Source organism: Taudactylus pleione, unplaced genomic scaffold (genome assembly GCF_031769625.1).
Source record: "Taudactylus pleione unplaced genomic scaffold, aTauple2 ptg000431l, whole genome shotgun sequence".
In the NCBI taxonomy this organism is placed as follows: Eukaryota; Metazoa; Chordata; class Amphibia; order Anura; family Myobatrachidae; genus Taudactylus; species Taudactylus pleione.
The window spans coordinates 1,183,678-1,255,766 of record NW_028284833.1 but is presented as its reverse complement, the minus strand read 5'-3'; the positions used below and the strand labels follow the sequence as shown (position 1 = coordinate 1,255,766).

Here is a 72,089-nt window from a genome sequence, read left to right as displayed (position 1 = left end):
CAGTTCCTGGAGACTGAGATGAATTTGGAGTGAATAAAATTAAGTCATTTTTCCCTTGGAGTGAGTTTGAACACACTCTATATTGAGTTTGCTGCGAATACATCCAGCTACCTCCAGTATTGGAACAGATCTTGTAATTTTCTTTCAATTCATTGACCTCATCTCTGTATTTTTGCCATCTTAAAACAGTGAAAGCGATTAAAGTGATAAGAAATATACTTGAGATTATACAGATGGCAATAACTAAATATACATTGGCATCAGAAAATTCCTCGCTGTTACTTTTTGACTCGTTGTTATCAAACTTGATTTCCTCTTCTGATTCCACCAAGGAGATGATGATTTGTGTCACAGCTGTCATAACTGGTTCTCCATGGTCCTGAGCCAGCACTATCAGTCTGTATTCTTCATTATCAGAATCGGTAAATTGACGTTTTAAACTGATTTCTCCAGTTTGTTGAGAAATGACAAAAGGTGTTTTTCCTGGTGGATCTTTAAAATTGTAGGACATCCAAGCATTGTATCCAGAGTCTAAATCTATAGCTCTTACTTTGGTTACTAGGTGTCCAGATAGTGCTGATTTGGGGGTTTTAATTGTTACTGTAGAATAAAGTGGAGCAAATGTTGGGGCATTGTCATTAATGTCTTCAATGAAAATATTGAGTGTCAGATTAGAGCTGAGTGGAGGTAGACCGGCATCGGTGGCTTTAATGTGACATTGGAAATATGTGACTTGTTCATGGTCAAAAGACACTAAAGCAAATACTTTTCCATTCTCTGGGTTGATGGAGATATAGGATGAAATATGGACTCCATCAATGGTGCTGTCACTAATTGAATATGTAATGAAAGAATTCTGGCCAACATCTGGGTCAGAGGCTGATGCTGTGTAGGCATGGGAGCCTGGTGGGTTGTTTTCTTTGATGAAGATTGTGTCAAAAGATTGTTGAAATTGAGGGCTATTGTCATTTACATCACTTATATCAATGTTAAGAATTTTTGAAACTGACAAAGGTGGCAGCCCCTCATCTGTTGCAGTAATTACAACTTCATATCGTGATTTCATCTCTCTGTCCAGTTGTCCATTCACAGTGAGGGAAAAATCCCCCATAAATGCTGGGTTTATTTTGAAAGGTGTTACTTTAGAGATCTGGCAATTGACTTTTCCATTTAAACCTGAATCCTTATCATGTACACTGATGATTGCAACTGTTGTGCCTTGTGGTGAGTCCTCTGGAACCGGAACTGATAGAGATGTCACTGTCATCTCAGGAGGATTGTCATTGACATCTACCACATTCACTAGAACTTTACAGTGTCCTACTATTGGATGATCACCATTATCAATAGCATCAACCTGAATTTCATACATCTTGATTGCTTCATAGTCCACTTTCCCTTTCACTTTAATTTCCCCTGTATGTTTGTCTAAACTAAAAATTCTGCTCACTTGCTCTGTAACCTGTTTACCAAACTCATATATTATTTTCCCATTTTTCCCTTCATCCAAATCAGTTGCATTCAGCTTGATCACTAAAGTCCCTTCAATGGCATTTTCAGTCACACTACATTGGTAAAATGGCTGATAAAAAGATGGGGCATTATCATTAACATCTTCCACATTGATAATAATTTGAGTTGTTCCACTTAATCTTGGCTTTCCTCCATCATAAGCTGTAAGTGTGAGGTTGTGAATAGACTGCTTTTCTCTGTCTAGAGGTTTCTTTAGCACAAGTTCTATAGATCTGATTTGATTCATATATTTTTGGAAATCTAAAGCAAAAGAATCACTTGCACTGAGCTCATAATGTGTGATAGAATTTGTGCCAAGATCTGGATCAAGTGCGCCCTCTAGGAGAAACTGAGATCCTGCAGGTCTGAGCTCTGATATCACAATACTGAATACACCAGAGGAAAATGCCGGGCTATTGTCATTTATGTCTTCTATTTCTACATCAACACGATACATCTGCACAGGCTTATCTACAATAACCTGCAGGGGAATAATACAGAAGGGTGTATCTGAACACAACAGTTCTCTGTCCATTGTCTCTTTAACAAACAAGATCCCATTCTGCAGATTAACCTGGAAATATTCCTTCTCATCTCTAGAGACAATACGTAACATTCTGGAATTAATCTCACCTATCTCCAGTCCAAGGTCCTGAGCAATTCTTCCCACAAAGGTGCCGTGTTTAGATTCCTCTGGAATGATATAATGCAGCTGACTCAGGACCACATCCCAGGACATTTGCAGCAAAAAGAAATGGACCAATCTGCTCCTTAAATGATAATCCTGTAGTTGATTGAGCATCTCTTAAATGTAATAAGAATGATTTAGATAATGTCCCCTGTAAATAAGACATTCACGTTGACTGAGGATCCACAACAGAGAAAAAAAATGTCATGGCCGAAATTCCCAAAGCAAGATATTCAGCGGAGTCAATGGAGAAATGAGCACTGCTTCACCTCAATGCTATAAGTTGGTGTGCGGTGACATCTAGTGCTGAATAATGATATTTCGACTCCGTAAGTACATTTTTTCAATATTACTGCATGGTTTCTCTCTGTTTGCATTATAACTGTACTTTGAATAAAATGTAATTAATATTATTTACACAGAAAGATTTTATTATACTATTTTAAACATTTTTATCAGACATCTGCCTGGCTTTGCATGATATGCTAGAAAACAAAAATCACATAATAGGGTATCACAACTCATGATAAGGTGTCACAAGCTTGTGACACATTATTATGAGTTGTGATATCTTATCATGAGATTTTTTTAATCTGACTAGCATATCCCTCAAAGTTGCTCTATCTGAGTTATGTTTGGCCAGAAGGATAGTTGAAAGAGGACATATCTGTGTATATATATATATATATATATATATATGTGTGTGTGTATATAGAAAAGCATATGTTATGCAACCCCTATATAGAAGCAACACACCAGTGTAAATATTTTATTTCAGTTTTGTTTCTCATTATTCATAATATACAGAGGTACAGTCCAAGTAACACATTCTAATTGATGATTATGTAGTACCAAATGTATATATATATATATATATATATAACATTTATTTGTCTTTAACATCAATTAAGCACAGTCATTAATTTAATTTATAATTAGCCATAATTATGTACTGTAGTTACATGTAGATATAGACAGTAATGTATATAGATGTCCAGGGCACTAGTACAGATTTAGGCCCAAGCTACTTTCCCATCACAAATGAATGACTCAATGTGCCCCACCCATGTGTCGCCAACAGTTTGATCTTTGAATTATTTTTTATTGATATACTTTAGACTTTAACTGGTAGAAATTATGAAAAGTTTCACAGTATGAGTTTCCCCTGCTGCCAATACTTAATATTCAGTGTCAATCGGATCAATTATCAGGTAGTTTGTGTGTGTGTATGGAAAGGGATTGACTCGGGGTGGAATGGGATTGATTCAAATATCCTCAGTTTTTGATAGTGTTTTACAGCTCAAAGAATCCATCCTGGTGATGTCATATTCCAGTGTCATAGAACAGCATTACTGTGAGTTTTCATAGCCAGGAACCAATTGGCATCATTATTAGCTTTAACACTGGGATCCAACCTCTCCCTGATATGTAGGATATCCAGATACCCTGTATCTTTGAATTCTACTCAGGTTCTACCTCAATGAGGACCTCTATGACCACAGAAGTTAAACTACTGCTAATGAATTATAATAAAGTCAATAAAGTTAGTTGGAGATAAACTCTCTACGTGATCCAGGACTGCTTCTCATCTCATAGGAGGCACTTGTCAATAGATGTCAATACTGTACTGTTTTCCTTGGTAGATTTTACATACGATATAAAGCAATAATTTATAAAATAAGGAATGGAACAGTTAGTACTGTAGGAAATCATCCGGGCTCCTTTGTGGCATCAAATAGAAATAGTTACACAACACTGCTTGTGGTATTATTGGGCAATGTATGGGATTGTAAATCAAAGACAAGATTGCCCATGGTTTAAAAGAGCAATGACTTTTATGTTGATTGCTTTTATGTAGGTTGGTCAGTTGCTGACCTACAGTAACACAACAAAGACACAGTAGTTGTGTATGATAGTACAATATGGTGCTCAATGTGTCATGTTGATAATTGGTGGACCATGGTTTGAGAACTGGCAAATGTTTGATTGTCAGTTGTCCTATTTGCCATAATTGACAACTGCATTGTTCTATTTCTAGATTCAAACTTACCTTAAAACCTTAGACCATGCACGGAAAAATCTGTTTTAATCATTTTATTTTCAAGATTTAAGTTGTTTTTAACTAATACATACACAAAAGAACAAAAACAAATTGATTGCATTAAGGTGGAAAATTGTTTCTTATACATATTTGACTGCCATATTTTCTTGTTGCTGATTTGTGTTATGAAGCAACTTCTACCAAAACCTACTGTAGACTTAGACAAGCTTTGAACATACCGACAACTGACCGGTACAGAGAATTTTTGATGATACACAGGACAAGCAGCACTAATCGCAACATACATTAAACTCCCTAATGGCTGATATCTGCATTATACCTTGAGGACTTATTACTACTAAAACTTATGTAAAATAAACACACGGAAAACAGGAGTTGGAATCAATTAAAGGACAAATTTTGTTTGGACATAAGCCAATTAAAATTCATTTTTATGATGATTAATTATTGAATTAAGTATTGAAGTAACTCAAAGTTAGTATGTTGGCGAACAACAAAGAATGGACAACTCCAACAAACACATGCAGACCAAACAACCCACTCGTTGGTGTTCAACTCTCCAGATAAGCATGTCCAGATGGGCTGTGTCATTTCCCTATAGGGACGATTAGGCCTATATTTGAGTAATGAGAGATCACCCATCTAAATTATATAATAAATAAAAAGCACACTATTGCTCTTCCTGCCACAACATACATAACACACACACAAAAATAGACTGATTCCTGGTGACCAGTAATAATATCAGCACAAAAACATGCCCCCCTATAGGCCAATTCTAAGTTCCTGTCACTAACTACCACAATAATTCTTAAAGGTACCCTGCTACTACAACCCTGGGGTTAACCCTAGCTCAGGCAGATAGTAACTGCCTTATGCTGTCCTTCAAATCAGAACTAAGGTTTCCAGTTGCAGAACAGATGTTTTTCACAGGAATTAACCACAATTTGTGACAACATGTTATTCAGTTTAGAAACAACCAGTATTAGTACAAAATCTGTGCAACATACATATGTCCAATTATCTGTCTGTGTTCTAATGTATGCAGTAGTTAGGTGATAAATGAAGCTTATGACAGTGCAATATTACTGGAGTGTAAGGATTTCTTCATGTTTGGGCCATCATAGGCACATACAGTACAAGGAACACTCATATAACAAATTTATTAATGTTGCTATCATTTGTACATGTAATCCATGTCATGTACTGTGTTCTGTACAGAAATTCGTTACATACAGTAATATTGAGGTTGGTTTTGGAAACTTTTCTTTAAGCCCAGGTCTGAGAGTAAAATCTGGCCCAGGTTTACCTTGTCTGGATGTACATTACTACTATTTTTATATTGGCTATCCTATGCCTGTTATTTGACCTCAACTGAACCCAATATATCAATAATTTTAGACTTGGCTTGTATGACTGTTATTATCCTCTCTTTATTGTCCAATCCTATAATTGAATATGGGCATATGCAGAAGACCTGCAATCAAGGAACAATAATCCTAGTTGTTAATGCTAAAGTTGAGGAACAAGATAGCTTGGTTACAGGTGTTAGTAAACAAGTTTTCAATATCAAACATTACAAGAAGAAGAAATAAAACTCTACTTGCTATAGTATATGTTATATTTACCTGTGATTGTCTATTGATGTCTTGCACAATGTTACATAGATACATTTCATGCAGAAGTTGTCTTTAGACATTATATTGCATTGTCACATGAGATGGTTTATTGTAAACAGATGGCCTAATCATGGCCTAATTAAATATTTCTATTTGACATAGCTGTATTAAATTATCACATGGAAAGAACTGAAATATTTCAGTAGTAGACATAAGACAAACCAATTCCAGAAAAGTTCATTTTCATATTCACGTCTAAAGAAAAGCCAATAAATAGGATATACGTAGTGTAGTAATTTTAGCTTTATTGGTTTTTTATGAAACAATTGCAAAGATTCCATTGAGCTCCAACTTCAACTACACTAATAATAATTGAAATCGGTACAGTCCATCACAATTCATTATATCATACTACAAAACTATCTAAAACAACACACAGCATTATTATTAAACCACATATGTTAATTTAGTAACTGCAAAAAGTGTAGACCCACAATGTTTCTCAATATGTGTAAATGACACATTTTAAAGTGCACTCCCACTTCATAGTCCTTGAAACTTCACCCATAAAATAAGTTTACAGATTTGTGGATATTCTTGAAAATCTGCCTAGTGGTAACTGTAATATTATTGCAAAACAGTCCATCTTGATTCTACTTTAGGGCAACACCCTTAAGTTAATGGAGCTCTTTCATTTATTTTACAAATGATCCTGATTGCACTATTTCCATCTAATTGTACCTCTACTGTAATTTTAACTTTATTAACTAATGGAACTGGTGTTAGGGAAACAACTGAACCAGAGTCTGGTATAAGGCAGCATGGAGCAGATATTTGCAGTTTTGATAATGCATGATGTCACCATTGCCTGAAACAAACTGGCTCCATCTGTAATATATGCAATAATGCAGAGTCATGAAGAAATTATTTGGTATTTACCAAATCCCTCAAAAAATGTTTGAACTTATGATACAACAAAGCATTTTTATTTATCCTTTTAGATTTAAAAAGTCATTAGCAATCATGTAGGTGCCTGACACTTTTAGGAGTCAGATCAACCAATAGGATCCTTGTAGGCCCAAAAGTCTGAAAACTGTATATAGAGTGCTGTAAAACACATTGCTACTTTTTTTACCCTCCAAATTAAATTATAAAAAATATGCAACATTGAAGCACAAAAGTGTGCAAGAGAATGCAAAATAAAACAAAATGAATGTGCCCTGCATAAATAATAGTGATTCCTTTGTTATTTGTATCTTTCTAATTAGTAAAATACAGAAAAAATGTTTATGTAGCCTAGTTGTCTCTGTGCTGTTATTTGGTCTTTAATTGTCCTCTGATGACCTTACATACCATGCTACCTGTATTTTTTATTCCATGTAAGGTGCAAATTAATTCATATCCAATTTTGTTTACTCCGTGAGACTCATCCACAACACTGTAAATGACACCAATAAAGGTTTTATTTTTAATTGTTATTAAAGTGTAGTTGACTGAGCTATAACTATGATATGACTAATTTTATTTAGTCTTCATCTCCTCAATTTTGCTAATTATTAGTTTTAGTTTTGGCTGTTTCTGATGTCTCATATACATTTCCATAATGTATTGTATGACCTGGACCATGATGTTTCCTGGATAACCAAGCCCCTATAAGTTATATAGGGTTGAACATATTGTATTGTGTCAACCTCACTATATATGCAATTATGTTATTAAATGTTTCCTGACCACACATCACTCATGAATATCACATCCAGTCATAGCAGGAAGGATTTGATCATGTTATATAATTTAGTATAGTGATTTATTGCATCAGATCACTCTCACAAGAAATATATTACTGGCGAATTGCAGGTAGAATACAGAGATGATTGGTTCTGTACATCTACACTGTTCCCAAAACATATATATATTTTTTTTACAAATTTGTGATAGGTTACAAAAAACAGGCATAAAATGGTAACCATGTTCCCACAAAGCTCAATTGCTTCCCAATTGCCTCCCAATTTCATGTATTGTTCATGACATATACACTTTTTTCACAAACAAAACTTTTTAGAAAGTAACCATTTTTGCTTTGCATCCATGTACAGTCATTACATAACTTCAAAGCAAAATAAAAACATAAAATAAGCATTTAAAACCTTTATCTTAATTTCTGGGTCAAAGAATTACGGTATACCTTGAAGAAGTATTGCAAATTTGGTATCATAAAATTCAAAAGAGCTAGCCAGTTAAATTTTGCACTAAGAAGCGCATGCTAATTTGGAGTATATGCCCATTTGCTTTACATTAAAAAAATTGACAAAAAATTCAACTCTGTATTATATGTGTAGAAATTTTGGGATAAACTCTGTAGTTTTGTATCCATTTTTTTCCTCAATAAAATGTAAAGTATATTTGTTACAAAATGCAAAAAAAAAAAAAAAAAACTCTTTCTAAAATAATAGTATAAACATTATAACAGTATGTAACAAATATACAAAAAAATATAAATATTCCAATTGAAGCCTTGTTTTCAAGCCACACTTAATATTGTTAAGTTTGTTAAGAAAATGAAAATATATGTAAGAAACAAAGCCCAACTTTTCCCAAAATAATAATATAACAACTATAACAGTCTATACAAATCACAATATAAAATAGAAGTTATTCCAAGTGAAGCCTTGCTTCCAAACTATATATAAGATTATGCAGTTTATTTCTCAAGTAGAATTTCTTAATTTTCACTTATAATGTAACTTTTAAGGAAAAAATTGTATTTATAAAAGTATAAGCTAAACACAGCAACGATGATTTATTATACAAATCACTTTTATATTTGTTTTCTCAATGGGGGTTATTGCACATATTTAAATAGCATATTCTGTTTATCTAAAATAAAAAACAACAATTTAAATTTAAAAAATGTCTACATTATTGGTAAAAATTTCTGTAATGTTTATTACACAATCTTTCTCTAAATATCATTTTAGCACTTTTTTTATTTCTATTTTGTATATATTTAAGTCACTAAGTGTCCAATGTAGCAGTCTCTAGTATTTCAGAATTCTGAAATCATATGATGTTTATATTATGTTTTGCAAAATGTATTCATAATTGAATTGTGAATCTGTTTTGACATTTTCTTAATCAAAATTCTTTATACATTTTCAAAATTATATATATATGCAGGAAAAAGTGTATTATGCTTTCTTAAGTCTGTAAAAAAAAATTCCTGATTGTTTTTTTTAACTAAAATAATTTTAGAATAACAGAATTTTCTAAAACTTTTCTTAAAATTGAATCAATTTTGTTTCTAAACCAATTGTAACTGTTATCCTCACTTTAAGTAAAATTAATACACTTTTAAAAAGTCCTGCTTTTTTCCTTAATGATGTTAGAACGTATAAGTGTATTATGTGATACAGATTATAGGTTTATAAATCTAATTTCACTTACCTTAAATTGGTTTACTTGACCTTCAATGCCCGGAGTTTGAGGGTTATTTGGAGTTAGGACAATTAAGTCATTTTTACCTTGGACTGAGTTTGAACAAACTCTATATTGGGTTTGCTGGGAATACATCCAGCTACCTCCAGTATTGGAGCAGATCTTATAGTTTTCTTTCAGTTCATTGACTTCATCTCTGTATTTTTGCCATCTTAAAACAGTGAAAGCAATTAAAGTAATAAGAAATATACTTGAGATTATGCAAATGGAAACCACCAAGTAAACATTTGCATCAGAGATATCAACACTGTTAGTTTTCAACTCATGATTATCAAACTTCATCTCTTCTTCAGATTCCACCAAGGAGATGATGATTTGTGTCACTGCCGTCATAACTGGTTCTCCATGGTCCTGAGCCACAACCACCAATCTGTATTCATCATTATCAGAATCTGTAAACTGACGTTTTAAACTGATTTCTCCAGTTTGTTGAGAAATGACAAATGGTGTTTTTCCAGATGGTTCTTTAAAATTGTAGGACATCCAAGCATTGTATCCAGAGTCTAAATCTACAGCTCTCACTATGGTTATAAGATATCCAGGTCGGGCCGATTTAGCAGTTTTAATTGTGACTGTAGAATATAGTGGGGAAAATGTTGGTGCATTGTCATTAATGTCGTCAATGAAAATATTTAGAGTAAGGTTAGAGCTGAGTGGATGCAGACCGGCATCAGTGGCTTTTATGTGACACTGGAAATAGTTAACTTGTTCATGATCAAAAGATACCAAAGCAAATACCTTCCCATTCTCTGGATTGATGGAGATATAGGATGATATGGGGATCCCATCAATGGTGCTTTCACTGATTGTGTATGTGATGTAGGAATTTAGGCTGATATCTGGATCAGATGCTGATGCTGTGTAAACATGGGAACCTGGTGGATTGTTTTCCCTGATAAAGATTATATCAACAGGCTGCAGAAATTGAGGGGCATTGTCATTTACATCACTTATATCAACTTTAAGAGTTTTTGAAACTGACAGAGGAGGTGATCCCTCATCTCTTGCAATAATAATAACTTCATATTGAGATTTTGTTTCTCGATCTAGTTGTCCATTCACAGTCAAGGAAAAATCCCCTGTGAATGCTGGGTTTATTTTGAAGGGTGTATGTTCATAAATATAACAAACAACTTTTCCATTTGAACCTGAATCTTTATCATGTACACTAATTATTGCAACTGTTGTTCCTTGTGGTGAGTCCTCTGGAACAGGAACTGATAGTGATGTCACTGTCATCTCAGGAGGATTATCATTTATATCCACAACAGTCACTAATACTTTACAGTGTCCTACTATTGGATGATCTCCATTATCAATAGCATCAACCTGAAATTCATACATATTTGTTGTTTCAAAGTCTATTTCATCTTTCACTCGGATTTCCCCTGTGTGCTTGTCTAGGCTGAAGACATTTCTTACATCTCCTTTAACCATTCTGTTAAATTCATAGAATAGTTCCCCGTTTTTCCCTTCATCCAGATCTGTTGCATTCAGCTTAATCACCAATGTTCCTTTAACAGCATTTTCAGTCACACTGCACTGATAAAATGGTTGACTAAAAGAGGGGGCATTATCATTACCATCTTCAACAATGATGACAATCTGTGTTGTGCCACTTAGTCTTGGCTTACCTCCATCATAAGCTGTAAGTGTGAGGTTGTGTACAGACTGTTTTTCTCTGTCTAGGGACTTCTTAAGCACAAGTTCTAAGGATCTGATTTGGTTCATGTATTTTTGAAAATCCAATGCAAAATAATCACTTGCACTGATCTCATAATTTGTCACTGAATTTGTTCCTAGATCTGCATCAACTGCTCCCTCTAGTGAAAAACGAGATCCTGCTGGTCTGAACTCTGATATCACTATTTTATTCACACTAGAGGAGAAAGCCGGGCTATTGTCATTTATGTCCTCTATTTCTATATCAACACGATACATCTGCACAGGCTTTTCTACAATAACTTGCATGGGAATAATACAGAAGGGTGTATTTGGACACAGCAGTTCTCTATCTATTGTCTCCTTAACAAACAAGATCCCATTCTGCAGATTAACCTGGAAATATTCCTTCTCATCTCTAGAAATAATATGTAACATTCTGGAATTAATCTCACCTATCTCCAGTCCAAGATCCTGAGCAATTCTTCCAACAAAGGTGCCGTGTTTGGATTCCTCTGGAATGATATAATGCAGCTGACTCAGAATCACATCCCAGGACATTTGCAGCAAAAAGAAATGGACCAAATGTCTCTTTGCTAGACAATCCTGTTTTAGACTGGACATTTCTTGATTGATGTGATGATGAAGGTAGTAATTTATTCAGTAAATACGGCATTCACTCTATCTGAAGATTCACAACGTGGAAGAAAAATTATATCATGGCCGACATCCCTACAGCAAGATGCTCAGTCGTCAACAGCGAGGAAATTTATTTCTTCTTCATCTTGATGCAATAAATTGGTGTGGAGTGTCATCTAGTGTCTGATTTTAAGATTACAACTTGGACAACTATATTGTAAGTGCTTTACACCTACAGTATAAACTAGATATAGTATTACATATTATTTCTATTTTTTAATCTTAGTTGTTTACAATTTATTATGTAAATTATGTTATTTTTATTTAAATTAGTGATGAAGATTTAATCTTACTTTTGAATTGTTGTTTGCACTTGTAAAATAGTTGAATGCTGTTTAACCACAGCACTGTGTGAAATGTTATTTTTTTATTTTACGTAAGACAATGATGTGTGATTGTACTGTAGTTTTGCATTATTTGTAATAGTCTATTGCAATTATATTTTTTATAATGAAGCAATGTATAATCACTTCTAATAAGGACTAGTAATCTTTACTGAACTTACATTTATTATAATGTTTAATATAATATCACTTTTAAAAAAATGTGTTTACATTTATATATAGAAAAGTTGTTTATAATTCCATATTTTTCAATTCATGAGAGAATATTGCTTGCTTTGGTACTGTAGGTACCATTTTGCTTTGCTTAATGTTGGCCAGTTTGTATTCTACTGCTATTTTGGGGTATTCTAAATATAATACCAAATGAGTAATTAGGATTTGTAGTCTGAAACAATAGATAAAACAGTATTTTTTTCTGGTGAAATTTTAGACTCTATTTTTATGATTATTTTCCAGACGTTATCTACTCATGAATCTGTCCTACATATAGAACCTCTATTGACTATGAAAAACAGTTTCCAATTAATTTGCTACAGTAAATCATATATTTGTAAATGAAAAAATTAAATGAAAAAATTATGAAAAAATAATACTCTATTATGAATTGTTGTCAGCAGTATAACTCCAATAGATGAGCAGGTCACCCACAAATTTTTTTTACCCCTTAAATGTTTTTCTCATTTGTTTCACTTTTTGATTAGATAATTGAGTGAATTGATATGGAATGTTTTATAAATCATTTGATATTGTTGTATCATTAGGGTCATAAATCCACTATCATAAAGAAAGGTAGGACATTTGCTTATAATGGATTACGGATTTTTAATATGCCACTTTTGTCTTGTGTGTTAAGAGATAAAGAAGGAGCACTCAACTAATATTTACTCACTTGCAGTTACATTGTGTCTAGCCTTTAATACAGAAGTGCATTTGCATTTGTGTCCTACCCTAATATGATGGTGTTAGTGTAATTACAAACAGTAAAATATACTCATATCAAACATGTTTTTTTCCTGCATTGCCTTTGGTTGGGATACTTGCTGCAGTAAATCTCAGAAAAGTATCCACATCTAATCAACATCCTCAATCCAAACAAAATTCAGCATGTTATTTTGTAGATCATTTGTATGTGTGAAGAACAGTTGATCTGAAATTGTGAAGGATGCAGCAGCATTGTTCTGCAAAACGTTGCTTAACTAATGCGTGGTGGAATGTGGGGTAAAATGTTGTGTAAGTATTATTCCTCAATATCCCATACATTCTCAATCTGGTGACTGAGAAGACACATGGTTATCCAGGATCATGCTCATCGTACTGTACCATTGGGTGTGAACTTTGAATGGATGCACTGTCATCCTGGGAGACAATGTTACAACCAAGAAAAAAATGCTGCAAAAGGGGGGTGAAGCTTACCAAATGGTATCATTCAGAAGTCATTAGAGATTGACATTGCCTTCAAAATGAATTCATACTATGTCAGTAAAATATGGCACACAACTTTATGAACCACGTTGTACACATGGGTAAAGAGTTCTTTAGTTTGGCACTATTCTGATTATGAAGAGCATGATGAAGGCTGATTCATCTGATCATATCCCATTCCTCCACTCCTCGGTAATCAATCGCCTGTTCTGTTTCTACTACTGAACTCACAAATGTGTATTGCCTGGCATGATGAGATATTTATGCACTACAACCACACTTGGATATGTTCCATTAAACTAGCTGATGAGATGTTTCATTTTAAGCAATGAACATACATCAGGATCCTGCACAATACTCATCCTCACTCAGTTGCCCTTTGCTAATGATGATTTTTCCTCAATTTTTATGACATCAACTTAAAACCCATTGCTAATAAAACATTAGCAAGTTCAAATATTTCATTTACTCCATAACTTTGTCTATTTAAAACTAAATACAATAAGCAGTTTATGGAAAAAAGAAATGGTCATGCAATCTGCTATACACATCTTTAGGACAAAATATAGTTTAGAAGTAATAAAATATTCTACTGCAGCTCTGTTACAAAGTATAGTGTTACCACTGCACCCTATTGCAGACTGTGAAAGACTCTCCTATATCTTTAGGATATTATACTATGGGGAATTACTGTAGGTAAAAGAACTGGAAAATTAGTTATCAAAGCTCCAATGACCTCACTGTCCGCATCCCTGTGCATGAATCCACCAAATCATAAAGAGCATTTCTAAAGAGCATGTTTGCAGGGCTACCGATCACTCTCTGCTCGGTCTACTGAATTAAGTACCTTCCTCAAAGCATGGCTGCCTGCTACAGAGGAATTAAATATAGCTGAGTGGATTATAAGAACTACTGTTATTTCATTATATTATTTAACCCAGTACTGCAACCTTTGTCATCTATTAATATATAAACAATGCCTATACTTGCTGTTTAAATCCTCAAGAGATAATAATTCTTCTCATTTTACTTGTTGGACCCTGCAGATTATTTATTAAGAAGGCAAGCTGGCCACTAATGAAAACACATGTAGTCACTAGATATCTTCATTACTTGCAACAAATGTGCATTCTAATAGGCAGCACATGGGCCATAGTGCTGATGGCTATATGAGACACTACTTGAGTAAAGGGAGAACTTCTGGGCAACTAAAAATACCTTCTAGGTTTCCCCTGCCTGTTTTCAGCCAATCACAAGGTCAGAATGGCAGCTGTATGATATAATGGAGACACATAGATATCACAGACTGAGAGTTGGTTAGTGGAAGCTGCAGGATCCCAAACAACTCAAAGTAAAGATTTTATGCTCATAACACTGATACAGGAATATTATAGATTCAGTGACACCTCTGTATGAATTGAAGTTGATATATCCAACTTGTTTGTTTTAGTTTACGTTGGTTCAGGAGTCTCATATTAATTATTACATAGCCATCTTTCAAGAATTCATAACATGTTCAAATTGACGTACTTGGTTTTTATTTAAACCTCACTATGAGGGTGATGCAGGGTCAAACATTCCCATTGCAAATTGTGCCTTGTGTGAATTGCTCAGAAATGGATGAAGGTGATGTAGAGTCTTATGCATTTTGATTGCAGCTACATTTATGGCCTTAGTGGCTGAACGTTGAGCATTCTTACATAGAATTGGATGTAAGAGAGAATACTGTATGCTTGTTTGGAGTTGTATATTTTTACACTTATACAGGGAAAATTCAAATGCATGTGGATGATGATGATGATGACTAGTGGCAAACCAAATGTACAAATAGATGCATGCAACTCTACAGATAGGGGAATACACCATTTTTTTCCCAGACACAATACTTTTGATCAATATGTCAGATTTATCTTCAACTCTATGTAAGGCTCAATATATGTAAGTATATAATTAAATGCTTCCTGAGCACCCACCACCTATGATTTCCATCTGAACTTCCTATAACCATGGTGGGCCATGTCATGAATGGATAGAGCAGTTCAAGCTCCCCTATGTAAATGTGTATAATTAGATCACATACAGTATAATAGATATCAATTGCATTAAATGACTCCTACAGGCAATCTACTGGTGCAGAATGCAAGAGGTAACAAGATTGTCTTTCCGGTTAACAAATATGCTCTTTACACAAGGTGCTTGTTTCTAACCCAGAAACATTCCCAGTCCACCAAAACTATTTAATCAATTCTCCATAAAGTTGACAAATTTTGCATGAGTGTCACACACTATCTATACAAAAAAGGTACTATCACCTCAATTTCTATTATGCTTTGTATTCATATACAATCACAATATACTGTACATTCAAGGAAAAGTAAAGCTTATGAAAATAAAATGTATACAATACCTTTGTTTCTTGACCATAAAACTACATATATAATAATATAGTACAATGCATAGAACATTTTTATTACTATACTTGGGAAAACAAACCAGTTATATTCTATAGTTATATTTATAGTTATATTTTGCACTAAATGCCTAAAAAGTGTTTTAAAAATGTAGAAATTTATTTCTTAACATTTTCTATCGATTTTCCTTGTAAAATAAGTAAATAAAAATATCTTTAATCGAATATACTAACAAAAGAAAGCTCTGTCAATCCACCAAAATGTAAACATTTACTTTGTATACTGAAACATTATTATCAGTGAAACTGATGACTTCTAAAATACATGTATGCTGATATGGTATTTTTTTGGTAAATACAATTGCTTCAATGTTGACTTAAATTGTAATCTTTGAAGAAAAGACTATATATAAAATAAATTAAGATAAGCATATTAGAGATTACATCATTTTGTCTTCATTATTGAATTTAATATATTTTCAGGTGACTATTTACATATATTTTAAATAGAAATGTTTTTTTTATTACTTACCCTTTCAAATTAAATACGAATAATACAATGGTTTGTTTATATTTTGTATATACTTAAGTGATATTAATTTGCCAATATAGAACAGTGTGCTTTGTTTCTGAATGTCATAATTATATGATATCTAATATGTTTTGCATAGTGTATTCATAATGTAGATTATTCATTTCTAAATATAAGCAATTAAATACATTTTTATTGCTTATATTTAGAAGACATTAGAACATTTTCTTTAAGATGTAAAAATAGTTTGTAATCTGTCAAGAAAAAATAATTTATTTTCTTTCTAAACACTAATAAACATTTATATATGATGCCTTTTTTATTTTACAAAAAGCTTTTTTAAATGTCTCACACTTTCTATAATATTGAATCAATTTTGTCACTGAAAAAGATGTAATTGTAATTTTTTTTATTCCATAATGATGATATAACTTGATAATGTACACATAAGATGACACATTTCATAATGGGCACATTTTCAGTAATTTTATACTAGTTTATCTTACCTTAAATTGGTTTGCATGACTTTCAATGCCTGGGGTTTGAGGGTTATTTGGAGTTAGGACAATTAAGTCATTTTTTCCTTGGACTGAGTTTGAACATACTCTATATTGGGTTTGCTGGGAATACATCCAGCTACCTCCAGTATTGGAACAGATCTTGTAATTTTCTTTCAACTCATTGACCTCATCTCTGTATTTTTGCCATCTTAAAACAGTAAAAACAATTAAAGTGATGAGAAATATACTTGAGATTATGCAGATGGCAACCACCAAGTAGACATTTGCATCAGAAATGTCATCATTGTTACTTTTTGACTCATGATTATAAAATATAATTTCCTCTTCAGATTCCACCAAGGAAATGATGATTTGTGTCACTACTGTCATAACTGGTACTCCATGGTCCTGAGCCACCACTATCAGTGTGTATTCTTCATTATCAGAATCTGTAAATTGACGTTTTAAACTGATTTCTCCAGTTTGTTGAGAAATGACAAATGGTATTTTTCCAGATGGTTCTTTTAAATTGTAGGACATCCAAGCATTGTATCCAGAGTCTAAATCTACAGCTCTCACTTTAGTGACAAGATATCCAGGTTGGGCCGATTTTGCCATTTTAATTGTGACTGCAGAATATAGTGGTGAAAATGTTGGTGCATTGTCATTAATGTCTTCAATGAAAATATTTAGAGTAAGGTTAGAGCTGAGTGGATGTAGACCAGCATCTGTGGCTTTTATGTGACACTGGAAATAGTTAACTTGTTCATGATCAAAGGATACCAAAGCAAATACCTTCCCATTCTCTGGATTGATGGAGATATAGGATGATATGGGGATCCCATTAATGGTGCTGTCACTGATTGTGTATGTGATGAAGGAATTTTGGCTGATATCTGGATCAGATGCTGATGCTGTGTAGACATGGGAACCTGGTGGATTGTTTTCCCTGATAAAGATTATATCAACAGGCTGCAGAAATTGAGGGGCATTGTCATTTATATCACTTATATCAACTTTAAGAGTTTTTGAAACTGACAGAGGAGGTGATCCCTCATCTCTTGCAGTAATAACAATGTCATATTGAGATTTTGTTTCTCGATCTAGATGTCCATTCACAGTCAAGGAAAAATCCCCTGTAAATGCTGGATTTATTTTGAAGGGTGTATGTCCAGAAATATAACAACCAACTTTTCCATTTGAACCCGAATCATTATCATGTACATTAATAATAGCAACTGTTGTTCCTTGTGGAGAGTCCTCTGGAACAGGAACTGATAATGATGTCACTGTCATCTCAGGAGGATTATCATTTATATCCACAACATTCACTACAACTTTACAATGTCCAACCATTTGGAGCTCTCCGTTATCAATTGCGTCAACCTGAATTTCATACATATTTGTTGTTTCAAAGTCTATTTCATCTTTTACTCTGATTTCTCCTGTGTCTTTCTCTAGGTTGAAAACATTTCTTACATCTCCTTTTACCATTTTGCTGAATTCATAAAATATTTCCCCATTTTTGCCTTCATCCAAATCTGTTGCATTCAGTTTAATCACCAATGTTCCTTTAACAGCATTTTCAGTCACAGTGCACTGATAAAATGGTTGACTAAAAGAGGGGGCATTATCATTAGCATCTTCAACAATTATGATAATCTGTGTTGTGCCACTTAGTCTTGGCTTACCTCCGTCATAAGCTGTAAGTGTGAGGTTGTGAACAGACTGTTTTTCTCTGTCTAAGGGTTTCTTTAGCACAAGTTCTAAGGATCTGATTTGATTCATGTATTTTTGAAAATCCAATGCAAAATAATCACTTGCACTGATCTCATAATTTGTCACAGAATTTGTTCCAAGATCTGCATCAAGTGCTACTTCAAGGGGAAAACGAGATCCTGCTGGTCTGAGCTCTGACATCACTATTTTATTTACACTGGAGGAGAATGCCGGGCTATTGTCATTTATGTCTTCTATTTCTACATTAATACGATACATCTGAACAGGCTTATCTACAATAACCTGCAGGGGAATAATACAGAAGGGTGTATTTGGACACAGCAGTTCTCTATCTATTGTCTCTTTAACAAACAAGATCCCATTCTGCAGATTAACCTGGAAATATTCCTTCTCATCTCTAGAAATAATATGTAACATTCTGGAATTAATCTCACCTATCTCCAGTCCAAGATCCTGAGCAATTCTTCCAACAAAGGTGCCGTGTTTGGATTCCTCTGGAATGATATAATGCAGCTGACTCAGGACCACATCCCAGGATATTTGCAGCAATAAGAAATGGACCAAATGTCTCTTTGCTAGATAATCCTGTTTTAGACTGGACATTTCTTGATTGATATGATGATGAAGGTAATAATTTCTTCAGTAAGTAAGGCATTCACTCTCCCTGAAGATTCACAACGTGGAAGAAAAATTATATCATGGCCGATATCCCTACAGCAAGATGCTCAGTCGTCAACAGTGAGGAAATATATTTCTTCTTCATGTTGATGCTATAACTTGGTGTGGAGTGTCATCTAGTGTCTGATTTTGAGATTACAACTTGGACAACTTTAACGTAAGTTTCCACCTACAGTATGACTGTATTACCATTTATTATTTTAAATGTTATTATTGTTAAAATATGTGATAAAGTTGTAAACTTACTCTCAAATTGTTGGTTGCAAATGTAATAAAGTTGAATGCTGTTTTGCCACAGCACTGAAATTTAATTTTTTATTTTACTTATGAATGCATGATTTTACTGTAGTTTTGCATTATTTGTAATAGTCTATTGCAATTATAATAGTTTTGTAATGTAGCAATGCATAATCACTTCTAATAAGGAGTAGTAATCTTTACTGATGTTAAAATTATTATCATGTTTAATGACACTTTTTTTAAACCTTGTTTAGATTTATATCTAAAAAAGTAATTTATACTTTCATATTTTTTAATGCATGAAAAAATATGGCTTGCTTTGGTAGGTACCATTTTCCTTTGCTTAATGTTGGTCAGTTTGTATTCTACTGCAATTTTGGGGTATTCTAAATATATAACCAAATGACTAATTAGGTTTTGTAGTCTGATACAATAGATGTAAAATGTTTCTGTTGAAATTTCAGACCCTATTTTTATGATTATTTTCCAGACAATATACTCTCATAAATCTGTCTTACATATAGAACCTCTATTGTAACTATAAAAAAAAAACATTTTCAAATTCATTTACTACATTAAATCATATATTTGTAAATGAAAAAAAGAAGGCATGATGGACAGTGGGATACTTCACCTGCATCTTCAGTCCACATTCAGACTTCTACCATTTAAAACAACTCTATATTCTATTATGAATTGTTGTGAGAAGTAGGACTCCAATGGAACAGCAGGTCACCCATACATTATTTACCCCTTAAATGTGTTCCTCATTTGTTTCCAGTTTTTTTTTTAGAAAACTAACTAAATAATAGATGAGACAAAACCAACTAATTTTGTTAATAAGAATTGAGTGAAACGATATGGCATGTTTAATAAATCATCTGATATAGTTGTCTTTATATGGTCTTAAATCCACTTGCATAAAGGAAGGTAGGACATTTGCTTATAACAGATTGTGGAATTTTAAAATGTTCTGTGTATATGAATGGTGACTTAAAAAGGAAGCACTCAGCTAATATTTACTCTCTGGCATTTACTTTGTGTCTAGCCTGTAATACAACAGAGTTTCTGCATTTGTGTCCTACCTAATATGATGGTGTTAGTATAATTATAGACAGTAAAATATACTCATATCAAATGTGTTTTTCGTGCATTGCCTTTGGTTAGAATGCTAGCTGCAGTATAACTCAAAAAAGTATCTACATTTAATAAAGATCATTGATCCTCACAAAATATAGCACATTACTGTATTTTGTAGATCATTGTACTGTATGTGTGAAGAACAGATCTGAATTTGTGAAGGATGCCACACCATTCGTCCACAAAAAGTTGCTTTACTGATGCCTGGTGGGTGGTGGTGTAAAATGCTGTGTAAGTATTATTCCTCAATATACCATATATTTTCAAATTGGTAACTGAGATGGCGCATGTATAACCTCAAGGTTATCCTCATAATAACATTGGGCGTGAACTTTGGATGGAGTCACTATTATCTTGGAAGACAATGCTACTATCAGGAAAAAATGTGCAAAAGGATGTGTAGCTGATTACATGGTATCATTTCGAAGTCATTAGCATTGACATTGCCTTCAAAATGAATGACTGCATCCATACTATGTTAGTAAAATATGACATACGGCTTCATGGACCACATAAAACCCCCACTGTACTCATGGTTAAAGAGTTCTTTAGTTTGGCACTATTCTGATTATGAAGAGCATTATGAAGGATGATTCATATCCCATTCCTCCACTGCTTGGTTTTCAATCACCTGTTCTCTTTGTATTAGTAGACTCACAAATGTGTATTGCCTGGCATGTTAAGATATTTACGCATTACAACCAAGCTTGGAATTTTCCCATTAAACTGGCTGATCACACATTTCATTGCAAACAAATACACATTTATCAGGATTGTGTGGAATGCACATCCTCACTCAGACTGAGAGTTGGATAGTGGAAGCTGCAGGATCCCCAACAGCACAAAGTAATGATTTTATGCTTGTAACACTGTGACACCACTGTATGAATTTTAGATGATATATCCAACTTGTTATTTCAGGAGTCTCATATAAATTTTCCAAAGGAATTACAAATGCCTCTTTCAAAAATACATAACACGTTCAAATTGATGTTCTTGTTTCTTATTGAAACCTCACTATGAGGATGACATATAGTTGAACCTTTGCTAGTTGCAGAGTGTGTCTTGAGTGAATTGATCAGAAATGGATGAAGGTGATGTAGAGTCTTATGCATTTTGATTCCATCTACACTTATGACCTCAGTGGCTGAACGTTCTTACATAGACTTGGAGTAAGAGAGAATACTGTATGCCTATTTGGTTGTACATATTGACCCTTTTCTAAGGCATGTTTAAGTGGCAAACCAAATGCACAATAGATGCATGCAACTCTACAGATAAGGGAATACACAATTTTTTTTCACTACTTTGAGCACTATATGTCAGATTTACCTCCAACTCTACATCAGGCCCAATATGTGTAAGTATATAATGAAATGCTTTCTGTACACCCACCACCTATGAGTGCCACCTGAACTTCCTATAACCATGGTGGGCCATTTCAGGAACGTATGGAGCAGTTCAAGCAGAGGCACTTTAAGAGAGGAGGGGGCCCATGTGAAGGCTCCGATTGGGCCCCATCCTCTCCGGCGCCACAGCAGACTCTGGCATTGTGCCAGAGTCTCCTGCACATGCACAGGTCTCCGAGTACATGGCGCCCGCACTATGTTCCTGGTTAAGCTCTACTGTGGATGCATGAATCACCAAGGAAATGGCTGCAGTGGTCATTTTCCCAGTGATTTCTGCAGCACTGCAGCCAGCACTGGGCCAATGGAAAGGTAAGGATATAAAAAATTGGGTGCAGGATGTGCAGTTCGTGGGTCTCCCTAGACCTAGGCCACACCTTGCACCCATTATAAATATACCCCTGATTTCAAGCTCCCCTATGTAAATGTGTATAATTAGATCACATATTATAGAAATCAATTGCACTAAATCACTCTTACAAGCGTTGTACTGCTGCAGAATGCAAAAGGTGACAGGATTGTCTTTCCGTTTTACAGATATGCTCTTCCCATAATTTTTTTTTAAAGGCACTTGTTTCTAACCCAGGCACATTCCCAGCCCACCAAAACTATTTAACCAATTATCCATGAGGTTGACAAATTTTGCATGAGTGTCACATACTATCTATACAAAATAAGATACCAGCACCCCAATTTCAATTAACCCACTGCAAATATGTGTACAAACAGAAGCTTTGTATCCATATGCAATCACAATATACTGTACAATCAAGGAATAATAAAGCTTACAAAAATAAAATGTATACAATACGTTTGTTTCTAGACCATAAAACTATAAATAGAATGAAACATTATTATCACTGAAACTCACTGTATGTATTCTAAAATATAAAAATATATTCTAATTACAAAAGGCCAAATCCCTGATTATTCAGTACTTCCAATTGCTGATATGGGATTATTTGGTAATTAGTATTGGCTCAATGTTGACTTAAATTGTTATCTTTGAAGAAAATGCTGCATCTAAAATATATTAATCTGAGCATATTAAAGATTACAACAAATTGGTCTTCATTATTTATTTTGATATATTTTCAGGGGACTTTTTAAACATATTTGCAAATAGAGATGTCTATTTAAACAAAAAAAAATACTGAAATTAACACTGTTGATCAAATATTAGAGTTTCTGTAATTTTTTTTATTACTTAACCTTTCAAACTTATTAATACAATGGTTTATTTATATTTTGTATATACCTAAGTGATATTAATTTGCCAATGTAGAACAGTGTGCTTTGTCTAATTGTCATAATTATATGCTATCTAATATGTCTTGCATAGTGTATTCAAAATGTAGATTAATCATTTCTAAATATAAGCAATAAAATAAACTTTTAAGACTTATAAAATTGTTATTTAAGATGGAAAAAGTATTGGTAATATTTCAAGAAACAGTAATTTATTTTCTTTCTAAAAACTAATAAACATTCATATACAATGCTGATTATTTTACAAAAAGCTTTTTAAAACTTCTTAGACTTTTAAACAACTTTCTATGATATTGAATACATTTTGTCACTTAAAAATATGTAATTGTTATTACATCTTTTCGGCAAATGTTTTAAACTTTTAAAAAAAAAATTTGATTCCTTCATGATGATATAACTTCATAATGTACACACACATAAGATTACATATTTTATAATGGGTTCATTTTAAATACTTCAGTAATTTAACACTAGTTTAACTTACCTTAAATTGGTTTGCATGACCTTCAATGCCTGGGGTTTGAGGATTATTTGGAGTTAGGACAATTAAGTCATTTTTTCCTTGGACTGAGTTTGAACATACTCTATATTGGGTTTGCTGGGAATACATCCAGCTACCTCCAGTATTGGAACAGATCTTGTAATTTTCTTTCAACTCATTGACCTCATCTCTGTATTTTTGCCATCTTAAAACAGTAAAAACAATTAAAGTGATGAGAAATATACTTGAGATTATGCAGATGGCAACCACCAAGTAGACATTTGCATCAGAAATGTCATCATTGTTACTTTTTGACTCATGATTATAAAATATAATTTCCTCTTCAGATTCCACCAAAGAGACAATGATTTGAGTCACAGCTGTCATAACTGGTTCTCCATGGTCCTGAGCCACCACCACTAGTCTGTATTCTTCATTATCAGAATCTGTAAACTGACGTTTTAAACTGATTTCTCCAGTTTGTTGAGAAATGACAAATGGTGTTTTTCCTGATGGTTCTTTAAAATTGTAGGACATCCAAGCATTGTATCCAGAGTCTAAATCTACAGCTCTCACTTTGGTTACAAGATATCCAGGTTGAGCCGATTTTGCCGTTTTAATTGTGACTGCAGAATATAGAGGTGAAAATGTTGGTGCATTGTCATTAATGTCTTCAATGAAAATATTTAGAGTAAGGTTAGAGCTGAGTGGATGTAGACCAGCATCTGTGGCTTTTATGTGACACTGGAAATAGTTAACTTGTTCATGATCAAAGGATACCAAAGCAAATACCTTCCCATTCTCTGGATTGATGGAGATATAGGATGATATGGGGATCCCATCAATGGTGCTGTCACTGATTGTGTATGTGATGAAGGAATTTTGGCTGATATCTGGATCAGATGCTGACGCTGTGTAGACATGGGAACCTGGTGGATTGTTTTCCCTGATAAAAATTACATCAACAGGCTGTAGAAATTGAGGGGCATTGTCATTTACATCACTTATGTCAACTTTAAGAGTTTTTGAAACTGACAGAGGTGGTGATCCCTCATCTCTTGCCATAATAACAACTTCATATTGAGATTTTGTTTCTCGATCTAGTTGTCCATTCACAGTCAAGGAAAAATCCCCTGTAAATGCTGGGTTTATTTTGAAGGGTGTATGTTCAGGAATATAACAAACAACTTTTCCATTTGAACCTGAATCTTTATCATGTACATTAATAATAGCAACTGTTGTTCCTTGTGGTGAGTCCTCTGGAACAGGAACTGATAGTGATGTCACTGTCATCTCAGGAGGATTATCATTTATATCCACAACATTCACTACAACTTTACAATGTCCAACCATTTGAAAATCTCCGTTATCAATTGCGTCAACCTGAATTTCATACATATTTGTTGTTTCAAAGTCTATTTCATCTTTCACTCGGATCTCCCCTGTGTGCTTGTCTAGGCTGAAAATGTTTCTAATATTTTCTTTTACCATTTTGCTAAATTGATATAATATTTCCCCATTTTTGCCTTCATCCAGATCTGTTGCATTCAGCTTAATCACCAATGTTCCTTTAACAGCATTTTCAATCACAGTGCACTGATAAAATGGTTGACTAAAAGTGGGGGCATTATCATTAACATCTTCAACAATAATGACAAATTGTGTTGTGCCACTTAGTCTTGGCTTACCTCCATCATATGCTGTAAGTGTGAGGTTGTGTACAGACTGTTTTTCTCTGTCTAGAGATTTCTTAAGCACAAGTTCTAAGGATCTGATTTGATTCATGTATTTTTGAAAATCCAATGCAAAATAATCACTTGCACTGATCTCATAATTTGTCACAGAATTTGTTCCTAGATCTGCATCAACTGCTCCTTCTAGTGGGAAACGAGATCCTGCTGGTCTGATCTCTGACATCACTATATTATTCACACTAGAGGAGAAAGCCGGGCTATTGTCATTTATGTCTTCTATTTCTACATCAACACGATACATCTGCACAGGTTTATCTACAATAACCTGCAGGGGAATAATACAGAAGGGTGTATTTGGACACAGCAGTTCTCTATCTATTGTCTCTTTAACAAACAAGATCCCATTCTGCAGATTAACTTGGAAATATTCCTTCTCATCTCTAGAGACAATACGTAACATTCTGGAATTAATCTCACCTATCTCCAGTCCAAGATCCTGAGCAATTCTTCCGACAAAGGTGCCGTGTTTGGATTCCTCTGGAATGATATAATGCAGCTGACTCAGGACCACATCCCAGGATATTTGCAGCAATAAGAAATGGATCAAATGTCTCTTTGTTACATAATCCTGTTTTAGACTGGACATTTCTTGATCTGTGTGATGATGAAGGTAATAATTTCTTCAGTAAATAAGGCATTCACTCTCTCTGAAGATTCACAACGTGGAAGAAAAATTATATCATGGCTGACATCCCTACAGCAAGATGCTCAGTCGTCAAAAAAGGGGAAATGTATTTCTGTTTTCCTTGATGCTATAAGTTGGTGTGGAGTGTCATCTAGTGTCTGATTTTTATACTACAACTTGAAGAACTAATGTAAGTGCTATAGAAATTATTTGTATGTTTCTGTTTAAAAAACACTATTTCTATAGGTATAGTAAATTGACAAATATGCACTAGATGGTACATATTATTTATTTTTTTAGATTTCATTTTACAGGCTGAACTTTTAATTTACAGTCCAGTATGAAATGTTCTTAATTTTTTATGTAATGCAATAACATATACTGTACATCATACTTTGCATTATTTGTAATATTTGATGGCAATTATATTTTGTATGTGCTAAATGAATGTAATCAATGTAATTACCTCAAAGAGTAGTAATTCTTCCAGAAGTGAAACTAATATTTCTAGCTAATATAAAATCAATCTATATAAACATATTGCTTTTAGTTGTTCAACTTGTATTTTATTGTAAAATGTAGGTCCTGATTTAATAATATGCTGAATATAATAGAGGTTGAGTCTCCCATATCCAAAATGCTTGGGACCAGGGGTATTTTGGATATTGGAATATTCCCTATTTTATAATAATTGCATACCATAATGAAATATCTTGGGAATAGGACCCAAATATACACACAGAATGCATTTATGTGTTATATACACCTTATACACACAGCCTGCAGGTAATTTTATACAATATATTCAATAATATTGTGGTTCAAGCAAAGTTTGTGTACAGAAATTAAATTCATTTATGTTTCATATACACATACAATATTTTTAATAATTTGTGCCTTAGACAAAGTTTGTTTACATTGAACCATCAAAAATCAAGAGTTTCTTTATCTTAGTCATGTCAAAGAAATTCTGTATTTCAGAATATTCCATATTTCGGAATATTTGGATATGGGAGACTCAACCTGTACCACTTAATGTGCAATTTGGTTTAGTAGCTTTTTATGACATACAAAAATGTAAATGTGTATGTTGACATTTCAAAATTTCAGTGTGGGATACTTCACCTATTTCTTTATGTCCATATCCAGTTTATTTCCAATTAAAAATCGATCTCTTATGTAAGGCTCCAATGTTAAACAGTTCACCCATGCTGTTGTTTTAGCCTTTAAAAGTTTCCTTTGTTTCCATTTTTGATGGGAACTCTGTGTAAAGCTATTAAATGAGCCAATTCCAACTTGTAAGTAAATTTACCAACAGTAACATATATTTATTTGAACTCTTTTTTGCTGCATTGTCTTTAGTTTGAAAGTTTGAAATTACCTCAGAAAAATTTGTGAATTTAATAAAATTCAGCAGTTATTCTGCAGATCATTTATATGTGTGAAGAGCATGTGGTCTCAGAAATGTGAATGATGCAGCACCATTCATCCACAAGAAAGTCTCTTATCTGATGCCTGGTTGAAGGTGGTGCAAAATGCTTTATAAGCCATTATTGCACAATACCCCACGCTCAATTCAGTATCTTGAATTGTGACTGATAAGCAGATAGATCAGGATCATGCAGATTGTACCATTGTATGTGATCTTTGGATAGATGCACTATCATCTTGGAAGACACATATACCATCAGGAAAGAAATACAGCAACATGACGTGTAGGTTGTCACTCAGTATCATTAAGAAGTCATTAACATTGACCTTGATTTCTAAAAAAATGACTGTATCTATACCAGGCCAGGAAAATGGGAAAATGTGCCACATAACTTTATAGAACCACATAAAACTTCTACTGGCTCAAGGGTTCTTTACTTTGGCACTATTCTGATTGCGGAGAGATGAATGAAGGATGATTCATCTGACCATGTAAAGTTCCTCTACTGCTCAGTAGTCAATTGCCTGTTATCTTTGTACTACTAAACTCAAAAATGTGTATACCTTTTTGTGATAAGTGCTTTATGCACTATAACCCAACTATAAAATCCTGATCTGTAGAGTTCTTGTTGGACTGTTTTAATGAAAGTCTGTTTTCTCACCTTGCCTTTTTAAACAAATGTACATTCTTCAAGATCCTTTAGTATGCATTTTATCATTCCGTTGCCCTTTGCTGGTAATGTTTTCCCACAGATTCCATGCTGACATAACCTTAAATACTGTTGCTCATAAAAAAGCAAGTTAAATGACCAAATAAACTTTCCCCAACAATCACCCCTCTTTTGCTTCTTGTATAACACTATTCAACAGCAATTTTGCATCTGACATGATATATATCTATTTCCATGTAATTTTGTATGTAGAATCCAAAAATATATGTAAAATAATTTGATATTATGTAATGTTTTGGAGATATTTTGAAATTTTTTTATTAAAAAATGAAAGTGTTTCATCACAGTTAGTGCTTGGCAAGACTCCCTTCTGCCAGCGCTATGGTGTACACATCCTGCCCAAACTCCTAATTCTCAATTTCATCAGAATCCCCCTCCTCATCTTCTCATTCTCCTCCATGTGCTAGTCCTGGGGCAGATCCCTCCTCTTAGCTTTGGATGCCATGTAGCTTGCTGACTCCTGTCCCAGCTCCTGGCCGGCATGCAGAGGGGGAAGTAAACAGGAAGCCCCCAGACTGTACCATGCCATCAATAACCAAGAGATGTTCTCACTGTGGGCTGCTTCATGACAGAGCCTCTGTCTCTTTGTTCCAGCACTCTGGCTCATGGATGATCACCATGAAGAGATATGTGGTCCACCACCACTGGCAGTGACAAGTGCAAGTGGCTATTTCAACTTTGTTTTCATTTCTCCATTTAGAGGTATTTTTGTCTTGTGTTCATTAATTTGTACATTCATGAGTAGTTTTTTTGGTGCTGTTTGTAAGTCCATATGAAGTAATGGCAGCTGATAGAATTTATGGTAGTTTAAACCATACTGATAACTTTTGTTATATATATGGTAAGTTCACACCAAAAAGTCAAAGAAAGCCTATTAGTGTTCTTAAAGAAGGCTTTGAAAATGTAGTTTGACTCTACTCTTGGTCAAAAGGATAAAATCTGGGCACCCAATACTGTATTCCATTCATAACCTGTGCCACTAATCTGACAGAATGGTCGTTCACTGTCTCAATGGTATGGCATGAGCCTAAGGACCACTGTACTGACTGTTATTTTTGTCTAACTAGTATTACTGGGCATTCCAGTAGAACTAAACAAATATTAAATATCCTGTGCCTTATGGAGAAGTGCTGCCTGTTCCTGTACCTCATGTGTGTAACAGTGAATCGGGGTCATCAGAGGAAAGCGAGTTGGAAGATACAGAAATTACAGTGGAGTATTGTTCCAAAACTCACCCCACATCATAGAACAAGGATGAATTAAGTGATTTGGTTTGTGACTTGAAACTTTCAAAACAGCAAGCCAACTTTTGGGTGCAACAGTGGAACTTTCTGGCTCAAGGTATGGCAAGTTAAATGTTTAGAACAAACCTTTCTTTGGCCACATTTTTTGAAAAGAAAAATTCAATGTCTATTAACAGTTTAATGATTGAGTTTGGTGTTCAGCACAATACAAGTGAGTGGTGACTGTTTATTGATCCCTCAAACAGTAGTCTGAAAGCAGTGTTACTCCATAATGGGAACAGACTCTTTTCACTGCCTCTGGCCTATGAAGTGGACATGAAAGAAACTTTTGAAAGTATGGTTGCGTTGTTGGGGGGAATCAAGCATAGGGATCAAGGATAGAATCTTTGTTGTGACTTAATGGTAGCTGCAATGTTGTTAGGTGTGCAAAGTGATTCACAAAGTACTACTGTTTTTGTGTTTATGGGACAGCTGATTTAATTTTATTAACACAATATTCTATTTGATACAAAGGGGTAAATTTACTTTTCAAAAGAAGGTAATTTTTGATATTTACTAGTATATCCCCTTTAAGTCCAGTAGTCGAAAAATGATGAAGAAGCCAGAGCTTTCAAAAGTGTTGCATATAAACTTTATCCCAATGTCCAATTAGCAGTTTATGGAAAAAAAGAAAGGGTTATGCATTCATACATATTTCACATGACCAATAAACATCCAATCCTAAAATGTTCAGATATAAACTTTGAAAGTAAATCTAATATTCTGTGGAAGCTCCATTAAATTAATATAATTACCTTCACACTCTAATGCAGACTATAGAAGCTTTTCTCTTATCTTTACAATCTTTAGTCATGGGGATCTGCTGGAGGTAAAAAATCTGTGATTCCATTTATCCAAGCTACAATGACCTCACTGTCCTTGAACCTGTGTACGAATGCACCCATTTACAGAGGTAATTTCTAAAGAGTATCTTTGCAGAGCTACGAGTTACTTTGTACCTGGTCTGTCAGATTGGCCCCTCCCATAGAAAATAGCTACCTGCTACTGATGAATGTAAATATAGAAGAGCGGACATATTTAGTTATGTATACACACTACAGCTATTTTATTATATTATTCAGACCAGTAATGCAAACTTTGTCAACTATTAATTTTAAACAATGATGATAATTGCTCTTTAATTTCTCATGGGATGATACTTAGGATCCAAGATTATATTTCTTTTGTTTGTTGACTGTTGGATCTAGCAGTTGCAAGTTGTCTACCACTTAGAACAAATGTGGTAAACAGATATTTTCATTACTTGAATGACGTGGTCATGCTAAGTTATAGAATAGAACTGCATGAACAATGAGAGATAATGCAGTTAAAAATGAACATGTACTGCATCATTGAATGCATCTATATATGAATATTTGTAACTTATCAAATGCAGAGAAAAAATGTAATCCAAATGTTTATGTGCCTAGGGCTTGTTTTTACACTGTTGTTTTTATTTTATTTTTTAAATGGCTTTTACTGGTCTACCATACTATATCTGGTTATATTGTACTTTGCACATGTGTATGGTACAATGTTTTTACCATATGTATCATACATATCATAAAGATAACTGAGAAAATCTCCTATCATAAAAAAAGCTTCGTTAGCACAGCAGGTTGGCCAAAGCCATTCTACATTGTCATCCACAAACACTGTAGATTATGGGCTAAATGTAATAGAGTACGAGCCGGCTACTGGAATACAAGCAAGTATGCCCGTATTTTTAAAGCAGCAAACATTTTAAAGGTTAAACGAAGCTGGTTTGGCCTTTTTTATATGCTTGATGCCTTAAAAATACGGGCATACTTTCAAGTATTCCCGCATTGGCGTCAGCTTGTACTATTACATTTAGCCCCATGTTTTTTTATGTTTGCTTTTCTTTGAGTTGCATTTCACTCTAGCAGCCATATTTTATTCAATCTTTATTTCCTGCTCATCTAGATATACAGTACCCTGTTTATTTGTCATTCAGATCATCAGCATGGTAGCATTATGGTGTAATGGAGTCAAACAAAAAAAGCCATGGACTAAGAGCTGTATAGTGGAAGTGACAGGGTTCCCAACAACACAGAGTAATGATTTTACATGCATGTAACCCTGATGCAGGAAGATTATGGAGTCAGTCACACCTCTGAATGAATTGAAGATTATATATCCAATTTGAATGTTTTAGTTTTTCCTGTTTCACAGGTCTCATAATGTATTACATGACCATAATTTAAGAATTTATAGCATGTTGAACTTTATGTACTTGATTCTTATGCCAACTTTAGCCTTACACCCATTTGTGGAGCATATTTTGCATGAATTTGCACTGCACATACTTACAAATGGGTTCAAGGAATGTAGAGTCTTATACATTTCACCTACATCCTCACTTACAACTGATGAGGTGCAGCTGAGTTCTCAAGGGGCATTCTCGCATAGACAATATTCATGGCCAGGCATCACATAGACCATGCAGACTTGGACATAAATGAAAATATACTTATTTGGAGGCATATATATTCCCCTAGTATAGGGCAGATGTAAGTGTGTGTGGATAATCATGACTAATAACAAACCAAGTGCATATTCACCCAGTCTCATACCACTCTGCAGACAATGAAATATATGCATTTTTTTCTGGGAAAACTCCTTTTGAACAATACTGTAGATGTCTGATTCACTTCTGACTCTTTATAAGGCCCTATATATATATACAAAAATTCTACCTGAACATCGATCACCTATGAATGCACCTAAAGTTCTTGCAACCATGGCAGGTCATGACAGGAAAGGATGAAGCAGATTAAACTCCCCTTTGCACCTTTGCAAATGTGTTATGTATATATATTGTACAAAAGTACCAGCAGCACAATTTCTGTCTACCCACCTTTAAGATGTGCACCACAATACTTTTGCTTCTGGACAACAATTCTAAGCCAGTTACATTTTGCAGTAGATGCATAACTTATATTATGTATTTCATAAATTCTTTACCCAACGTCAATAAAAAAATATTCCAATATTTAAAAAAAATGCTCTGTCAGAACCCTACTAAAATTTTACAAATTTCTTTATGAAATACTATTCTCAATTAATTGGATTACAGTACTTCCAAAATAATACAAATTCTAATCATGAAAAGACAAAACCCCTGATAATGTATTTGGTATAAGTTTATGCATATATTTTTAAATGTCAATTTATGTTTAAACTAATAAGAAAATTGTTACAGAAATGAAAACTATTGACCACATTTTGAAAGAGTTTACACAGCAGTTATGACATATCCTTGCTCCAAGAAATAATATTGACAAAGCCACTGTTCATTTTTCACAGTATGTTGTATATACTTAATTGATGTAATGTAGCTTTGCTTCTAAATGTCACAATGACATGATATCTAACATGTTTTACATGATGCACTGATAATGTGATAATTAATTTCTGCATTTTAGCAATCATAACATCTTTTTAACACTTTTTTAAACATTGTCTATGATGTCAAATGGTTGTTAATCTTTAATGAAACAGCCATTTTTTGTTTCAAAAAAGTATTAAACATTAATTCATTTTTTTATAAAATCTGTTTTTCTAAATTTGACATACTTTTCAAAAACTGTATTTGATCTTCAATCAATGTTGACAATAAAACAAATGTGATTGTTATTACATCTTTAAATAAAATGTTTAATATCAATTTAAAAAGTGCTATTTGATTCCTTAATGATGATACAACTTTTTATGAATACAAAATCACTTTACTTCATAATGGACTCAATTGAAGTACTATTTTTTAATCTAGTTTATCTTACCTTATATTGGTTTGCATGACCTTCAATGCCTGGGGTTTGAGGGTTATTTGGAGTAAGGACAATTAAGTCATTTTTTCCTTGGACTGAGTTTGAACACACTCTATATTGAGTGTGTTGGGAATACATCCAGCTACCTCCAGTATTGGAACAGATTTTGTAATTTTCTTTCAACTCATTGACCTCATCTCTGTATTTTTGCCATCTTAAAACAGTGAAAATTATTAAAGTGATGAGAAATATACTTGAGATTATGCAGATGGCAACCACCAAGTAGACATTTGCTTCAGAATTGTCATCACTGTTACTTTTCGACTCATGATTATAAAATGTAATTTCCTCTTCAGTTTCCACCAAGGAGATGATGATTTGTGTCACTGCTGTCATAACTGGTTCTCCATGGTCCTGAGCCACAACCACCAATCTGTAATCTTCATTATCGGAATCTGTAAACTGACGTTTTAAACTGATTTCTCCAGTTTGTTGAGAAATGACAAATGGTGTTTTTCCTGATGGTTCTTTAAAATTGTAGGACATCCAAGCATTGTATCCAGAGTCTAAATCTACAGCTCTCACTTTAGTGACAAGATATCCAGGTTGGGCCGATTTAGCAGTTTTAATTGTGACTGTAGAATATAGTGGGGAAAATGTTGGCGCATTGTCATTAATGTCTTCAATGAAAATATTTAGAGTAAGGTTAGAGCTGAGTGGATGCAGACCGGCATCTGTGGCTTTTATGTGACACTGGAAATAGTTAACTTGTTCATGATCAAAGGATACCAAAGCAAACACCTTCCCATTCTCTGGATTGATGGAGATATAGGATGATATGGGGATTCCATCAATGGTGCTGTCACTGATTGTGTATGTGATGAAGGAATTTTGGCTGATATCTGGATCAGATGCTGATGCTGTGTAGACATGGGAACCTGGTGGGTTGTTTTCCCTGATAAAGATTATATCAACAGGCTGTAGAAATTGAGGGGCATTGTCATTTACATCACTTATGTCAACTTTAAGAGTTTTTGAAACTGACAGAGGTGGTGATCCCTCATCTCTCGCTGTAATAACAACTTCATATTGAGATTTTGTTTCTCGATCTAGTTGTCCATTCACAGTCAAGGAAAAATCCCCTGCAAATGCTGGATTTATTTTGAAGGGTGTATGTTCAGAAATATAACAAACAACTTTTCCATTTGAACCTGAATCTTTATCATGTACACTAATTATTGCAACTGTTGTTCCTTGTGGAGAGTCCTCTGGAACAGGAACTGATAGTGATGTCACTGTCATCTCAGGAGGATTGTCATTTACATCCACAACAGTCACTACAACTTTAGTATGTCCAACCATCTGAAGGTCTCCATTATCAATTGCATCAACCTGAATTTCATACATATTTGTAATTTCAAAGTCGATTTCATCTTTCACTCGGATTTCTCCTGTGTGCTTGTCTATTTTGAAAACATTTCTTACATCTCCTTTTACCATTTTGCTAAATTCATAAGATATTTCCCCATTTTTGCCTTCATCCAAATCTGTTGCATTCAGTTTAATCACCAATGTTCCTTTAACAGCATTTTCAGTCACACTGCACTGATAAAATGGTTGACTAAAATAGGGAGCATTATCATTAAGATCTTCAACAATAATGACAATTTGTGTTGTGCCACTTAGTCTTGGCTTACCTCCATCATAAGCTGTAAGTGTGAGGTTGTGAACAGACTGTTTTTCTCTGTCCAGAGGTTTCTTAAGCACAAGTTCTAAGGATCTGATTTGGTTCATGTATTTTTGAAAATCCAATGAAAAGTAATCACTTGCACTGATCTCATAATTTGTCACAGAATTTGTTCCAAGATCTGCATCAACTGCTACTTCTAGTGGAAAACGAGATCCTGCTGGTCTGAGCTCTGACATCACTATCTTATTTACACTGGAGGAGAAAGCCGGGCTATTGTCATTTATGTCTTCTATTTCTACATCAACACGATACATCTGCACAGGCTTATCTACAATAACTTGAAGGGGAATAATACAGAAGGGTGTATTTGGACACAGCAGTTCTCTATCTATTGTCTCTTTAACAAACAAGATCCCATTCTGCAGATTAACCTGGAAATATTCCTTCTCATCTCTAGAAATAATATGTAACATTCTGGAATTAATCTCACCTATCTCCAGTCCAAGATCCTGAGCAATTCTTCCGACAAAGGTGCCGTGTTTGGATTCCTCTGGAATGATATAATGCAGCTGACTCAGGACCACATCCCAGGATATTTGCAGCAATAAGAAATGGACCAAATGTCTCTTTGCTAGATAATCCTGTTTTAGACTGGACATTTCTTGATCGATATGATGATGAAGGTAATAATTTCTTCAGTAAATAAGGCATTCACTCTCTCTGAAGATTCACAATGTGGAAGAAAAATTATATCATGGCCGATCTCCCTACAGCAAGAGCTCAGTCGTCAACAATGGGGAAATATATTTATTTTTTTCCTTGATGCAATAAATTGGTGTGGAGTGTCATCTAGTGTCGGATTTTGAGATTACAACTTGGACAAATCGAATGTAGGTGCTGTATATTTATTATAATTTTTTTATTATAAAAAGCAAATAGTTAATTCAAATTTGAAATGCATGATATTTTGTGTTATTTTAATTTAGATTTTAGTTGTTTATGATTTTTTATTTAAATAATATCAATATTATTAAAAAGGTGATGAATATTTTACTTCATAGTCTGTTTTTAATTTCAAAATGTAAAAAAAGTTAATTGATAAATGTGCTTAATTATTTTACTAAAAACAATGATGCATACAACATACTGTAGCTTTGCTTTATTTGTAATAGTCTATTGTAATGATAATATTTTTGTTCTCAAGTTTTATTACCTCAAAAGTAATGTCATATGGAAGTAAACATAATAATCAAGCCTACTATAATATCAATCTATAAAAACTTATTAACATTTAAAAAAATATATATCTTAACTAGAATGTACCATATGGCTGAATAATAAAATATTACTCACTTTGGTAACTACAATTAGGCTTTGCTTACTGTTAATCAACTTGTTTGCCCCTGTAATTTTTTAGGTCCTGATTCAAGAATATGCTAAATATAATGCCAATTAGTGTGTACTTTGATTTAGCAGTCTGTCTATTATAAACAAAAATGTATTGATGTTTCAAACACTGTTTTTCTGTTATTTTTCTGTTTATTTACCAGACATTATACACTCATATAGGACCTCTATTGAATGCAAAAACAGTTTGTTTTCACATCCATTTACTACAAAAAAGCATATATTAGTAAATTAAAAATAAGCATTTGATTGAGATTGAGAAAATTCACGTACTTCTTTTGTCAGTTTTTTTTTCCATTTACTTTAATTGTAATTGGACACCAGGCCACCCATGTAGTTTTATAGAGCTCTTGTTTTCCTTTGATTCCTTTTTTGATAGGAATACTAAGTAAAGTCATTAAATGAGTCAATCCTAACTGATTTTGTTACTTATAATTGTGTTAAATGATGTGGCATGTATTATAATTCATCTGATAGTGTTGTCTTTATGGGGTCTTAAATCCACTTGTTGAAAGGAAAGCAGGACATTCAGTTATAATAGATTATGGACTTTATGTCTAGCCTGAAAACCAACAGTTCTTCAGCATTTATGCCTTGTTCTAATATGATGGTATAACATATATAGATATCAAATATGTATTTATCCTCCATTGTCTTTGGTTTGAATGCTTGATATCACCTCACAAAACTGTAAAGATAATCAAACTCAGCAAATTATTCTGCAGATCATTTGTATCTGTGAAAAGCATATAATCTGATATTGTGAATTATTCATCCACAATAAATTCACTTAATTTATGCCTGGTTGATGGTGGTGTAAAATGCTGTGAAATGCATTATAGACTATTTAGGCAGATGGATAGCTTCAGGATCATGATCATCATACCATTGGGTGTTATCTTTGGATGGTGGCACTATCATCTTAGAAGATGCATCTACTATCAGGAAAGAAATGTTGCAACAGGAAGCAAAGGTTACCACTCAGTATCATTAAGAAATCTTTAGCATTGACCTAGCCCTTTAAAGGAATTACTGTACTAATACCATGCCAGGAAAATGTGAAAATGTGCCATACAACTCTATAGAGCCACATAAAACCTCAACTTTCCTCAGGGGAAAATAGTTCCGTAGTTTGGTATTACAATGTTTGTGGAGAGTATGATGAATGATGATTCATCTGATTGTATGCCATTACTCCACTGCTCTGTAGTCAGTTGCCAGTTCTCTATATACTATTAAACTGCCATGATAAGTGATTTACTGTATGCACTACAACCCAACTATGAAATCCTGCTCTAAAGAGTTCTTGTTGAACAGTTTTGAATTAAACTGGCTGCATTTCAAACAAAAGCATATTCATCTGGATCCTGGTGTATGCACATCCTTAATATGTTGCCCAATGTTGGTGATGTTTTTCCTTTCATTCCATGCTGAAATCACCTTAAATTCTGTTGCTCATAAAACTTTAGCAGGTTCAAATATTTTGGTAAAGGTCCAGCTAAACTTTCCCAAACAATTACCCCTCTTTCAAAGTCACTAAGGTCTCTTCTTGCATCCATGATACCCTTAATTTTTTGCAACAAATACAGTACAGCTTTTATATACAGGACCTTCTGATAGTTTATTTGCTTAATTAATGCATGAGAAACACCTGTCTAGAAGCCCTTGCTTGGTGTCTTTTATTTACCAGAATGTTTTTATTTTTTGTCAACTGTGTTTTTGAGAAATACATGAAACGGGGTGTATTTTAAATCCTGGCATGCAGGATGTCGGCTCTCAGAATCCCGATGCTGGCATCCCAACCGCCATCATCCCAACAGTGAGTAGTGCGGTTAGAGGGAGGGTTAGGGTTAGGCACTAGGGGGAGGGTTAGGTTTAGACAGTAGGGGGATAGGGTTAGGCTTATGTTTGTGGAGAGGTAGGGTTAGGGTTAGGATGCCTATCAACAGGTGTCGGTATCCGGACCCTATCTAATTGCTGGCATCAGGATCTAACTTCCAGGATCTTGAGTGCCAGCATCCCATACCCAACCACATGACACATATGCACATTTAAATGTTTAGTATATCCTCTAAAACAAAGCCTTCTGCTGTGTGCTCCTTTAATTGCTGCAGCTGCTGTCACTCCAAACAGTTTAAAAGGCTGTTTTATCTAATAATGATCAGTCAGAAATAGATGTGTTTCAGCAGCGCTGCAACTTATATTAGACTGATGTTACAATATTTTTGCAGACTTGAAACTAATTATCAACAAAGGAGAGATTTCCATAGAGTCAAAAAGGAAGTTTGCAACACACAACGCAGCAGCAATCAAGGTCCAAACTTATATGTAACTTCACCAACTCCAATAAAGGATCAGGTTATATGCATTGTACACCAAAAAATAAAAATAGAAAATAGAAATTCAAAAATCCATCCCAGGAAAAATTATATCTCTTCCAAGAATACAATAATATTCATGAGCGTGAGAAAGTAATTTAAAACACACAATGCCTTTATTAAAAATATATAGAGATAAAAATCCTGATTCTTCACCATTCACCAAAACAGCCTATTTGCCAGCATACCAAATGAAAAAAACAAGGAGCTCACCAGACATGTGCGGACCCCTTTGATATGCAGACTTTCTGCTGATGACACACCTGGTAAGTGCTGCAGCTAGGACATCAAGTCCATAAGATTATATTAAGGCTAGATGCTGTGGCTCATCTGCTAGGTCTGACACTCTGGCTCTACTGGCTCTTCTCAGCCTGCTCGCTGCCAGCTGGTATCCTTTATGCAAAAGCTGATATGTGGTCTCTTAAAAATCTATCAGCTTTTGTACAGAGGATGTTTTGCCGGTTTTGTATTTAATATTATTTCCACTTTAATCCAGTAGCCAAAATTGCCAAAGATATAGCAACTGTGAAAAGCACTACATAACATATTTATGCCAATGTCAAATCAGCAGTTTATGGAAAAAAAGCAAAGTTTGTGCATTAATGCATTTTTAAAAGACCAATAAAGCTTGAAATGTAAAATACATAGTTTTGTAGTAATCTAATATTCTATGATAGCTTGGTGAAAAATAGTATAGAATTACTGTACCTTGACACTCTATTAAAAACTATAGAAGCTTTTCCCATACAGTATTTTTATGATAGTGTACTAACGAGGATCTACTGAGGTTAATAATCTGAAAAAACAGTCATCCAAGCTACAATGACCTTACTGTCCCCGACTCAGTGTAAGAATCCACCAATCTACTAAGAGCATTTCTAAAGAGCATGTTTCTGCCAGTCACTATCTACTGCACCCAGTCTGTTCGATTGGTTTCTCCTTCAGAACAAGACTAATTGCTACAGTGGAGTGACAGACAGCACTGTGGACTTATTTTGTAAAGTAAAAACACTACAGCTATTCCATTATATTATTCAGCTCAGTAACGCAACCTTTGTCATCTATGCATATGAACTTGATATTTAAATCCTCAAGAACTAATAGTTGATATCCAAGATCACATTTCTTTTTACAAGTTACTTATTGGACCTAGAAATGAATTTATAAAGAATGCAAGGTCACCACCATTAAAGTCACATGTACAGTAGTAAACAGATATCTTCATTATTTGAAGGAAATGTTCATGCTAAGTTATAGAATAGAACTGCTTTACCAAAAACAAATAATGCAGTTAAAAATGTACATGTCCTACATCATTGACATCATCTACAGCAGGGGTGGTCAACCTGGTCCTCGAGATCCTCTAACATTTTCCAGACCACCTAGCTGGTGCACAGGTGAAGTCATTACTAACTGTCACATTTTAAAACATGTGGTACAATCATTTCTAACTGACACATTATACAGATCCAGAGGTGGTCTGGAAAACATGAACTGTTAGGGGATCTCGAGGATCAGTTTTGCCACCACTGATGTACAGTATACATGAATAGTATTGATTACTGTTGTTTTTTTTTTCTTCAAGTGGTCTACAGTGCTACTGAATATCTGGTTAAATTGCACTTTGCACAAACAGTACATATGGTACAAACGTAATCATTTCAAACATAACAGTGAACTTCTCCTATCACAAAAAGAAGTTCAGCTTTCTCAACACAGCATGATGGACAGAGTCATCCTGCATTATCTTCTACAAACATTTCTCACATAAACTAAAGTCTTGGCCATTAATCACACAAATGCAACCATGCATACTTAGGGGTCTATTTACTAAGCAGTGTTAGGAGACAGAGTGAAAAGTGATAAGTAAGTGATAAGGTGCCAGCCAATCAGCTATCAACTGTCATGTCACATGCTGTGTTTGAAAAATGACAGTTGGGAGCTGATTGGCTGGCACCTTATCACTTACTTATCACTTTTCACTCTATCTAGTAGCACTGCTTAGTAAATAGACCCCTTAGACATAAATGAAAACATGCCTGTTTGGAGGCACACATAGATAGATACTATTCTGCAGATAGTGGAATATATGCATTTTTTCTGGCAAAAATGATTTTGTGCACTATATGTCTCACTTACCTCCAACTCTGCAATAGACCCAAAATATATAAATATATAATGAAATGCTTCCTGAACACCCACCACCTATGAATGCCACCTGAACTTCTTGCAGCCATGGTGGACCATGTCAGGAAAATATGGAGTAGAACAAATGTGTATAAATAGATCACATTTTGTAGAGATCAATTGTATTAAATAGCCCCTACAAGTGATCTACTGCTACAGATGGGTGGCACAGATGGTGATGTGGTTGCACAGATGGTGTAGTGGTTAGCATTACTGTCTCACAACACTAAGGTCGTGGGCTTGATTCCCACTATGGCCCTAACTGTGTGGAGTTTGTATATTTAGCCTGTGCTTGCATGAGTTTTCTCAGGGTACTTCGGTTTCCTCCCACAGTACAAAAATATACTGGGAGGTTAATTGGCTCCCAAAAAATATTAACCCTAGTATGTGTGTGCTTGTACATGTGGCAGGGAACATAGATTATTTACGTTGGGGCACGCTTTAGTTATGATCATTTATCATAACTAAAGTGTATCCCCAACAAAAAGAGTCCTTCTTTTCTTTCCTTTTGCCTAACAATATAGCTTCTTTTTGGGGATCTTGGGAGCACCACCAACCTGGAAACAGAAACAGACTATATGTGTGCCATATATAGATATGTTAGTTTCTGAATGACTACTGTTATTGATTAAATGGTTCAGTGCAAAATCTCTACTTTTCTGTCTCGAAGGAACATAGATTGTAAGATCCATTGGGACAGGGACTGATGTGTATGGATAAATGTTCTCTGTAAAGCAACCTGTATTATCAAGTTCTCCACAGAGCGCTCATGAATTACTGCAGCTGCTTCTAACACCAACACAGTTCAACAAGCTGCTATTGAATACCTTAATAAACCACAAATTGTTAGTCCCACAGCTTTGAATTCTAATGTCTAATTTCCTCTAAATAATCTTTCCATTTTTTATCATTGTTAAATACTAGAATGATCCTTCAGTGGAAAAACACATATTAAAAACTGGATACTGTATATCAATTGATATCTTTAAGACGAAAGTTTCTTTTTCAAATCCAAAGGCTAGAATAACCCTTCCATTGAAAAACACAATCAGGTGAAAAAATAAATATATAAATTATAAACTTTAAAGAAAAAAATTATTTCCAGATCCAAAGTCTTAGACCAATATTCCAATATATCTCAAGGAATATATATATTCACCTGATTGTGTTTTTCAATGGAAGGGTTATTCTAACCTTTAGATTTGAAAAATAAACTTTCATCTTAAGGTTATCTATTGATATATCTAGCTTTTGATCTGACTGTGTTTTTCCACACTGAAGTATCATTCTAGTATTTAACAATGATAAAAAGTGGAAAGATTATTTAGAGGAAATAAGACATTAGATTCAGCACTGCAAGACTAACACTTTATGTTTTTTAAGGTATTCTCTGTAAAGCACTGTGGAATATGTGTGCGCTATATAAATAACTGGTAATAAATAATAATTAATAAAGAAATACAAAATACAGAATGTAAAGGGATGTTCTTTCTGCTTTATAGTTACACTCTTCCCACAAATAAATATAAATAACTTAATAATGGTGCTTGCTTCACCCATGTACACTTCCAGTACACCAATACTATGTCATCCATTCTTGATTAGGTTGACAAATTTGACAGACTAAGAATAGAAAGGTATAGTACCATCACCACAACTTCTGTCCACCCAGCATAACAATGTGTACAGACATATTTTTTGCATTGAGATATGTAGTTACAATATATACTTTACCTTCAATAAAAAAAGTAAATAATAGATATACCTTTGTTTCTGGACTATAAAACTGCATCACACAATGTATACTTATTTTTTATAATAATTATTGAAACATATTTCTTATTTGTACCCATTTTTAAAAAAAGTCAAAATAAAATATAATTCCAATATGCTACCAAAGAAAGTTCTGTCAGTCCCTAAATATATAAACAATTTGTTTTATAAAGACAATATTTAAAATTATTCTCTATGAAAATGATGACTTCCAAATCATAAAAAATTAATTTGGCCATAAAAAGAAAAATAGGCCTGATTATACAGAAGATACAAATGCTGAAATTAAACTACTTTATTAGAATTGCCTTAATTGAGAACAAACCAAAAAGCAAGGTGAATGTATTAACAATTATATAATTTTTGTCTTCATTTTCTTATTTTGTTTAATTTTTGGGGGTTTTCTATATAACTTTTTTCAATAATGATTTTTGTTTAAACCAATAAAAAAATATTTACTGAAAATAACACCATTTGCCAAATTAAAGAATTTCTACATGTCCTTTCTCTATTAAATAGAATTCATTTAAATTTTTTTTGGTATACTTAAATTATGTAAATCTGTCAAGGTTGAACAGTGCACTTTGTTTCTCAATGGCATAATTATGTTATAACTAATATTTTTAGCATGATGCATTCATAAGCATGATTATTCATTTCTGCATTTTGGCAATCATATCATCTTTGTAAGATACTGTATTTATGCAGTAAATATAATTGCTAATATTTCATGAAACAGTCGTAACAATAAAGTAAATAATGAAGATAAATTCATTATGCAATTTTTTTTAATTAAATCCAATTTTTTTAAATTTTGTAGATTTTCACAAACTTTATTCAATCTTAAATCCATTTTGTCACTAAAACAGATGTGATTGTTATTAACGCTTAAAAAAAATGTATTATAGCAAAACTTCAATTTGATTTGATTCCATAATGATGATATATATTATTACTGTACATAAAATCTTACATATTCCAAAAAGGGCTCATTTGACATATTATTTTTATTAAATCTAGTTTATCTTACCTTATATTGGTTTGCATGACCTTCAATGCCTAGGGTTTGAGGGTTATTAGGAGTAAGGACAATTAAGTCATTTTTTCCTTGCACTGAGTTTGAACATACTCTATATTGAGTGTGCTGTGAATACATCCAGCTTCCTCCTGTATTGGAGCAGATCTTGTAATTTTCTTTCAACTCATTGATCTCATCTCTGTATTTTTGCCATCTTAAAACAGTGAAAATAATTAAAGTAATAAGAAATATACTTGAGATTATGCAGATGGCAACCACCAAGCAGACATTTGCATCAGAGATGTCATCACTGTTACTTTTTGACTCATGATTATCAAACTTCATCTCTTCTTCAGATTCCACCAAGGAGATGATGATTTGTGTCACTGCTGTCATAACTGGTTCTCCATGGTCCTGAGCCACAACTACCAATCTGTATTCTTCATTATCAAAATCTGTAAACTGACGTTTTAAACTGATTTCTCCAGTTTGTTGAGAAATGACAAATGGTGTTTTACCTGATGGTTCTTTAAAATTGTAGGACATCCAAGCATTGTATCCAGAATCTAAATCTACAGCTCTCACTTTAGTGACAAGATATCCAGGTTGGGCCGATTTTGCCGTTTTAATTGTGACTGTAGAATATAGTGGGGAAAATGTTGGCACATTGTCATTAATGTCTTCAATGAAAATATTTAGAGTAAGGTTAGAGCTGAGTGGATGTAGACCAGCATCTGTGGCTTTTATGTGACACTGGAAATAGTTAACTTGTTCATGATCAAAGGATACCAAAGCAAACACCTTCCCATTTTCTGGATTGATGGAGATATAGGATGATATGGGGATTCCATCAATGGTGCTGTCACTGATTGTGTATGTGATGAAGGAATTTTGGCTGATATCTGGATCAGATGCTGATGCTGTGTAGACATGGGAACCTGGTGGGTTGTTTTCCCTGATAAAGATTATATCAACAGGCTGTAGAAATTGAGGGGCATTGTCATTTACATCACTTATATCAACTTTAAGAGTTTTTGAAACTGATTGAGGTGGTGATCCCTCATCTCTTGCAGTAATAACAACTTCATATTGAGATTTTGTTTCTCGATCTAGTTGTCCATTCACAGTCAAGGAAAAATCCCCTGTAAATGCTGGATTTATTTTGAAGGGTGTATGTTCAGAAATATAACAAACAATTTTGCCATTTGAACCTGAATCTTTATCATGTACACTAATTATTGCAACTGTTGTTCCTTGTGGAGAGTCCTCTGGAACAGGAACTGATAGTGATGTCACTGTCATCTCAGGAGGATTGTCATTTATATCCACAACAGTCACTACAACTTTACAATGTCCAACCATCTGAAGGTCTCCATTATCAATAGCATCAATCTGTATTTTATATGTATTTGTTGTTTCAAAGTCTATTTCATCTTCCACTCTTATTTCACCTGTGTACTTGTCTAGGCTGAATATGTTTCTTATATCTCCTTTTACCATTTTGCTAAATTGATATAATATTTCCCCATTTTTGCCTTCGTCCAGATCTGTTGCATTCAGCTTAATCACCAATGTTCCTTTAGCAGCATTTTCAGTCACACTGCACTGATATAATGGTTGACTAAAAGAGGGGGCATTATCATTAGCATCTTCAACAATGATGACAATTTGTGTTGTTCCACTTAGTCTTGGCTTACCTCCATCATAAGCTGTAAGTGTGAGGTTGTGAACAGACTGCGTTTCTCTGTCTATAGATTTCTTAAGCACAAGTTCTAAGGATCTAATTTCATTCATATATTTTTCAAAATCCAATGCAAAATAATCACTTGCACTGATCTCATAATTTGTCACAGAATTTGTTCCAAGATCTGCATCAACTGCTCCTTCTAGTGGGAAACGAGATCCTGCTGGTCTGAGCTCTGACATCACTATTTTATTTACACTGGAGGAAAATGCCGGGCTATTGTCATTTATGTCTTCTATTTCTACATTAATACGATACATCTGAACAGGCTTATCTACAATAACCTGCAGGGGAATAATACAGAAGGGTGTATTTGGACACAGCAGTTCTCTATCTATTGTCTCTTTAACAAACAAGATCCCATTCTGCAGATTAACCTGGAAATATTCCTTCTCATCTCTAGAAATAATATGTAACATTCTGGAATTAATCTCACCTATCTCCAGTCCAAGATCCTGAGCAATTCTTCCAACAAAGGTGCCGTGTTTGGATTCCTCTGGAATGATATAATGCAGCTGACTCAGGACCACATCCCAGGATATTTGCAGCAATAAGAAATGGACCAAATGTCTCTTTGCTAGATAATCCTGTTTTAGACTGGACATTTCTTGATCGATATGATGATGAAGGTAATAATTTCTTCAGTAAATAAGGCATTCACTCTCTCTGAAGATTCATAACGTGGAAGAAAAATTATATCATGGCCGATATCCCTAAAGCAGGATGCTCAGTTGTCAACAATGGGGAAATATATATATTTTTTTTCTTCAAGCTATAAATTGGTGTGGAGTGTCATCTAGTGTCTGATTTTGAGATTACAACTTGGACAACTGTAACGTAAGTGCTTTACACCTTTTTAAATTATTTGTGTTTTGTTTGTTAAAAAATAAATTGCTAGGCATATAGTAAAATCAACAGGAAGCAGTATATATTATATTCTTTATGTCTTTAGATTTCAGTTTTTTTGCAATGTTTCATTTAAATTATACTATTAAATCTGTAGCATAAATTATTTTTATGGTCTCAATTTTTTTTTAAATGTAAAAAAATTTATGCTCTCTTGTCACAGTTTTCTAAGAAAATTAATTGTTTAATTGTTTTACTCAAAACACTAACATATACATCATATTATAACTTTGCATTATTTGTAATAGTCTATTGCAATTATAATATTTTTATACTGAAGCATTGTATAAATACCTCAGAGTACTAAAGTAACTCTCTGTGAAGTAAAAATAATAATCATGCCTAATATAGTGTGAATAAATTAACACTTGTATTTAGATTTTTTTTTTTCATGTGAAATGACCATATTTCTGAATGCATGATAATATTATTTATGTTGCTGGCTACCTTTTGGCAATGCTTACAATTGGTCAACCTGTATTCTACTGTAAGTTTTAGGTTCTAATTCAAGATTTTGTTAAATATAATACAAATGAATACGTTATTTGGCTTAATAGTCTGTTTATCATATACAAAATGTAAATGTGTTTCTGTTGAAAATGCATATCTTATTTTTCTGTTTATTGTCCAGACATTGTACAGTCTTGGATCTGTCTTATATAGTACATCTTTTAAGTACAAAACCAGTTTAGCCCAGTGAATCATATCCTGTTTTAGCAAATGAAACATAAATAGATAATTGGCAGTGGGATACTTCACCTACATCTTTAGTTCACATTCAGCTTCATTCCATATACTCATTATTCAGTGACAAATTTATCTCACAAGTAGGGCTCTAACGGGATACCAGGTAATCCATGCTTTTTTTAGGCCCTTAAATGTTTTTATTTGTTTTCATTATTTATTAAAACCATTAAATAAGTAAATTCCAACTCACTTTGTTCATTATAATTAAATGAAATGATATTGCATGTTTTATAACTCATCTAATAATCCCATTATTTATAAACTGCAACCCAACTATGGTATGCTAATCTGTAAAGTTCTTGGTGGACTGTTTAGATATAATTGGGTGCTCACTCAAGCATATTCACATTTATGAGGATCATAGTATTCATTCTCCACCTTGTTGGCACTTGTTCATGATGTTTTTCCATCATTTTCAATGCTTACATCACTTTAAACTGTGTTGCTCATAAATCATTTGTAAATTCATTAAAGGTTCTGCCAAACTTGCCCTCAAAATATCCCTCTTTCAAAGCCACTAAAAGCTTCTCTTGCAGACATTCTAAACATAATTTTAGACAACCAATGCAATCCAGTTTATTTTTACAGGATCATGACTGTGCTGGCAGGTTATTTTGCTTAATTTATGCATGAGTAATAAGAATGTGAAAGTTCTTGTTTGCAATATGCTTTGAGTCCTTCATATATCTGAATGTTTTTATTTTTTGACTTCTATGTATGTGAAAGATATGTGAAATATGCACTCTTAAATGCACAACATACATATACATTTGCATAGACATAGATATTCATTTGCATATTTATTTATACTGGCTATTTGACACAATGGGGTAAAAATTTACTATGCAGCATTTTTGAACTCCATGTGTGTTTTGTATTTAATTTAAATTCAGTAGCAAATAAAGAAAGGGTTATGCATTCATACATTTTTTTAAATGACCAATAAACTCCCAAACCTACATTTTTCAGATTTAAATCTTAAAGATAAAATATATAGTTTTGAAGTAATGTAATATTTTATAGCAGTTCCATTTAAGAGTAAAGCATTACTTTCTAATCTACAAAGAATATTTCTAAAGAGCATGTTTGCAGAGCTGCCGGTCACTCTCTACCTGGTCTATTCGATTGGTACCTCCCACAGAACATGGCTACCTCCTATAGATGAGTGAAAGATAGCACAGTAGACTTATTAAATACACTCCAACAACTCAAATTATTTCATTATATTATTTAGCAAAGGAATACAACTTTTTTCATCTACTCATTTTTAAACAATTACTATACATGCACTTTAAACATCAGTGACCTTATAATTTAAATCCAAGATCATATTCATTTTGCATGATACTTTTTGAGCATAGTAGTTATTTTATAAAAATGGCAAGCTGGCCACCACTGAAGACACATGTACTCAATATATATTATCATTGTAGGAAATGTGGTAAATACAGCCTCTGGCACTAATGCGATATATAAGTCAAATTAAGTGGGAGTAATGCTTTCCTTAAGTCTGATTTTCTTTCAGTAGTTAATCAAATTTTTCATCATGTAAAGAGAGAACAAGGGCAAACATAGTGGGATCCAATTGAGATAAAATATAACAAATAATTCAAAATTAATCCAAAATTTATCACCTAAATAAGTTAAGTGAAAAATAAAAATGCAGGTAAAATGAGCTCTGGTAGGGAGCAGAAGAACAAACAAATATTAAATAAAACAAATAAAAAATAAATAGGTCGACTCTGGTCACTGTGCAAATAATGGTGATAAAGTGCAAATATGCTCAAATCTGTGCAAACAACTTCCAAAATTACACAGAAAAGTACAATGCAGCCAAAATGGCACTCATACCAGATATTCACTGAATGTGGGAGTAGGGTGCAAGCATGGTGATTCCAGATATCACCCTGCATGTCTCACTAGCAGTAGTCCTTAGTAGTCCTTGTCTTTTCAAATAGAGATTAGCATGTGATAGTGCAAATGCATTTTGAGCAAATGCTCTACCTCAGGGTTATCCATGCTATTCTCTGAGTGGGCTTATAAATCCTGAAGTCCATGTATACCATAAACCGGAAGTGACGTGATTCCAAACTTCCAGTTCGTGTCATGGTTCTCAATGCTGTAGTTATAGTCCTGTAAGTGTAAGGATGAATACAATCCTCCAGGCTGACCGATTAGCTCAGGTACCAATACCCTAACCAGCCATATTTCTGCTTTTGTAGATTATCACCTACAACCCTGGTCATTAAGAACAAATCATGCCTTAGAGACACCATTGACACCATCTCCAAACATAAAAATATCACATGGGAGGATAACATGTTCATTGTTTTGGCAGACATTACCTCCCTCTATACTAATATTAAGTATGGGAAGGGCATCGAAGCCACAACTTGCTTTTTAGAGCAAACAGAACTCAATCCTGGTAAAAATCTTTTATCAAAGAAAGCATTGCCTTCATTCTTAATAACAATTATTTTTATTTTAACAGCAATTATTTTATTCAATGGATTGGCATGGTGATTGCACAAAATTCGCACCCAGTTATGCCAACTTGTTCCTGGCAAAATGGGAAGAGGATAAGATTTGGAACAGTTCTCAATGGATTTTCTTAACTTTTAGCTTGGTTCCACTACATAGACAATGTTTTAATCTTTTGGAAGGAAACTGAAGAATTTTTTCAAACATTCTGCACCTTTCTTAAAAACAATGAGCTTAACATTCAGTTCACATTCAATATCAGCAAAATTAATGTAATTTTTTTGGGCTGTCCATATACATTGAAAATTGTTCCATCCAAACCAAATGCTATAGAAAACCTACAGACATCAACAGCTATATTGACAGAGACAGAGTGAACATTTAAAATGTTAGCTAGATAGGGACCCCAAAAGCCAATTTATGAGAATCAAGAGGAACTGCAGAAAACAGAACATCCATGAAGAACAGACCCATGAAATGTGGAATAACTTCCTTGCCAGGGGATACGATAAAGCAGAAATTGATTCCATTAAAATAGAGGTTGATGAAATGTACAGGGAATCTTTACAAATTCCAAAAACCAAAAATGTACAAAATAACAAAGAATGGTCTTTCATCACCACTTTCGGCAGTCATCATACCAAGTTAGAGAAGATCTTCAGACAGCACTGGCACATTTTACATAAAGATCCGGTTTTATATAAAGCACTACCTGAGAAACACAGTTTCATCTATAGAAGGACAAATAAGTTGAAAAGCATTTAGTCAAGAGTGTGTTGGGTTGCAACAACACAAATCCAGTAAGGACCAGGGGATTCCATAGATGTGGTAGTTATTCAATGTGCCTCAATGTCCCCAACAAAATATCTAAAACAATGCATGTAAACATTAAAGAGAGACAATATGAGATTATTGATTTCATATCATGTCATACAACAAATGTTATATATGCATTCAAATGCACATATGCCCTTTTCTACATTGGGTAGATGACCAGGTCCTTGAAAACTAAGATGGGGGAGCACCTAAGGAATATCAGGAAGGGACTAGAGACCAATTCACTATCGGATCACTTTAAAAAAGCACAAAATTCCTCCACTCAACACATTCTCTCTTTTTTTGGATTGGAACATATAAAAGCCACCTGGAGAGAAAGAGATGTCAAAACCAAACTGGTCAACGCAGAAATGAAGTTGATACACAAGCTTAAAACAGTTTCCCCAAAAGGCCTTAACAAAGACTTTGAACTCAAGTGGTTTTTAGATTGATGGATATTATAAATATCTCTTTAAACGACTGTATTTATTCTCCTTATTACTTATTATTGTTCCCTCAATTCTTATATATCCAGTTTTAATCATATCATATGTATTCTTAAAATATTCCAAACTTAGTTGTTGTTTGGCTTATATATATTACACACTTTTACAATGTTTTCTAATGTATTTTTTATTATTCCATGTAGATTTTTGCTACTGCTCTGGACCACTCAGCCAGAGCCGGCCCTAGGCATAAGCATTCTAGGCAAATGCCCAGGGCATCTGGAATGCCCTAGGGGCATCCTGCTTCCCAAACCTAGAGGCCAGCGACATAGTGACTGTGACGGCTACAAGCTACCACAAATGGGGCTAAGCTGTCATGCACAGAAGCTCATTTGGCTAAAAGTAAAATGGTCACTGGAGATCTGCTGTTCGTGCCCAGCCACAGCCACTCCTCCAATGGGCCTGCCATTGCGGAGCTTGTATGTCACACCTCTTTACTCTGCCTCCATTAGCTGCCCAGTGCCCACCAAGTCCAAGGACAGTCCAGGTACTGGAAAAGACAAGCAGGGGTGGCCCATGACTGCCTGGCCTTGATTTAAGAGTCTAAATAAGTAAGTCAGCTCTCAGCTGGGAGAGGAGTGCTGGATGACTGAGGGGTTTTGGTGCTGACTGTGCTTGAAAATGGATTGATAATGAGGCCAGCCTAGCCAGTGGTGCTGTGCTGGATGAGGGATGCTGTGCTGGGAAAGTGGTGCATAATGAGGCCAGGGTACCTTACTGGATGAGAGGTATTGTGCTGGGAGAGTGGTGCATAATGAGACCAGGGGTGCTGTGTTGGATGAGGGATGCTGTGCTGGGAAAGGGGTGCATAAAGAAGCCAAGAGTGCTGTGCTGGATGAGGGGTGCTGTTTTGGGAGAAGGGTGCTGGATGAGGGGTGCTATGCATGCATATAAATTATAAGATTGGTGGTGGAATTATCTGCTAGGGGGCACCAGACAAAATCTTGCCTAGGGCACCAAATTGGTTAGAGCCAGCTCTGCACTCAGCATTCTGGTGATTTATCTAATAGGAACTGTATATGACAGCCTGAATACCAGCCGGTCTAGACATCGATTGCACTAGGACCAGTGTGTTCCAATGACATCACATCTGGCACCTACAAACGTCACTTCAGAGATTTGATTTATTCCCAGCAATTCAGTTATCTAGGAACTTAAGATGGAAGTCTTCCCCTTATCCCCCACATTGCTGATGAGAGAAGCCACTTACACATACAGGAGGAAAACTACAGCATTGAGAACCATGATGTGAACCAAAAGCCCGCTCAGAGAGTAGCATGGATAATAAAGAAGAGTGTCTGCTCGAAATGCAGTGGCACTATCACATGCTACTCTCTAAAAGACAAGGAATACTAAGGAAAACTGCTAGTGAGGCGCGCAGGGTGATATCTGGAATCACCCTGCTTGCAGACCACACCCCCATTTGCTGGGTATCTGGTACGAGAGCCATTTTGGCTGCATGTTACTTCTCTGTGTTATTTTTGAAGTTGTTATTTACACATATTTGAGCATATTTGCACTTTATAATCATTAGTTGCACAGTGACCAGAACCTACCTATTTATTTTTTATTTGTTTTATTGAATCATTTCTTGTTCTTTTGCTCCCTACCAGAACTCATTTTACTTGTGTTTTTAATCTATACTTAAATTGTTTATGTGACCATTTTTGGATTTATTTTCAATAAACTGTTATATTTTATCTCAATGGGATAACACTATGTTTGCCCTTTGATTAACAACTGAGAGAAAATCAGGCTTCAAGGAAAGTATTTCTACCACTTAATTTTACTTATTTATCTGATTAGCGCCAGGGTTTGTATCTACCGCATGCGCTACTATGTTATTTCACATTGGGTCTTTAGGGTGGCCCAGGTTTGTGATACTCTAGGCTGATTTTTTCATTACCAGTCCATTTGCACCCCATGCTTTATATATTATCATTACTTGAAGAAAATGCTCAATCTAAGTTATATCATAGAACTGCAGGAATACAAATACAGATAATGCAGTTAAAATGAACATATCCTGCATCATTGAATGCCTCTATATAAGAATATTTGTAACTTGTAAGATGCAGAACAAAAATGCAATCAAAAAGTTTATGTGCCTAGGGCCTTTCTTTTCTGTCATGTTGTGTTTTTTTTAATTACCTGTAGGTATACAGGTAATATATCTGGTTTTACTTCCACTTTCCATGTACATATTGTACTAAGTTAATTATCACATAGATGACTGAGAAAGTCTCCAATCATAATAAGAAGTTCAGGATCATCAGCACCTTAGGAGATTTTGATAGTGGAAGCAACAGGGTTCCCAACAACACAGAGTAGTGAATTTAGATTCATGTAACCTTGATGAAGAAAGATTATGAAGTCAGTCACACCTCTCTATGAATTGAAAATGATATATCATGCTTGTTTATTTTAGTTTTGGCTGTATAAGAGGTCTCACATAAATTTTCATAATGTATTACATGATTACAATTCAAGACTTCATAACATGTTGAATTTGATTAAGTTTTTCTATTTCAACCTCACTATGGGGATTATGCAGAGTTTAACTTGTGCTCATGGTCATAGCATATATTGTAATGTATTTGCACTGTACATGCTCAGAAATGTGTGCAGATAATGCAAATACATGCATTTAGCTTGCATCTACACTTACAACTGAAGAGGTGAAACAGGTTGTCACAGAGCATTCTCACATAGGCAAAATTCATGGCCATGATTCACATAAATGCCGACCATGCAGACTTGGACATAAATTAACATACTCTGGTAGTTGGCTGCCACATTTTGCTGCTCTTGGTCCACATTTAAAAAAGTTTTTAAGTTTGTTTGGCCCAAGTGTGAGACACCACATCCTGAGACCCCTATGTATGAAGGTTTTGCCCACAGCCAATTCTGGTTGACTACACCATTCATTAGTGTTGCTACCATTTTTCCTGGATTTGCACACCTGATGAAATCTGTGAGAAGGATGAAACACATAGGATTGGGTGCCACTTATAACATCCATGTTTATGTTTAGCCTTGGAATACAAAAATCAAAAGGGATAATCTCTATACCTTCATATTGGCATTATCAATGGCACATCTCTTTATACATTTGATGTAAGCAATTGCTTTTTATACTAAGTTTTAACATTTAATCAAGAATAAAATTATACTAATGTACTAATAATTGCCCATTGGCTGCATTGTTGGGTGATTTATTTGGTGAGAGGGTTATTCACAGAACCAAATGGACATCTCACACATATAAGAACCTTGGTGGCCAAATCAGAAGAATTCTTCAATGCTAATATCTGTCAGCTGAAAGATTTCAGTGGTATCTCCATTGTGAATTTTGTATTGGTATTAAACTGTACAGAACATTCCATTTGTTAGTGCCCTCTAAGTATTGTGTTTGGATATCTTTATGGCTGTGTCCTACTAACAGGGGACTCTCTTAGAGGTGCTGCTGAATTGACTGGCACAACAAATTGGCCCTCCATCCTTTTGTATAAATTAAGATATGCCTGTTTTGAGGCATATATTTTGCCATTAGTATTGGGCAGATACAAGTGCATGTAAAAGATGATGATTATGATGATGATGATGATAATGACTAGTAGCAAACCAAGTGCAAAAACAGATACAACTCTTCAGGGAAATATACACATTTTTTCTGGGCACACTTGTTTTGAGTAATATATGTCTGATTCACTTCTAACTGTGCATCAGGCCCAATATATGTATAAATATAATGAAATGCTTCCTGAACACTCACCACCTATAAACGCCATCTGAAATTCCTGCAACCATGGCAAGGCATGTCAGGAAAGGATTAGGCAAATCGGGATTTCCTATGCAAATTTGTATGATTAGATCAAGTACTATTAAATCACTCCTACAAGTAATCTACTGCTCCAGAATGCTGAAGGTAAAATTATCGTCTTTCCGATTTACATATATGCACTTTCCATAAATATATTGTATAAAAATACCTTAAGCAAAAAAACAGTACTACTTTTTACCCTGCCACAGTCCCAGTACACCAAAACTATGTCATATATTCTTGACTATGTTTACAAATGTACACACTAGACCAAGTAAGAAAAGTCCAATTTCTGTCCACCAACCTCAAAGATTTATACAGACAGATGCTTTGCATTCATAAGCAGTCACTATATACCTATAAGGGGGAAAAAAGGCTAATAAAATAAAAATGTATATCTTTGTTTCTGAATCATGCAACATACCTAGCATAATGTTTACTGTACATACTTTTTATAAATGTAACTGGGAAAACAAGCCACTGAAACCACACAAAAACTTTTAGAATAATTGTAGAAGTCTATTTCTTAATGTGTTTAATCCATTTTCTCAGAAAAATGTATTAAAGTAAATAAAATAATAATATTTTTGATCCACTATGCTACCTAGATGAAGCTCTGTCAGCTCCCATAAAAATACAATATGATTTGAACTTTATTATTAATGAAACTGATGACTTCCAAACAATAAAATATATTTTTTTATTAAAGGCACAAAACCCCTGATTAATCATTAGTTTCAATTACTGATATGGTACAATATGGTAATTAGAATTGCCTACATTTGCACTTAAATGATATATATATTTTTTAAAACAAACTAAAACATATTAAGCTGAACATAGTAACAATTAAATCTTCATTTTTTGCATTTAATGTATTTTTAGGGTCTTTTTTATATATTTTTAAATGTCAATTTCTGTTTAAACCAGTAAGAAAAAAAATACAAAAATTAAATGATTTGGCCAAATATTGATAGAATTCAAACAATTGTTTTTTACAGATCCTTTCTTCAAGAAATAGTATTGACAGAATTTTTATCTGTATTTTGTATATACTTAAGTGTTGGAAATCTGCCAATGTAGAATAGTGTGCTTTGTGTCTGAATGTCATAATTTTATTATATTTAATATGTTTTACATGATGTATTCATAATGCTGATTATAGATTTTATCATCACATCATAATTGTAAGAGTTTTATTTATAAATATAATTTATGCTGTAAAAATGATTGTTCATCTTCATGAAATAATCTTTTAATATATTTCATTCAAAAACTGAATAAACATTAATTTATGATCCATTTTCAGTTTTTCTATTTTTAACAGAATTTTAAAAAAAAAAAATTTGGAAAAAATATTGTGTAACTAAAACAGATGTGAAATATTATTACCTCTTTCAGTCAAATGTTTACAATTTTTTTATTATTCTTTAATGATATAACTTATTAATGTACATATAATTTACACAATTCATGATGTTCCCAATAAAAATACTTACTCAAATTTAGTATTTCTTACCTTATATAGGTTTGCATGACTGTCAAAGCATGGGGTTTGAGGGTTATTTGGAGTTAGGACAATTAAGTCATTTTTTCCTTGGACTGAATTTGAACATACTCTATATTGGGTTTGCTGGGAATACATCCAACTTCCTCCTGTATTGGAACAGATCTTGTAATTTTCTTTTAACTCATTGACCTCATCTCTGTATTTTTGCCATCTTAAAACAGTGAAAATAATTAAAGTAATGAGAAATATACTTGAGATTATGCAGATGGCAACCACCAAGTAGACATTTGCATCAGAGATGTCATCACTGTTACTTTTTGACTCATAATTATCAAACTTCATATCTTCTTCAGATTCCACCAAGGAGATGATGATTTGTGTCACTGCTGTCATAACTGGTTCTCCATGGTCCTGAGCCACAACCACTAATCTGTATTCTTCATTATCAGAATCTGTAAACTGACGTTTTAAACTGATTTCTCCAGTTTGTTGAGAAATGACAAATGGTGTTTTTCCTGATGGTTCTTTAAAATTGTAGGACATCCAAGCATTGTATCCAGAGTCTAAATCTACAGCTCTCACTTTAGTGACAAGATATCCAGGTTGGGCCGATTTTGCCGTTTTAATTGTGACTGTAGAATATAGTGGGGAAAATGTTGGTGCATTGTCATTAATGTCTTCAATGAAAATATTTAGAGTAAGATTAGAGCTGAGTGGATGCAGACCAGCATCAGTGGCTTTTATGTGACACTGGAAATAGTTAACTTGTTCATGATCAAAGGATACCAAAGCAAACACCTTCCCATTCTCTGGATTGATGGAGATATAGGATGATATGGGGATTCCATCAATGGTGCTGTCACTGATTGTGTATGTGATAAAGGAATTTTGGCTGCTATCAGGATCAGATGCTGATGCTGTGTAGACATGGGAACCTGGTGGGTTGTTTTCCCTGATAAAGATTATATCAACAGGCTGTAGAAATTGAGGGGCATTGTCATTTACATCACTTATATCAACTTTAAGAGTTTTTGAAACTGACAGAGGTGGTGATCCCTCATCTCTTGCCATAATAACAACTTCATATTGAGATTTTGCTTCTCGATCTAGTTGTCCATTCACAATCATGGAAAAATCCCCTGTAAATGCTGGATTTATTTTGAAGGGTGTATGTTCAGAAATATAACAAACAACTTTTCCATTTGAACCTGAATCTTTATCATGTACACTAATTATTGCAACTGTTGTTCCTTGTGGAGAGTCCTCTGGAACAGGAACTGATAGTGATGTCACTGTCATCTCAGGAGGATTGTCATTTACATCCACAACAGTCACTACAACTTTACAATGTCCAACCATCTGGAGGTCTCCATTATCAATTGCATCAACTTGAATTTTATACATATTTGTTGTTTCAAAGTCTATTTCATCTTTCACTTGGATTTCCCCAGTGTGCTTATCTAGACTGAAAATGTTTCTAATATTTTCTTTTACCATTTTGCTAAATTGATATAATATTTCCCCATTTTTGCCTTCATCCAAATCTGTTGCATTCAGCTTAATCACCAGTGTTCCTTTAACAACATTTTCAGTCACACTGCACTGATACAATGGTTGACTAAAAGTAGGGGCATTATCATTAAGATCTTCAACAATGATAACAATTTGTGTTGTGCCACTTAATCTTGGTTTACCTCCATCATAAACTGTAAGTGTGAGGTTGTGTATAGACTGTTTTTCTCTGTCTAGAGGTTTCTTAAGCACAAGTTCTAAGGATCTAATTTCATTCATATATTTTTCAAAATCCATTGCAAAATAATCACTTGCACTGATCTCATAATTTGTCACAGAATTTGTTCCAAGATCTGCATCAACTGCTCCTTCTAATGGAAAATGAGATCCTGCTGGTCTGAGCTCTGATATCACTAAATTGTACACTGTGGAGGAGAATGCCGGGCTATTGTCATTTATGTCTTCTATTTCTACATCAACACGATACATCTGCACAGGCTTATCTACAATAACCTGCAGAGGAATAATACAGAAGGGTGTATTTGGACACAGCAGTTCTCTATCTATTGTCTCTTTAACAAACAAGATCCCATTCTGCAGATTAACCTGGAAATATTCCTTCTCATCTCTAGAGACAATACGTAACATTCTGGAATTAATCTCACCTATCTCCAGTCCAAGATCCTGAGCAATTCTTCCGACAAAGGTGCCGTGTTTGGATTCCTCTGGAATGATATAATGCAGCTGACTCAGGACCACATCCCAGGACATTTGTAGCAATAAGAAATGGACCAAATGTCTCTTTGCCTGATAATCCTGTTTTAGACTGGACATTTCTTGATCTATATGATGCTGAAGGTGATAATTTTTCTAGTAAATAAGGCATACACTCTTTCTGAAGGTTCACAGCATGGAAAAAAATGATATCATGGCCGACATCCCTACAGCAAGATGCTCAGTGACCAAAAATGAGAAAATATATTTCTTCTAATCCTTAATGCTATAGCTTGGTGTGGAGTGTCATCTAGTGTCTGATTTTGATATTGCAACTAGAATATTTCTATCGTAAGTACAAATATTTAAAATTGTGCTTTCTTTGTTAAAATGCAACATTCTAAACTTATAGTAAATAATTAAATATGATTAAGAATTAACAAAATATTTATATGTTGCTTTCAGTAGTTTAATATTTTTATTTCAGTTATATGTATGATTAAACATGGTTTCATTTTGAAATTCATATATGTATTTGAAAAAGCAAGGAAAAGTTGAATGCTTTTCTTTGATAGACTTTTATGAAAGGCGCTTCTTCATAGTACTACAAACAATGAATGAAATTGAATAGCATTGCAGCAATTGTGATAGTTTATTGAAATTTGATATTGTTACACTGATGCTGGGTACAAGCCAGTTCAAATGGAGAGCAAACTTCTTGAACTAAAAATGGCCATCCAACCTAATATAATATCAGTTACAGAGGTACTGATAAAATATAGATTTAAAATGAGTGTTGCACCACTATGTGCATCTGCTACTGTCTATGTTGACTATTGAGTCTTCCGAAGTCTGGAATTGTGTAGGAGAGATTCATTAGTCTTTTACAAGAAAGTCAATGAGGAAAATTTTGCTTATAGCATTGGTCCCCAAAATTCCATAAATGTGTGATTGGAGTTGAATCTGGTAACTAAGTAGTCCAGTATATTGATAACAGTACCATGCTGATCACTGGATGGAACACCCCACCACCATCGTGAAACAAATGCTGCCCATTTCATGAAATCAATCACTTGGTACATTTAAGTAAATATTATTATTGATATTACCTTCTAAAGACATGAGGGAACCAAAAGAATATGTAACTGTAACTGTTGAAACAAGCACTCAGATCATTACAGATATATAGTTCCATTTAGACTGGTACTTTATTATTTGTCAAGAACATAAATCCTCTGACCATATAATTTTCTTCCACTGCTTACAGGTACATTTCCTGTGGTTTTTATCTCCTTAAATTTAAAAAATTGCATTGTCTTGTTTGATGATTGTCAATCAACAATATTTCCCTTCTCTGTAGAGTTCTCAAACTATTTTTGTTTAAACTGAATTCTCTGCTACAGCTTTTCCTTGATTACCATTTGCCTTACCAAAAGGTCAACATGCTTTAGTAAGACCCCAAGCTGGCAATGCTGTATTGAAATGACTCTGCAACAGTGAACAACAATTCAGACAAAACTGAATAATGTTAGAATTTAATTAGGTAATAAAAACATACATATATATAACACTATAAAAATAAATATGAGAACAATCACACTTACTAATCAGGCCAAACAAATGCATAATATTGATGAAAAATTAAATGATAAAATAACTTTAATAAAATTCTTTTATGAAGCCAAAAAGTGTTTGTCCAAATTTATTACCAGACCAGCCATGGTCCTCACTGTTTAGTCCAACTGAACTCCTAAATAAAGGGAGACACACTTGTGTGTACAATGGCTATACAATGGCAGCTCAAATTAATTTAATCACCGCATTAACTTCAGATAGCCAGATGGATACAACCTGGTCTAGTTTTTGTTAGATGTAACTCCACATCAACTGTTAGGTGAAGCCAGGGTCAGACTGACCCACAGGGGTACAGGGGGTACAACCAGGCAGTGGAGATTACAGCTTCAGCTAAAAGTTGTATAGCTAGCTACATCTAACAAAAGTCAGTCCTGCTTGTTACATTTGGCTATTTAGATCATCTAGGGTAATTGCGTTAGTTGGGGCTGCCAATGTACATCCATTTTCCTTGCCAGTTCATCTTTTTAAACCTAGGAGTCCAGCCAAATTAAACAAGGGACACGGTTTGTCCAGTAATGTATCTGAACAAACACATTTTGGCTTCATAAAAGGTAGTTTAGTATAGTGATTTCAGGATTATTTTTTTTCATTAATATTATACAATATCTTGGTCTGTTTATCATATGAGTTTTTATTATATATATATATACTTGTTAGTGTTATATATACACTGATGGTTTTTTGAAGTAGGGGCATTCAGAAAACCTGCGCTGCTCCTACTGGGTCTGTATGCTGCTATCGGGAATGGAGTACTAAAAGCCCCCTAAGTACAAATAATCAACCAAAATAAATATTAATACTCCCTAGCGCTAAATAATCCCGATAATCATCAGATTATATAAGAATCTTTATTTAAGTGACTTCAACCAAATAAAAATGAAATGGCATATAACATATAAAAACATACATAAAACAGTAGATATAATAATCATATAAAATTCTACTAATATGAACAGTCCTGCACAGAGTATGGCAAATGCCCGTTTGATGTGAGGGCAGAATAACAGTGTCACTTGTAACTGATACTGGCACGCTATTGATATTTCAAATGGCCTGTGCTGGTATTCCAAATGCCCATCTGCTATGAAGGCAGAATAACAGTGTCACTTTTAATTGCTGCTGGCACGCCGTTTAATATGACAAAGTTGAGTCGTTATTTCTCCAGCTAATCGAAGACTTACCTATATTAGAGTGTCATGCAAATATGGGCTCTTCTATATCAATCATTATCTTATCTGTTTAAAACATCAGCTAATGAAAGGCTTTGATCTTCAAAGATGATGAAACATGATAAAACAGTAGAGTGCTATAAATTGAACCAAAAAATGTAGATAGATTATCTAATTTGTTATCAAAGGGACTCTTTCAGCAACTTTGCAATATGGTATCAAAAAACTTCTGGGGCCGCATGATCCAACTCTGTGTATTTTAAGGTGCCTTTGTCATAGGGATCCCTGAAGATGAACAGGGTACAATCAGATCTAAATCTATAAACCTATGCTAATATCACAAACCAGGAATAATATGAACTTAGTAGGATACTTCCATCTTACAACCATAAGACAATCAGTTATGTACCTATAAACAGTTTGTTGAGGTTTAGAGAAAAGTTTCAGGATCAAATTTGAAGAAACAGCAAAATTGTAAGAAAGATTAAACAAGGATCAAAAACTGTACAAAATCTGTACACACACAGACCAAGAGGAGCTGGATAAATAGCTATCGAGTCTTAAAGGGCTGCACATACATTATTTAAAAAACAAAGTTTTAAAGGTTTTCTATGGACTAAATTCACCATTGTCCTGCTTCAAATTTGAAGGTCACAATGCAAGAGGAATCAAAAATCACTATCCCAGGATCCATACACAAACTGCATGCAAGCTCTATTTCAGGTATGCAGTCAAATTGTCGATGTTTGCAAGGTCAACAATTGGAAGGGGGTCAATGTAATGTGAACCTGGCATGCCGATATGTTACTAGTGATGTGCAGCATTGTAACCATGTTGGCTGTACAACTTTAAACAAGTGCTTTACCATCATGTATAAAGTAACAAAGATGCAACAGTTGCAATGCTTTCCATTACATTTGTAACATGGGTTCCACATAACGCTGCCCCCTTCTGATGGTTTACTCTGTGAACATCAACCATGCATATGATCCCCACAAGCAACCTATTCCATTCATCTAAAAGATAATGTGAATTTCAACACGAACATTAAACAGAAAACTTCTAAATCACTGCTTTGAGCTATACTGAACTACAACATGTACAGTATACATGTGTTATAATGGTAAATGTCAAGAAAAATCCAAAACAAATTGAAATCCTTCATAGGATCTAGCTCTAGGGGAGGGGGTTGAGTCCTCCTTCCGTCTCCCATTATTTGTGCTGCCATTAGCCATTTCTATACATGCCAATATTCAGCCATATGGAGGTGATTGGTGGTCATTGAGAGTCATAAATGTGTTTAAATATTAGATTCTATGAAATGATTCATAGTGGGAAATGTATATGGATCCAATAATGGTCAGAAGGGTCTAAAATATGTTCCAATTTTAAGAAAAAAAAAAAAATTAATTTTTAAGTCTTCATTTGTTAATCAATTACAGTGTAAGGATGACAAATGACAAAATCATTTATCTTACCTTGAATGAAGAGTTTAACATGGTTCCTTGTTGGTTTTCTGTACCTGGGGTTTGACAGTTATTTGGAGTGAAAACAATTAAGTCATTTTTGGGTTGAAGTGAGTTCGAACACACTCTGTATTGAGTTTGCTGAGAATACATCCAGCTACCGCCAGTATTTGAACAGATCTTGTAATTTTCCTTTAGTTCACTGACCTCATCTCTGTATTTTTGCCATCTTAAAACAGTGAAGATGATTAGAACAATAAGAAATATACTTGAGATTATGCAAATGGCTACAACTAAGTAAACATTTGCTTCAGAAAATTCATCATTGTGCTTTTTCGACTCATGATTGTAAAACTTTATTTCCTCTCCTGACTCATCCAAAGAAATGAGGATTTGTGCCACTGCTGTCATAACCGGTTCTCCATGGTCCTGAGCTACAACTATGAGACTGTATTCATCATTGTCTGAATCTGTAAATGATCGTTTCAAACTGATTTCTCCAGTTTGTTGAGAAATTACAAATGGTGTTTTTCCTGTCAGATCCTTGAGTTTATAAGACATCCAAGCATTGTATCCAGAATCTAGATCAACAGCTCTCACTTTGGTTATCAGGTGACCAGGTAGAACTGACTTTGATTTTTTAATCAACACTGTTGAGTAAAGTGGAGAAAATGTTGGTGCATTGTCATTAATATCATCAATAAATATATTTAGTGTCAGATTAGAGCTCAGTAATGGTAGCCCAGCATCAGTGGCTTTTATGTGACATTGGAAATATTTAACTTGTTCATGGTCAAATGATACTAAGGCAAATAACTTTCCATTCTCTGGATTCATCGATACATAAGAAGATATGGGGATCCCATCAATAATGTTTTCACTTATCGAAAATGTAATAAAGGAATTCTGACCAACATCTGGGTCAGATGCTGATGCTGTGTAGATATGAGAACCTGGTGGGTTGTTTTCTTTGATAAATATTGTGTCAACAAGCTGCTGGAAAAGTGGAGCATTGTCATTTACATCACTTATGTCAACTTTAAGAGTTTTTGAAACTGACAGTGCTGGAGAACCTTCATCTGTAGCAGTAATTATAACATCATAAACACCTTTCACTTCTCGATCCAGTGGTCCATTCACAATCAAAGAAAAATCCCCTGTAAATGCTGGATTTATTTTAAAGGGCATATGTTCTCTTATGTGACAATTAACTTTTCCATTTAATCCTGAATCCTGGTCATGTACACTTATGATTGCAACTGTTGTTCCTTTTGGCGAGTCTTCAGGAACAGGTACAGACAACGAAATTACAGTCAACTCAGGGGGATTATCATTGATGTCTATGACAGTCACTAGAACTTTGCAGTGTCCGACAAGCTGAAGATCCCCATTGTCAATGGCATCTATCTGGATTTCAAACATTTTAGCCATTTCAAAATCTACTTCTCCTTTTACTTTAATATCTCCTGTATATTTGTCTAAACTAAAAACCTTGTTCATGTCTTCCTTTGCTGTTTTACTGAATTCATATAATATTTCACCATTCTTACCCTGATCTAAATCTGTTGCATTCAACCTGATTACTAGTGTCCCTTTAGCAGCATTTTCAATCACACTGCTTTGGTAAAATGGCTGATCAAACATGGGGGCATTATCATTGAAATCTTCCACAGTGATGATAATCTGTTTTGTGCCACTTAACCTTGGTTTGCCTCCATCATAAGCTGTAAGTGTAAGATTGTGAATAGTCTGCTTTTCTCTATCCAGAGATTTCTTTAGTACAAGTTCTATTGATCTGATTTGGTTCATATACTTTTGAAAATCTAAAGCAAAATAATCACTTACACTGAGCTCATAATTTATTATAGAGTTTGTTCCCAGATCAGGATCAACTGCTCCCACTACATGGAAACGAGAGTCTGCAGGTAATACTTCTGATATCACTAGATTATTTACACTTGAGGAGAAAACTGGACTATTGTCATTTACATCTTCTATTTCAACATCTACACGATACATCTGAACAGGCTTATCTACAATAACCTGCATGGGTATAATGCAGAACTGTATGGCTGGACACAGCATTTCTCTGTCTATTGTCTCTTTAACAAACAAGATCCCATTCTGCAGATTAACCTGGAAATATTCCTTCTCATCTCTAGAGACAATACGTAACATTCTGGAATTTATCTCACCTATTTCCAGTCCAAGATCCTGAGCAATTCTTCCGACAAAGGTGCCATGTTTAGATTCCTCTGGGATGATATAATGCAGCTGACTAAGGACCACATCCCAAGACATTTGTAACAATAGTAAATGGACCAATCTGCTCCTCACTTGATAATCCTGCTTTAGATTGGTAATTTTTTAAATTCACTGAGCATGAAGATGATACTCTATCCAGTAAATAAGGCACTCACGCTGACTGAAGATCCAGGAAACATAAGAACAAAATCTATCATGGCTGATATTTCTACAGCAATGGTGAAATATATTAAGTCTTCACCTTGCTGCTATAAGTTGGTGGGGAGTGACACCTGCCTGATTTTAATGTTGCAACTGAAATGTAAGTACAGTAGGTCTAATTTAAACCATTTTCTGCTTTTGAAGTATACTATTGTAAATAAATTAGTATATATTTGAAATGATTACTTACTGCATCATCTATCATTTGTTTATTAACATGTTTTATTACACATACTGTGAAGAGAAGACATTCTTTTAAAATCAATGTTTTCTTTAAAGTATGTTATGTTCTAAAACAAATTATTAAAATGTGATGACCATCTAATTATCAATTTTGCAAATGTAATGAAAACTTTGCACATTTTAGTTGAAACTAGCTAAAATAACTAATTAAGAATTATGCTAAAAATACAGACACATTTGCAATGTATACTAGAATTGCACCATTAAAATCAATACATAATTAATATACTCTTGTAAATTTTCAAGACTGATCATCCAGAGGAAAGCATAGAGGTAGGATTAGTAAAATGAATTGTTTATCTTTCAAAGTTGTTTTATTTTGCAAAGATACCTTATCCATACTTGCCTACTCTCGCAGAATTGCCAAGAGTCTCCAAGAATTCGGGTGGCGCTCCCCGCCAACCAAAAAAGTGGCCAAGTCTCTTAGAGCCAGCTGTCACCTGCCTACACCTTTCCCACAGCAACCCATAGCCCTCACAATCACTCCCCCCCGCCAGCTGCTCACTTACCAAGCACAAGTGGGCGGTCTGGGAGGGCTGAATCATGTCATTGTAGCCCCACCCCCTGCTTTACAATGCCTGTGATCTCTTTGGTGGGCAGGGCACAATGACACAATCACACCACCACAGTCCCCGTACCTGCCAACCTATGGCCTTCCATGCCCCCTGCTGTGCCTGCATGTGCAGCCAGAAACAGAAAGTTGGCAAGTGTGAACTTGTCTTAAGATTTGGTCATGCTTGTAGGTAGGTATAATATAAATATGATTTTATTTATTGTACTAAACTGCACAAAAATATAATACACAACATACATTTCTTGGACCTAACTATTTTAATAGTTGGATGCAGATCAAAACAAACAGTAGCATTTGCACCAGATTTATTATATGTAACAAGTGTGTATACTTGTACTCAGGTTAATATAGCAGACATAACTAAAAAATGTGTTTTGACAGTGTTAGTAGTAAATGCTAAGGTCACAACACCCTATTTGTACAGTATACAACCTAATTATATAATGAAGAGTCATATACACAAAGTTTTTGTTATTTAAAAAAATACTAAATTTTCAATATAATTTTCTTATTATCACATGGAGCTGTCAATATGCAATTATCTAATTGAATAGTGCTGCTGATAGTCATACCCACAATTGTGTATTGATGAACCAGCCCCCCGTCACCCATAAGAGATCTTCTTTCTGCTGTCGCTTGCCTACCCAGGACTTATGTGTACACATTTTTGATTCACATGTGCAGTAGAGATTTGTGTATCTTAGACAAGAAAAACAAACATATGTCCAACTATAAATGAGTTACAATATCAACAAAACAATGTTGTTTATCAGTGTGTTATCAGTAAAATACATCAGCTAAAAATAGATGGCAACCCTTAAAATGTATATAGTCCTGTCCCTCATATTATGCCTTTTGAGTAGAAAGGTGTGAATATTTTTGCACAGACCATGATATGTAATTTGTTTGATAGATCAAATCATATTAAAGTTTCAAGACAATAATTCAAAGAAGATGTAACTATTTGGACAATTATTCAAATACATTACCTAAAAATAATATGGGGAGGGGCTAAAAGTCTAAAAAAAGTTTTTTTTACTTAGCACCAGTTTAAAATGCATCTTTGTGAGAGGTTTTCAAATCATACAAAGCCAAATGTTTAAAAACTGGCAGACAACAGAACGCAGTGTTGGTTTGGAGACCTGGGTTCCATACAACTAGTGCAATGTGTCAGGCCAAACCACACGGAAATCTACTGTATACAAAAAGTCACATATTGGATACGTTCTAATTGGAAAGCTCTGTATATATTTTGAGTATAAACCATATACAAAGGTGGCTGATTTACACCAAGCACCCATGGCCTAAGTATGTTTAAACACAAATCCTATGATATGTACAATTTTACATTTATCATATAGATGTAAACAGTGCAAATATGCCATAGTCATCATCATCAACAAGTAAACTTGAACCAGGATTATTGGACACACAAACATATTACTCATAAAAGGTGGACTACTGACAGCCGTGGCTGTGGATTCAGCATCTCCTCTCCCCTCTGCCAGTCTGATGAAAGCCTACCCACCATCTGCCGCCCACCACACAGGTGAGATGACAGTCTCAATGGGATGATACAACGTGAGTGCAGTGCTGTTATTGAAGGCTAACAGACCAGGGACTAAATACTGGACACTGCCATCCAGGTAAGCGGCTTTGAATACAATTACAGCTGGGTCACTTGGAGATTATACTGGAATAATTGTGCAGCCCTGCGGGTGAGAAACCATATATCTCATTGATTATTATCACAGACACTGCTGATATTTTCCTGCTGTCCCCAATTCACACTGTGCTGGATGAGAGCGGTGCGCTCTTTCTTAATTCCCAGAGACTTGAACATTAATGTAATAGATTAAGGAAGGAGACAGATACATTTATATGACTTAATATTATTGTTTATATTTCTGTAATTCATATGTGCAATATTCTTTTACTTGCTGGGATCTATGCAACATTGTATCTAATTTAGATCTTAATAAACTACATTGTTTTACTATTTTATTTTGAATGTCTAATGGATGCATTCTATGCACTTATTGACTGACAGAGCACAGTTCTTTATTCTCTAATTCTCAGGTTATAAATTGGTAGATTTTTAAACGGCAGGACCATAACTTGTCACCATTCCCTGCTTTGAAATTTTATATTTTTTGTCACATCCACTTAGAACAGATTCCTAAAGAAGGAAAATTTGGTTTGTTATGTGCAATTTAGGATTGACGGATTACACAATCATATAAATGAAAGTCCTAATTTAACAGTGTTTTACCATCATGCCTATATAAAAAAAAGTCAGTATCATTAAAATTAAATTTGGATGTAATGGTTACTATTGCAAATGGTTTAAACTACATTGTAGAACACAATTAACCAATGGATAAAAGATAAAGACAAAACCTAGGGAATTTAACGGTGGTCTAACTACAGTACATGTATCTTACAATTTGTGTCTGTGATGTTAATATATCTATAAACACTTCTAAATAATGTCTATATAATTGAGGAGTTTTGATTTAATCATTTCAGTGTTTATTAGGAAATTTTATGTATTTTAAGGAATAGACTACTGCAAATTATGACAGATATTAAAATGTTAGTGACCTACAGATGTCCACCTGTACAGGATCACAAAGCTACTCTAGGACATATACTGTAAACTATAAGGATATCATATATTAGAGGTGCATTGAGAAACTGATGAGAGATATTGAGAGACTGATGTTATTAGTATTTCATTTATTTAAGCTCAGAAGAACACATGGATATCATTGCGTACAATAAATAAAGTAATAAGCATTATTTGTTCAACTGGTTATCCCCATGATGGTAACAAGCACAATTATCATGAGGACCATTTATATCATAACAAATAGAAAGACACTGCTAGATAGCTGGTAAATGCAGCTAAATTGTGACACATTGAATTGGTTTCTAGCCCATAACAGCATATCTATAGCATCTAATATTTGTATTTAATGATGTTTTGTTATTTTATAACAATGTTTTGTTATTTTATTGGCTATAATTAAGCCTTTCTTGAACAAGTTATCAATTTCCGGAATGATAAATTTATTAGAATGATAAATAACTGTCCTTTTCCTTTAAAATTCCAACCCTATTGTACCCATTTGTTAAATTATTTCTGTACATATTTATATTAACTTGTATTTTACATTCTACCATAGGTAATCAGAATATAAATTTTATGTGCAATGCTTACTACTCTCAAAATGGCTTCATAGTATGTTATGAATATTTGCTTAAGATTCAATTATTTTAACAGGATGCGGTCATAATCCTGACTGTCAGGATGCTGGTGCTTAGAATGTCGGTGTCGGAATCCTGACACCAGTCAGAATCCTGGCACCAGCATCCCAATGGTAAGTAGCGAAATTAGGGGGAAGGTTAGAGTGTAGCCACTAAGGAGAAGGGTTAGGCTGCGTGGGGAGGGTTAAGTTTAGGCTGTGGGGGGAGGTTAGGTTTATGCACTGGGGCAGGGTTAGATTTAGGATGTGGAGAGGGATGGTTAGGGTACTTATTGACAGGTGTCGGTATACAAACCCTGTTGGGATACTGGCATCGATATTGTGACTGCTGGGATTCTGAGAACTGGCATCCCGAACCCAACCCAATATACTATTTGTAAATTGTTTATATTATATAAACAAATGATTATATGTGATGTCATTTATGTATTCAATCAAAATATAAAATATAAAAAATTTAATCTAAAACAAAATTTATTTCTCAATAGAAACTAATAAATAACATGAAAAAAGGGTTATCGCTCTACTGATATCTGCAAAATTTGTAATCACCATTATTCATTTAAAAAATATATTGCTGAAATAGATTCATATTTTTAGAACATTTGAAAATTGATTTAATAAATTTAGACAAAATGGGCTAGATCCAGAATTAGTAGAAGGTGCAATCTCAGTTTTGCATGAATGGACAAAGTCAACAATTTTATTGAACCATGTGAGCTGAATCAATATTAGAGAAATATTCTGATTAAATAAATTATTTCTTTGTTTTGAATTGCTCAATATATTTAAAAACATACACTGAAACCATTTTTCTTGTGCAAAACTGTTTTGTGCAATCTCACAAAAAGTGTACAAATCTGAAACATCATCTGTAGGTCTGCCTGAAGAGGTTAGAGTATATACTTTAGGTATGTAATTAGGACATTATAGCATTGTATCTCATTTTGAGATTAGGAAATAATGGTTATAGTGCATTATTTTAAGCAATAACTTCCACTTTGCAAATTGTATGTGTATAACACGCAAGCATATCAAAAATAAAGACATTTATTAATTTCATATGAATATAAAGTGACAGGAGAGCCTAAAATAAACTCACAATGTAAGAATTGGATAGTTCTATATATTGCAGTCCCACTAATACTATTATTGTCTTGCTACAATGTTTCCTTTATTTCAACATTATGGACAGTATTCCTTGGCTAAGCAGGTTCTAGATGACTTTAATCTCCTTGTTGGCCAAATGTTTATAATCTGGATCATGTGACACTATTGATATTTCATTTTCATTTTATTTCATGGACCAAAAGAACACAACTGAAAATAGTGCATGCTTACTTAAACTAAAGACTATTTTAATTTAAGAGCATGCATCAGATGCCTTCACCCCAGTATCACACCGAAATGTAAGGTCAATATTAACCTTCATTGTTCCTTCTCTAATATTTTTATAAGAAAATCATGAAGAAAAAAAATGCTACCTCTACAAAAGGCTGCACAACCACAATTAAAAACTGAATCTATAAAATATGCTACAAGTGTTCAACAATGAACACTGACTTTGACAGTGTTATTGTTCACTATGTATCAAGACTAAAGATGCCACAATTATGAATGATTGTCTTAATGTATCGCATCACACTGAAATCTGGAGGTCAGGTTGAAGCCAGAATGTTTAACAAAATTGAATATGAAGATTTTTTTCCCACCTTCTGAAAAGAAATAAAGTACAACAGAGTAGAATAACCCTGGTCCTGCCTAATCTCTGAAACAATGCACATTATAAAAACATATAGAAATATTTATGTTCTTGGTCAAAAATAATGCATACTGTACCTTAAAACATATTAAAAGTGAGACCAGATATGTACACTATATAAACAAAAGTTAGTGTATTTCTTGTACTTTTATAGAGTCCAGTGACTCACATACACTACCTGTCTAAAGTTTTAGAACACACATAATTTTCCAGTAATTTTTGAAATTTAAGAATGTCCAGTGAATAACTTGGAGTTGTACAAAGATAAGCAGTAAACTGCTAGTGGTTATAATAAAATATTTAGGTTAGCAAAAACTAAAAATTAAGTAAATTACAGAGTTCTAAAAAAGAAATTTTTCAGGGAACAAGTAATGGGTATAGAATATACAGCTGTTCTTCAGCAATGGAAAAAAGTGTGAATGGATAGACCATGAAGCACAACTAGTGGACTACAGAAGACTGGAAGTAGGTCTTATGAATGTATGGATCAAAATGTGAAATAATTTATTCATCACTCAGGGTTTTTTAAGCTATTAAGTGGCATGTTTAGGCCACTTTTCAACATGTTTAAGCCTAAAATGTAAAAGTGTAAAGATTTTAATAGCAAAACATCCCACATTTTTAATTTCAGGCTTAAACATGCCAGAAAGGATCACTTGCATATTAAATAGACCCCTGTGACACCAACTATCAAATACTGTATGGGGAAAGAAGCTCGATTGTCTATAACCTATAGCACAACACATTTCACAGTATTGGAGAAAACTTCCTGAAGGATA

At 34.1% G+C, this 72,089-nt stretch overlaps 1 protein-coding gene and 3 pseudogenes across 1 annotated transcript; all 4 read right to left on the bottom strand.

The window, feature by feature from the left end:
* Positions 1–13,371: 13,371 nt before the first annotated feature.
* LOC148505999 (protocadherin alpha-13 pseudogene) lies at positions 13,372–19,288 on the bottom strand (annotated as a pseudogene).
* A 4,605-nt stretch (positions 19,289–23,893) lies between these two features.
* LOC148505998 (protocadherin alpha-13 pseudogene) lies at positions 23,894–26,053 on the bottom strand (annotated as a pseudogene).
* Positions 26,054–33,693: 7,640 nt separating this feature from the next.
* Positions 33,694–35,863, bottom strand: LOC148505997 (protocadherin alpha-13-like). Its single transcript, XM_088447437.1, has 2 exons — positions 33,832–35,863; positions 33,694–33,728 (listed from the first exon to the last, which is right to left on the bottom strand). Exons 1-2 carry the CDS (start codon positions 35,861–35,863, stop codon positions 33,694–33,696), a joined length of 2,067 nt encoding a protein of 688 aa, XP_088303563.1.
* An 8,107-nt stretch (positions 35,864–43,970) lies between these two features.
* LOC148505996 (protocadherin alpha-8 pseudogene) lies at positions 43,971–46,316 on the bottom strand (annotated as a pseudogene).
* Positions 46,317–72,089: the final 25,773 nt, after the last annotated feature.

Coding starts and splice junctions, on each gene's coding strand:
- LOC148505997 (XM_088447437.1), bottom strand. CDS start 35,863: ATGTCCAGTCTAAAACAGGATTATCTAGCAAAGAGACATTTGGTCCAT. Junction 33,729..33,831: donor TTATAATCATGAGTCGAAAA/GTAACAGTGATG, acceptor CACTGTTTTAAG/ATGGCAAAAATACAGAGATG.